Source organism: Bos indicus x Bos taurus, chromosome 15 (assembly GCF_003369695.1).
Source record: "Bos indicus x Bos taurus breed Angus x Brahman F1 hybrid chromosome 15, Bos_hybrid_MaternalHap_v2.0, whole genome shotgun sequence".
In the NCBI taxonomy this organism is placed as follows: Eukaryota; Metazoa; Chordata; class Mammalia; order Artiodactyla; family Bovidae; genus Bos; species Bos indicus x Bos taurus.
Window position 1 is genome coordinate 68,955,609 of NC_040090.1, and position 71,943 is coordinate 69,027,551.

The 71,943-nt window shown below is 45.8% G+C and overlaps 1 protein-coding gene across 1 annotated transcript; it reads left to right on the forward strand.

The window, feature by feature from the left end:
- Positions 1-21,771: 21,771 nt before the first annotated feature.
- On the forward strand, positions 21,772-56,991 carry ENDOD1 (endonuclease domain containing 1). Its single transcript, XM_027563878.1, has 2 exons — positions 21,772-22,182; positions 52,808-56,991. The coding sequence occupies exons 1-2, from the start codon at positions 21,883-21,885 to the stop codon at positions 54,008-54,010; spliced, it is 1,503 nt and encodes a 500-aa protein (XP_027419679.1). The 5' UTR covers positions 21,772-21,882; the 3' UTR covers positions 54,011-56,991.
- Positions 56,992-71,943: the final 14,952 nt, after the last annotated feature.

Below are 71,943 nucleotides of genomic sequence, written 5' to 3' on the forward strand. Positions count from 1 at the left end.
AGTCCAAGGGGTGACACATGCAAACACCCTCGGCGGGGGCACCCTCAGATGCCCCCAGGTTAGCAGAGAGGCTGTGGGAGAGGCAGTGGGAGCTGAGACAGGGGTCTGATTGGTGGGGAAACCAAACATCTTAACTCAGTTCATGAAAACTCCTGCCACTGAGTGACTGGGGCCGTTGGTGTTTTAGGTGAGCTGGGGCAGGAGGAGCTTGGGGCCCAGAGCCTTTGAAAGCACTTACCATTTACACCCATCTCTGAACACTGCTCTGTTTTTTCTCCCAGATGTGAATCCCGGAAGCAGGAGGTCTGGATACCCTGGTTTCCTGCTCTATCAGATGGCCTGGCACATGTCTGACTCACATAGAATGGGATGGGAACTCAAACAGACCCAGCAGGTCTCTGACATTCACTAAGTTGACAGCAGCCATTTGGGTTGTTTATGAAAGACCCCAAAGCAATGGCATGTGGTCAATATTTTAGAACTGTGCTGAGGCCCAAACATGGATTATATGAAGATTAGGGCTATGAAAGAAGCTCCTCAGGAGACCTCAGAAGAAATTCTCTGGAAAAACAGCTGTCAGGTGAGAGATCAGGGGTGAGTTGAACAGCAAGTGGTAGATTTAGAGTTTGTGGATATGCATGGGAAATCCTGGTTTCAGGAAAGGATCATTTTTAGGAAAGCGCTAGGATTGAGAATGGAGAAGGCAATGGCACCCCACTCCAGTACTCTTGCCTGGAAAATCCCATGCACGGAGGAGCCTGGTAGGCTGCAGTCCAAGGGGTCGTGAAGAGTCAGACACGACTGAGCGAGTTCACTTTCACTTTTCACTTTCATGCATTGGAGAAGGAAATGGCAACCCATTCCAGTGTTCTTGCCTGGAGAATCCCAGGGATGGTGGAGCCCAGTGGTCTGCCGTCTATGGGGTTGCACAGAGTTGGACACGACTGAAGGGACTTAGCAGCAAGATTGAAAATGTGCAAGGAAAGAGCTCAGAGTCCACTCCCTGTGGATGTCAAGGGTTTACTGCTTAAGTGTCTTTTTCCTGAGAAACTCCTTAGTAACCAGGTGTCCTAATTTCACCTCTCTTGTGGTTTATCACCTTGACTACACTTATCACCATGACCTTCTGGGACCCTGAGTACTTTGTTGACTTGTGGTTAGCTCATGGATTGAACCAGGTTAGTACACTTGGTAATTATCTCTCTTGGCTTTCTCTGTATAGTGAGAATGCAATGAATATTGTCGATTGAGTGAATGACCTGGAACCAATAATAGAAACAAATAAAAGAATTTTCATCGTAAGAAACAGCTAAAATAAATGAATAGTTCCTGTTATAGCATTATTGCCTATATGTTAATTATCTTTTAAAATAAGACATCCAGTTCTAAGCTGTGGGTTGACATAACTTACAGACCCAAAGAATAACCTCTATTTCTCATATTCCATACAAGACTTTCATTCATTGACTCAACAAATGTTGTTAAGCTCCCTCACTGTGCCAGACTAGTACAACATACTAAAGAAACATAATACAAAGTTTATGATCCGCTTGGAGACAGACTAGCAATTAGGCAGCTTCACCATGCCACAATTTCTTCCCAGCAACCATAATCATAGCCAGGTTCTTCCCCAAACTGCAGGTTTTAGAAGCCCTGAAGAAATGTATCTTTTATTGGAAACAGTCAGCCTCAAATTCAGGGCCAAAGCCCAAAGAGGCTCTCAGAGCTGTTTCAGTCTGTTCTCGGGCTCATGGCAGGTCTTTAGATCACTTTTCTCAATCACATCTGACAAATGGACACAGGTCACCTTTTTGGGAGTATGATGGCTGCTCAGGCATTCCTTTCCTGCCAAGTCTGCAGGAGGTTGGGGCTGGCTTTGAATGTCCTCACTGCCTGCTTCACCCTAGGAAATGCGTGTGGCTTTTGTCAAATTCCTCCCTTCCTCCACCCATGACATTGACATTCGTTGGCTCGTTTAGGGAGTTGGGTCATTTAAATTCCATTTCCCGCGTTCTATTCTATCTTCCCACTCTCTCTCCCCATTGCTGTGCTGTGCTATGCTTAGTCACTCAGTTGTGACCCTGTGGACTGTAGCCTGCCAGGCTCCTATGTCCATGGGATTCTCCAGGCAAGAATACTGGAGTGGGTTGCCATTTTCTTATCCGACGGACTGAATATGTCTTCCTAAAATTTATATGTTGACACCATAATCTACAATTATGGAATTGCAGGTGGGGCCTTTGGGAAGTAATTAGATCACGAGGGTGGAGCCTTCATGAATGAGATTAATGCCCTTCACCTCTTCACCACACGAGAATGCGGCAAGAAGGTGGCTGTTTATAAACCAGGAAAAGAGCCGTAACCAAGGACTTGATAGTGCTGATACCCTAGTCTTGAACTTCCTGCCTCCACAGCTATGAAAAAAAGTACTGTTTAAGCCCCCCAGTTTTTAGTATTTTGTGATAGCAGCCCAAATGCACAAAGACACTGCCCTAACAGCTTGTCTATAGTTCACATTGGTTATTCTAGGAGTAAGGAGGAAACAAGGAGGCTAGAGACAGGAAACATGATTACCATGTCATGAGAGTCTACAACGTGCCAACAATCCTGACTTCGGTTTACATACATTTTCATTCCAACGGCTCAGTCTGCGGAGTCAGCCAGATGGAGATTGGAAGCCCAGCAATGCCTTTTGCTAGGGTGACTGGCAAATGACTCAGCACACAGAGGCCCCAGCTCCAGGGACAGCCAGCAGGGGCCAGCACACACCCTGAGTCACACACTAGCGTTGCGCTCATAAACCACGTGACCTCGTGAGCTTCTGGGCTTGATAACAACAGTACTCACAACAGCAGGGTGGTTGTGGAAGCTCAGCTCAATATAAATAAGAAACTCGGAGTAGTAACCAGTGTGAAGTGAAAATAAGCTCTTATTTCACATCTGGTTGAATATTTTTTAAAAAGGGTGATTTTAGCACAGTGGTGAGAAGCACATAACGAAATCTAGCTATTATTGGTACTATTATTATTACTTACTTTGCATTACTTTAATTACATTATTCATTACAGTTACTACTTTTGGACTTAGAGGTAATAGACCTGGGGTTGTCCCTGCTGAAGTACTTGAAAGGAGAATGACGAATGAAAAGCCTATACTGCCACTTCTTCTTCTTTTAAAATATTGGTTTATTTATTTGGCTGCACTGGATCCTAGTTGCGGCATGCAGAATCTTTGATCTTAGTTGCAACGTGTGAGATCTAGTTTCTTAACCAGGGATTGAACCCGGATCCTCTGCACTGGGAGTGCAGTCTTAGCCGTTGGACCACCAGGGAGGTCCCTTTAAAATTTTTTTTTAATTTATATTAGACTACAGGTGCTTTACAGCATTGTGTTAGTTTCATGTGTACAGCAAAGCGATTCAGTTATATATATATATATATATATATAAACACATACTCAGGTATACGATGGTGTGATCACTGACCTAGAGCCAGACATCCTGGAATGTGAAGTCAAGTGGGCCTTAGAAAGCATCACTATGAACAAAGCTAGTGGAGGTGATGGAATTCCAGTTGAGTTATTCCAAATCCTGAAAGATGATGCTGTGAAAATGCTGCACTCAATATGCCAGCAAATTTGGAAAACTCAGCAGTGGCCACAGGACTGGAAAAGGTCAGTTTTCATTCCGATCCCAAAGAAAGGCAATGCCAAAGAATGCTCAAACTACCACACAATTGCACTCATCTCACACACTAGTAAAGTAATGCTCAAAATTCTCCAATCCAGGCTTCAGCAATATGTGAACTGTGAACTTCCAGATGTTCAAGCTGGTTTTAGACAAGGCAGAGGAACCAGAGATCAAATTGCCAACATCTGCTGGATCATCGAAAAAGCAAGAGAGTTCCAGAAAAACATCTATTTCTGCTTTATTGACTATGCTAAAGCCTTTGACTGTGTGGATCACAATAAACTGTGGAAAATTCTTCAAGAGATGGGCATACCAGACCACCTGATCTGCTTCTTGAGAAATTTGTATGCAGGTCAGGAAGCAACAGTTAGAACTGGACATGGAACAACAGACTGGTTCCAAATAGGAAAAGGAGTCCATCAAGGCTGTATATTGTCACCCTGCTTATTTAACTTATATGCTGAGAACGCTGGACTGGAAGAAACACAAGCTGGAATCAAGATTGCCGGGAGAAATATCAATAAGCTCAGATATGCAGATGACACCACTCTTATGGCAGAAAGTGAAGAGGAACTCAAAAGCCTCTTGATGAAAGTGAAAGTGGAGAGTGAAAAAGTTGGCTTTCCGTCTAGTCAAGGCTATGGTTTTTCCTGTGGTCATGTATGGATGTGAGAGTTGGCCTGTGAAGAAGGCTGAGCACCAAAAAATGGATGCTTTTGAACTGCGGTGTTGGAGAAGACTCTTGAGAGTCCCTTGGACTGCAAGGAGATCCAGCCAGTCCATTCTGAAGGAGATCAGCCCTGGGATTTCTTTGGAAGGAATGATGCTAAAGCTGAAACTCCAGTACTTTGGCCATCTCATGTGAAGAGTTGACTCATTGGAAAAGACTCTGATGCTGGGAGGGATTGGGGGCAGGAGGAGAAGGGGCCGACAGAGGATGAGATGGCTGGGTGGCATCACTGACTTGACGGACGTGAGTCTGGGTGAACTCTGGGAGTTGGTGATGGACAGAGAGGCCTGGCGTGCTGTGATTCATGGGGTCACAAAGAGTCGGACACGACTGAGTGACTGAACTGACCTGATCTATTCTTTTTCAAATTCTTTTCCTATTTAGGTTGTTACATAATATTGAGCAGAGTTCTCTGTGATATAAAGTAGGTCTTTGATGGCTATGTATTTTTGATTTTTCTTTAAAAAAATTTTAAATACAGCAGTATGTATGTGTCAGTCCCAAACCCTCTCCCCCTCCTTCTCCCTTGGTAACCATAGGTTCATTCTCTAAATCTGTGAGTCTATTTCTGTTTTGTAAATAAGTTCATTTATATCATGTCTTTTTTGATTCCACATATAAGGCTGTAATAAGATGTTTCTTTTTCTCTTTCTGACTTACTTTACTCAGTATGATAATCTCTAGGTTCATCCATGTTGCTGCTAATGGCATGATTTCATTCTTTTTGACTGCTGAGTAATATTCCATTGTGTATATGTACCACATCTTTATCCATTCCTCTGCTGATGGATATTTAGGTTGCTTCCATGTCTTGGCTGTTGTAAATGGCACTGCAATGAACATTGGAGTGAGTGTGTCCTTTCAGACCATGTTTTTTTTCTGGATATATGCCCAGGAGGGGGACTGCAGGATCATATGGTAGCCCTATTTTTAGTTTTTTCAGGAACCTCCATACTGTTCTCCACAGTGGTGGTACCAATTTACATTCCTACCAACAGTGTAGGAGGGTTGCCTTTTCCCTACACCCTCTCCAGCATTTACTGTTTGTGGACTTTTTGATGATAGCTATTCTGACTGGTGTAAGGTGATATCTTGTTATAGTTTTGACTTGCCTTTCTCTAGTAATTAATGATGTTGAACATCTTTTCAAGTGCCTCTTGGGAAAGGCTGTAGCTTCTTGGGATTCAAAGAGTGACCAGGATGCTCAGCACAGACATCTCTTTGGACATTGGTGAAGTGCAAGAGCTCAGACTTCAGCACAGAACTGCAACTCAGAATCTTCATTTTTAACTAGATCCAGGTGAGACGGGGGCACACACAGTGTGGAGGGGCACGGCTCCCTGGTCCTCCACCCCCGGCAACACATCTGGAACGTATGGATGCCTAGATCCTTCTCCCCTCTCCCACCACCCCCAAATTCCAGTTCTCTTGGCTGAAGCACAAATGTTAAAGCTGATGAGCAGTCATGATTGACACCCACCCATCTAGCTTTGGTCCATGCGGAGTTAGGCTGCAAGGGTGGATGGGACTGTAGTTTCTTAGCAAGTGCCTGTGAGAGTTCAGCTTTCCTTTCTTTCTTGTCAAGCCCAGTGGAAGGACCGAGGGACATGGGGGACACATTCTTCTCCCCCGCCTCCGCCATTCCCAGTCTTCATTCCAGCTAAGGCCACGTGACGAAGCTCTGAGCAGGCTTCTTGGCCCGTGTTTCTGTTCCTCTGGTTGTGGGTCACAGCCTGTCCGGCAGGGCTGGTTGGCAGTCTCTCCCTCTCTCAGCCCTGTGTGCCTGGGGCTTGCCTTTTTGGTGGTGGGAATTTGCATTTCCTTGAAACAGGGTTCATCTCCTTCCTTTGGCCACTCCTGCCTAGCGCCCAGAGGATGATGACCTTTCCTCTGAACCCCTTGATGCCTGGTGGAAAAGTCGCTTTCCCACCAGGCTCAGGCTGGTTACCTAGGTGACTCTTGCTGTCAGGAGGGTGGCTCATGCCCCACAGTAAGGCCAAGAACTCCTGGGGGCCAGTCTACTATTGTTTTGTGGAAATGAGGGGCACGGGGTTGTCATTTTCGGAATTTTCCAGAGGAGCTAAAAACTTGCAATTTTACGAAAAAAATTTACATGTTGACTTGAAAGTCCTGATGGTCACATAAAACATTTCCAGAGCTCAGAGTTGCCTCCTGTTCCAAGCAGTTCATTTGGGTCATGAAGATTCCACAAGCCCTGGTGACTAATCCAAATGACCTTGCTGTGCCTTTGAAGCTGGTAGAAAAGGGGAGGTGCTTGGGAGTGGCCTAGGCCATGTGGCCAAAGGTTTTTAATTTGATGACTTATTAGTTTGGTGGCCCCTCTGCTGAAGCCTGGCTTCCCAAGTGGCTTTGTGGGTAAAGAATCCACCTGCATTGCAGGAGATGTGGGTTGGATCCCTGGGTGGGAAAGCTCTTCTGGAGGAGGGCATGGCAACCCACTCCAGTACTCTTGCCCGGAGAATCGCACGGACAGAGGCACCTTGGCGGGCTACAGTCCACGGAGTAGCAAAGTGTCAGAAGCGACTGAGCGACTGGGCACGCACGCTGCTGAAGTCACACCTTCCATAGGCCCGAGCGTGGCAGTCTGACACTCACCCTCTGAGACCTCCGTGTGTCCTCGAGGGGCACAAGGGATCTCTCTGCCTGACCTGGGGCCAGATAGGGGAGGAGTTGCGCATGGTCGTTGTATTCCCCTCGGGCAGCCGAACAGAAGGAAAGAAGCTTTACGCCCTTCGATCTTTTCTCTCGCTGCCCCGCCCTCCCTGAGTGAGAGCCAGCCCCAGCGGGTGACAGGGCCCCTTGTTTGATGCTGCCGTTCCTCTGCCAGTAACCGTTTCTCCCTCAATATTCTCTTTATACAAGATGATGTGACTTGTGTTGGCTGCTAATATTAGATCTGCAACAGACGCCCTCATTGTTGGCCCTGGGTCCGTGTGGAGCACATTAATAAGGCAAAGACAAAGCCTCGAATGCTCAGTGACTTTAAGAGCAGGATTTACTACCAGGATGAGGGGCTCGTACTATGTGAGGGGACAGGTCTGTGAGAGTCCCAGGAATTAGGACCACAGTCCAGATACCACAAGAACTGCAGGCAGAGCTCTGGGGGGAAATGGGTAGGGAGCATAAAGCACCCAGAGGTGGCATCTTCATGTGGAGACAGAGAGTAAGGTGGTTGAAATGACATGTCATCTAGTCACCATTGATGGACAGAATGAAGAGCCAGGGGACGCAAACATTAATAGCAACTCCAGGGAGACAGTAGATAATTCATTTGAACATGGCGGATGTTTTTCTTCTTGCTTCTTTCCATTGTTCTCAATAACACCTTTCAGGACAGATCAGAGGAGGATGGTTACCTACCATGCACCTCTTGGGCTTTCTTTTCTCCTCCCTCATCTTTTTATTGAAAGATAATTTGTGTTGTGGGTTTTTCTTTTTAATTTATTTTATTGAAGTATAGTTGGCTTACAATGTTGTGCTAATTTCTGTTGTTCAGCAAAGGGATCCAGTTATATACACATTCCTTTTCGTGTTCTTTTCTATCATGGTCTGTTTATCCCAGGATAAACCATGGACGAATAAACCATGGATAAACCCAGGATGTTGAATATAGTTCCCTGTGCTATACAGTAGGACCTTGCTGTTGATCCATTCTATATATAAAGTTGCTGCTGCTGCTGCTGCTAAGTCGCTTCAGTCGTGTCCGACTCTGTGTGACCCCATAGACAGCAGCCCACCAGGCTCCCCTGTCCCTGGGATTCTCCAGGCAAGAATACTGGAGTGGGTTGCCATTGCCTTCTCCAATATATAAAGTTAGCATCTGCTAATCCCAAACTCCCAATCCATCTCTCCTTTATCTTGTGTTGTATTTTTTTAATATTTACTGAACGTGCTTTTTGCCCCCCGAAGATTTTTAGTTAGTTGCCTAAACGCTTAGGGAATCACTGTTGCACAGTGAGGTGGAGATTGCGTGTGACTCTCTTGCCTGCCACATGGACTCACACACTCGCAGGCATTGTCCTAATGAGCCTTTTCTGCCCACACTGATCCCAGTGCTAGTGCTGGGGAAGGTGAAACATGGTCAAAGCCAGTTGATCGAGCATTTTTTGATCTCAGAGGAGTTGTGCTAGAGAGCTCTGTGCTCTAAGGGTGCTATCTTGATTTGGAAAATTGGATTATCAAGTTGAATCCTGCAGTTAAACTGTTTATAATCTGAGTTTAATCTTTCTGAAAAGAAAACCAGCGCCCTAAAAATAACTTGTCTTGTAAATTTCAGATTTTTGTAATTGCATTTTTTTCCCCCTAAACAAAGGACTGGCTACCTACCTATAGTGAAACAATATGGAAGAAACGAACTAGTGTTTGTTGCGTTTTGCTCTAGGTTAAGTGCTTCCCATTTTTTAGTTCCTTTCAATCTCAAGTCAAAAATATGAGGTAGGTATCATTATTCCCATTTTACAGATGAGGGATTTAAGGCTCAAAGAGCTCAAGCAGCTTATAAATGGCAGAGCTTAGATTTAAATCAGTCTCCTCATACCCAAACCTCTGCTTTCTCCATTTATCTGCACTTCTGGAGTTCTTTTGCAATTGCTAGATGCTGTTACATTCAGACTAAGACAGACACATATAGACAGAGATAGGACTGAATATTTTTCGTAGTATTTTCTGCAGTGAAAAAAATAAACAGCAATTATTTTAGATATATAAGTAGTTACAATGGAATAGATATTTAGACACATAGATTTCTGAAATAAATACTTAAAGTTCCATGTTAAAAATCGAGACGCCCTGGTAGAAAGCTGAGATTGTGAGCTCCAGGACAGCTGAGACGATGTTTTATACACTCTGTGCCCAGTCGTTCAGTTGTGTCTGACTCTTTGTGACCTCATGGACTGTGGCCCATCAGGCTCCTCTCCATGGACTTTTCCAGGCAAGAATACTGGAGTGGGTTGTTATTTCCTACTCCAGGGGATCGTCCCAAGCCAGGGATCGAGCCCTCATCTCCTGCACTGGCAGGCAAATTCTTTACCACTAATGTCACCTGGGAAGCCCCTTATACATCGTGTCCCCAGCAATGAGCACTGAGCCTTGCCTAGAGTGGGGAGAAACGCACTCGGTGTTTGCTGAATGAATAAGTAAGTGTTTGCTCTATCACATCAGTATTTGGAAAAAAAGAGACCATCTACTTAATTTAAATGGACCTCCTTCACACACTGAGCAGACTGTTGCCTTCAGCCATACTGCCATAGACTGAATGTCTGTGTCTCTCCAAAGTTCATTCATTGAAACTTAAGTGATGGTATCTGGACAAGGTGGAACCTTTGGGAGGTGATTAGGTCATGAGAGTTGAGTCCTCATGAAACGGATTAGTGCCCTTATCAAAAGACCACATGAGCTTTCTTGTTCCTCCTGCCGTGTGGGTACACAGCAAAAATACAACCATGTGAACCAGGAAGTTGGTTCTCACCAGACTCTGCTGAACCCTTGATCTCAGACTTCCTAGCCTCTAGAATAGTGAAAAACAAATGTTTGTTTCTAAACCACAATTATATTTTGTATATCATCCTGAAAAGACTATGACAAATACTAAATGACATTACAGGGTAGGCAAGAAAGCCAAGCCAAGCAGTTTATCCATATCTGAAAAAGGTGGATTTTGGTCATCTTATTTCATCAGAACCTCCTTTTCCTGTTTGTATTTTGAGGAAGTTCATGGTTCACGTACTGCTGAAGCCTGGCTTGGACAATTTTGAGCATTACTTTGCTAGCATGTGAGGTTAAGTACAATTGTGTGGTAATTTGAGCATTCTTTGGCATTGCCTTTCTTTGGGAAGAAAACTGACCTTTTCCAGTCCTGTGGCCACTGCTGAGTTTTCCAAATTTGCTGACATATTGAGTGCAGGACTTTCACAGCATCACCTTTTAGGATTTGAAATAGCTCAATTGGAAAAGATTGAAGGTGAGAGGAGAAGGGGACGGCAGAGGATGAGATGGCTGGATGGCATCACTGACTCAATGGACATGAGTCCACCAACTCCAGGAGTTGGTGATAGACAGGGAAGCCTGGTGTGCTGCAGTCCACGGGGTCACAAAGAGTTGAACACAACTGAGCTACTGAACGGACTGATTGTGAGGAAGAATGACTCTGTGCCTTGGTGATCTATGAACAACTAATGAAAATGAAATACTCTTGCGAGCTTTTCTAAAATGTACACAGAATAAATCTATAGTGGTTTCCAAATTTCAACTGAATTTAACACCATTTGCTTTAAAGAAGAATTTCAGTTTTTCTCTTGTAAGATAGTTTCTCTGTTTAAAATTTTAAATACACAAAAATAAAATAATTTTATTTACCTCTAACACAAAGGCAATTATTGAGCTTTTCTCAGTCTTTTATGAGCCTTTGCATATGTTCACACAATATGATCATACCATGCATAATATTTTCATTCTACTTTTCTAATTATTCTTTATATTATAAATATATTAGTAGAACTTAATCTTTCATTTTTCCTGGAAATTAAAAAAGCCTTTCATAATATAAAGGCAATATACATATTTGTTCTAGTTAAATAAAACAGTACACGTGAAAAATTCTCCATTTTTCCTGGAAATTAAAAAAGCTTTTCATAATACAAAGGCAATATACATATTTGTTCTAGTTAAATAAAACAGTACAGGTAAAAATACACAGATTATTCAAAATGACAAAAATTTAAAATGTGGAAGTTTAAACCAGAATGTTCTGCTTTCTCCCATTTACAGTTGAATACATTTTAAAAAGGAATATGTACTCAGCAAGAAACGAAAATCCAGGGAAGCTCCTTTTGATCCCCTGTTTAAATATATAAAATTCACTCATGTCTGTGTGTCTGTCATCTGAATAAACTCCTTTTGTAGCCCATACATTGAACTGAATTAAGGTTCTGTAATCAATTTAGGGGACTTCCCTGGTGGCTCAGTGATGAAGGATCTGCCTGCCAATGGAAGAGACGTGGGTTCAATTCCTGGGTTGGGAAATCCCCTGGCAACCCATTACAGTGGCCATTCTTACCTGGGGAATTTCAGGGACAGAGAAACCTGTCAGGTTATAGTCCATGGGGTCACCAAAGAGTCGGACACGGCTTAGTGACTAAACAACAAAAGCAACTTAGGAGACTGGTTGCTTATAGAACCAGTCTCCAGGGTTCATTAGAGCATCACTGGAAATTTGATGATATTTTAAAAAAAATGTGTAGTGAATCTTCTCTTTGATATAGTGTAGTCTGTGATTGGAAAGCAAGACTCCTGGGGAACTGTAGCCCAATAGTCACTGTCCTCCTAAGAAGGGTGGCTGGTTAACCTAGGGTGTTAGATTTGTTCCCTGGTGTATGCAGGCTCGGGATGAGAACTGGATTTCTGAGCTTCATCATCAGAGATCCTATTTCTCTGCTATGTCCAGGGCAGCACTCTCTCTAATAAAGGAGTAGGAGAAGAATATCCATCTAAAGAGGCATCAAATTTTTAGCCTGCCCAAGGTACCCACATCTCAGTGGGTCTCAGTAATATCACCTTTCTGATCTTGGGTAAGATAAAGGGAAGGGTACCAGATGCCTCTTCCAACTCCAAGTCTGGTATTAAGAGTAGCTTCTGTCTTTTCTTGGAAATGGGTCAGTCATGTTACTATTTGCCATTGCTATTTGAACATTTTTTAAAAATGAGCTTAATGTTGGCATTGATGAGGTCAGAAGAGCTATATATGTATTTTATCTCTATATCATCTAGTAAATATTAATTTAGTACTGTCTATGTGTATGTATTCGGAGAAGGCAATGGCACCCCACTCCAGTACTTTTGCCTGGAAAATCCCATGGACGGAGAAGCCTGGTAGGCTGCAGTCCATGGGGTCGCTAGAGTTGGACACGACTGAGCGATTTCACTTTAACTTTTCATTTTCATGCATTAGAGAAGGAAATGGCAATCCACTCCAGTGTTCTTGCCTGGAGAATCCCAGGGACGGGGAGCCTGATGGGCTGCCATCTATGGGGTTGCACAGAATCGGACACGACTGAAGCGACTTAGCAGCAGCAGCAGCACGTGTATGTATATTCCTAGGTTGTTTGTATCCTTCATGTTCATCACATTTAACATGTCACTGACTATAAGATGCACCATTATTTTTCACACCACTGAAGTAATGATACTATGCCACGCTATCAACAGTAAATTGCACCTCAATTTCAGAGATGTTAAAATGTGAAAAATGCATGTCTTAGGATCAATGAAACATAGTATATAAACACATTTCATACTTAAACAACTCTAGGAGGTAGGTTCTATCATTATCCTCATTTTGTAGATGAGGAAACTGAAGCATAGAGAGTTTCCACAATTTGTTCAAGATCACTCTGCCTTGGCCGGCAGACAGTCCAACTCCAGGGTCGAAGTTCATAACCATTACACTTTTCTCCCTGCAGATATAAAAAGTCAAAAAAGAAGAGGAGGTTTCATAAATGTTATTTAAATATTTCTCTTCATGAGGTGCTCAAAGTTATTTCTGTCTGGAGTTGTCCCCTAACAGTCTATTAGTTCAATTCAGTCTCTCAGTTGTGTCTGACTCTTTGTGACCCCATGGACTGCAGCACCCCAGGCCTCCTTGTCCATCACCAACTCCTGGAGCTTACTCAAACTCACCTCCATAGAGTTGGTGATGCCATCCAACCATCTCATGCTCTTTTGTCCCCTTCTCTTCCCACCTTCAATCTTTCCCAGCATCAGGGTCTTTTCAGTTGAGTCAGTTCTTCACATCAGGTGGCCAAACTGTTGGACTTTCAGCTTCAGTATCGGTCCTTCCAATGAATATTCAGGACTGATTTCCTTTAGGATGGACTGGTTGGATCTCCTTGCAGTCCAAGGGACTCTCAAGAGTCTTCTCCAACACCACAGTTCAAAAGCATCAATACTTCAGCGCTCAGCTTTCTTTACAGTCCAACTCTTATATCCATACATGACTACTGGAAAATCATAGCTTTGACTAGATGGACCTTTTTTGGTAAAGTAATGTCTCTGCTTTTTAATATGCTGTCTAGGTTGGTCATAACTTTTCTTCCAAGGAGCATGTGTCTTTTAATTTCATGGTTGCAATCACCATCTGCAGGGATTTGGGAGCCCCAAAAAATAAAGTCTCTCACTGTTTCCATTGTTTCCCCATCTATTTGCCATGAAGTGATGGGACCAGATGCCATGACCATAGTTTTTTGAATGTTGAGTTTTAAGCCAACTTTTTCACTCTCCTCTTTCACTTTCATCAAGAAGCTCTTTAGTTCTTTCAGTTCAGTTCAGTTCAGTTCAGTCGCTCAGTCATGTCCGACTTTTTGCGACCCCATGAATGGCAGCACACCAGGCCTCCCTGTCCATCACCAACTCCCGGAGTTTACTCAAACTCATGTCCATCGAGTCAGTGAAGCCATCTCATCCTCTGTCAGCCCCTTCTCCTCCTGCCCCCAATCCCTCCCAGCATCAGAGTTTTTCCAATGAGTGAACTCTTCACATGAGTTGGCCAAAGTACTGGAGTTTCAGCTTCAGCATCAGTCCTTCCAATGAACACCCAGGACTGATCTCCTTTAGAATGGACTGGTTGGATCTCCTTGCTTCCAAGGGACTCTCAAGAGTCTTCTCCAACACCACAGTTCAAAAGCAGCAATTCTTTAGCACTGAGCTTTCTTCACAGTCCAACTCTCACATCCATACATGACCACAGGAAAAACCATAGCCTTGACTAGACGGACCTGTGTTGGCAAAGTAATGTCTCTGCTTTTGAATATGCTGTCTAGGTTGGTCATAACTTTCCTTCCAAGGAGTAAGCGTCTTTTAATTTCATGGCTGCAGTCACCATCTGCAGTGATTTTGGAGCTCCAAAAAATAAAGTCTGACACTGTTTCCACTGTTTACCCATCTGTTTGCCATGAAATGATGGGACCAGATGCCATGATCTTCGTTTTCTGAACGTTGAGCTTTAAGCCAACTTTTTCACTCTCCTCTTTCACTTTCATCAAGAGGCTTTTGAGTTCCTCTTCACTTTCTGCCATAAGGGTGGTGTCATCTGCATATCTGAGCTTATTGATATTTCTCCTGGCAATCTTGATTCCAGCTTGTGCTTCTTCCAGCCCAGCATTTTGCATGATGTACTCTGCATACAAGTTAAATAAGCAGGGTGACAGTATATAGCTTTGATGTACTCCTTTCCCAATTTAGAAACAATCTGTTGTTCCATGTCCAGTTCTAACTGTTGCTTCTTGACCTGCATATAGGTTTCTCAAGAGGCAGGTCAGGTGGTCTGGTATTTCCGTCTCTTTAAGAATTTTCCACAGTTTATTGTGATCCACACAGTCCAAGGCTTTGGCATAGTCAATAAAGCAAAAGTAGGTATTTTTCTGAAACTCTCTTGCTTTTTCCATGATCCATCAGATGTTGGCAATTTGATCTCTGGTTCCTCTGCCTTTTCTAAATCCAGCTTGAACATCTGGAAGTTCATGGTTCACATACTGTTGAAACCTCGCTTGGAGAATTTTGAGCGTTACTTTGCTGGCATGTGAGATGCGTTCAATTGTGTGGTAGTTTGAGCATTCTTTGGCATTGCCTTTCTTTGGGATTGGAATGAAAACTGACCTTTTTCAGTCTTGTGGCCACTGCTGAGTTTTCCAAATTTGCTGGCATATTGAGTGCAGCACTTTCACAGCACCATCTTTTAGGATTTGAAGTAGCTCAACTGGAATTCCATCCCCTCCACGAGCTTTGTTTGTAGTGAAGCTTCCTAAGGCCCACTTGACTTCGCACTCCAAGATATCTGGCTCTAGGTGAGTGATCACACTATCATGATTATCTGGGTCCTGAAGATCTTTTTTGTATAGTTCTTCTATGTATTTTTTCCACCTCTTCTTAATATCTTCCATACCATCTCTGCTATAGGTCCATAAATGGTCCATACCATTTCTGTCCTTTATTGTGCTCATCTTTGCATGAAGTGTTCCCTTGGTATCTCTAATTTTCTATTCCAGTATCCAAAAGACGGCTAAGCAATCTGGAAGTGCTCAGAGTTCTATGGACCTTGTGTCTTTTTTTTACTGCAGGCTCATGGGGTGAGAGCATGCATGTGGACACATGGCTTCTTCCTTAAGGTTGTCTAGTGTTATTTCAAACCTCATCCAAGGTTTAACTTTGCTAGAAAGAAGACTGTCAGCCCACAGTTTCAGGAGAGCATGACTCAGCCTCTGACTGGCTTGGGTGTTAACCGCTTTTGACTCTGAGTCCTTTTAACTCTCAACTTGAGGGTTGAGCGGGGAATGCTTTCTTACATTTAGTGATGATTAGGAAAATAACTCATGCATTCTCACCCAAATAGGAGCTACACCTCAGCCTCCTCACTTCTCTTTGCAATCCAAATGGGATTAAATTTCTTATTACTTGTCAATTTCATACATGTGTTGGACAATCAGCAGAGACGAGAGTTGAAGAAGTAGCTTCAGGGAACCAGAAATTTAGTTATTATTCTAATTTATGAGCCATGGCTTCAACACATCTCCTCAAGTAAGATTTTATACCGTTGCTACTGTCTTTACGGAGGTGCTTCTCCCAGATTAGCTTCAGTGACCCTTCTCTGCCCTCATAGCACACAGCTCTCTTAAAGAGCACCTCTCACACTGTATTGTAATTGCTTGTCTGTCCTTCTGTCTTCCCTACCTACTTTGAGTTCTGTGGTGCAAAGATCTGTGTCAGTCTTGCCCTGGACTTGAGCTGACCCAGCGTGGAGTCTACATTACAGAACTCATTAGTGGCATGAAAGGTCCCCAGCACTGCCTTCCCTGTCTAAAGCAGAGCATCACTTACCTTCTGCCTTCTGCTCTGGTTACCCATGGAGCCCTGTGTGGTGCTGGTGTGAGAGGAGGGACCAAGGTTAAGTTTGTTCCTCCATGAATTCTCGTCATCTAGCCAGTTCTCATAGCAGATTTTTAATAATTAATTATTTTACTTGGAGGATAATTACTTTACAGTATTGTGATGGCTTTTGCCATACATCAATATGAACTGGATGTAGGTAGACATGTGTCCCCTCCTCCTGACCCCTCCTCCCAGCTCCCTCCCCGCCTTACCCCTCCAGGCTGTCACAGAGCACCAGCTTTGCGTGCCCCGCCTCATAGATCACGCTCACACTGCTCATCTATTTTACATATGGCAGTATATACGTTTCAGTGCTATTCTCTCAAATCATCCCACCCTCTCCTTCTCCCACTGAGTCCAGAAGCCTGTGTCTTCTTTACATCTGTGTTTCCTTTGCTGCCTTGCACTTAGGATAGTCAGCACCATCTTCCTAGATTCCATTTGTATGTGTTAATATACGGTGTTTGTCTTCTCTTTCTGACTTACTTCATTCTGTATAATAGTCTCTAATAGGTTCATCCACCTCATTAGAACTGACTCAAATGTGTTCCTTTTTACAGCTGAGTAATATTCCATTGTGTGTATGTACCACAACTTCCTTATCCATTCATCTTAATGACAGATATTTTAAAAACCGTTTGAAAATGAATGAATGAATTAGAGCCACGAGACTTCAAATGGAATTTCATGGAGGGATTTTTCCTCTTTCATTTACTCACTTATTGTATTGAATACCTACTGTATAGCAGGCACTGTATTTATGGCTGAGTGGGGAGGTAGCAGTTAGAGACAGGGGGAAAAACTAGATTTAAGAGGCACAATCAGGGAATTTCCTGGTGGTCCAGTCGTTAGGATTCTGAGCTTCCACTGCAGGGTTCAGTCCCTGGTTGGGAACTAAGATTCTGCAAGCTGTGTGGTGTGGCCAAAAAAGAAAAGGCACGATCAGAAAAGGCCTGTAACTGGGCATAGTGCAGGAGGAGGGCAAGGGGTGAGGACACGCATGTTAGAAAGACGGATGACTTGAGGAACTAATGTTTAGCTGGGCTGTGTTAAAAAAAAAAAAAAAAAAAAGCTGAATGAAAGAGATGAAGGGATGGGAATATAAGGTGAGAATTCCAGACCAAGGGAAGTATTTTATGATGCAAAGTCTCAGGGAGAAGAGAGAGGAACTCTGCTGTAGGAACTGCAAGAAGCTGAATTGTACTGCTCCCAGCACAGAGGGCCAGGTGGCTACTGTCAGAGGTGAGACCTAAGGGGGGCAGATCTCAGTGGTCTAAGTTGTCAGGTAGGGAGTCAGGCTTTACCCCAAGGCAGATGGAGAGTGATTGATGGGCTGTGAGAGTGGGATAACATCATCAGGTTTATTTTTAGGAAGCCACTCCAGCTGCAGAATGAATTGGGGGAGGTGAAGAGATTAAAGACTGGGTATGAGAGGTAAGGTGGTAGGGGCTGCAAAGTTGGAGAAGGGTCTAGTGTGGCTTATGGTTTCAGACAATCTGGAACAGAATCAACCGAGCCACTGAAGTCCAAGTAGCATGTCGTTTTATTTCACATCAATCATTATTCTTCCTCTTTGGGCATTTCTGGAGGATATTGACAGGGCTTCCCTCGTGACTCACGTGGTAAAGAACCTGCCTGCAATGCAGGAGACCCAGGTTCAATCCCTGGATTGGGAAGATCCCCTGGAGAAGGGCATGGCAACCCACTCCAGTACTCTTGCCTGGAGAATTCCATGGACAAAAGAGCCTGATGGGCTACAGTCCATGGAGTTGTAAAAAGTCGGACATGACTGAGCAACTAACACGCATTGACAGATGCTGGATTGGCACGGGTGTGAGTGCTGAGGTCTAAGACGGTCTGCTGTGAAAGCTCATGCCAGTGAGAAGAGTCAGTGGCAAAGAAAAGGGACCTCCAGTGGAGAGAATGAATTATCACTCATAAAGATGCTGTGAAAGACAGTCTTCCCTTGGAATGTGCTGTCAGCAAAACCTTTGATTAGACCAAGGTACTCCCACGATGTAGTATGTTCCAGAATCTTGGCATGTGGACATTTGTAATTTGCAAAAGTAAATTTAATATCATAGTATACTTTATCTTTGGAAAGCAGGCAAACAAAAAGAAGCTCTCTTGTTTATACTATAAAAGTAAAAGATACTAAAGTAGACAGAATTACCCCAGCTGTGGGATATGCAAATATTCTGTGTATATGTGTGTTGGTTCCTGACCGGGGCCTGGAGGAAAACTAGACTCTGCTGTAGGGTGTGGAGTAGTGGCAGAGACAGTTATGCTTGGGGCGGGTAGGGGGAAGGATCAAGAAAGTTTGAGAAACAGTGAATTAAGGTCATATATATGCCTTAGTCATAAAACTGAGAATTTATTTTTATATTCTGCATTTATTCAAATACAACAAAATCACATATAACATTATTCCAGACTCTCTGGTAGCCAGTGAGACCCAAAGACTAAGAAGGGACAAGCCTGTCCCCAGGAGTACCTGACTAGTAGAGAAGACAGACTCGGGAATGATTAATACCCTAACGTCTGGGGTCCCCAACCTCTGGGATCTAATCCCTGATGATCAGAGGTGGAGCTGATGTAATGATAATAGAACCCGTCTGCCAATGCAGGAGATGTAAGAGATGCGGGTTTGATCCCTGGGTCAGGAAGATCCCATGGAGAGGGCATGGCAACCCACTCCAGTATTCTCGCCTGGAGAATCCCATGAACAGAGGGGCCTAATGGACTACGGTCCACAGGGTCACGAAGAGTCGCACGTGGCTGAAGTGACTTCAGAGGCATGCATGCATGCACAATAAAAGTAACGCACTTGAATCATCCTGAAACTAATGCCCCAACCCCATGGAAAAATTGTCTTCCGCAAAACCGGTCCCTGGTGCCAAAAGTTGGGGACAGCTGGTCTAATGTGATAAGTAGCATAGTGAGCAGGTACAGAGGACACAGAGAGGAGAGGGACTGATTTCTAGTTGTTTAATTGTGTTTAGAGTTGACAACACGAATCGCCATTGGGGAACATGTATAATCCTATATACTAATATAAATATTAAAAAATCCCACGAAGCCTATTATCCTCACAGCCTCCCGTGGAGGGCATGGTAGAGGTGTACAAGGACAAGACGACCTGGCTGAGGGACAAGCCCCATTTGACCAGAGTCATCAACTCCGTATCAAAGGGGATTTTGAGTCTAGCCATTTCTGTGACATCACATTATAGGCGTTTGTCTTTTTTTTTTTTTTAAGTAAGAAACAAGTTTAGGTTTCATTTCAGGGACCACCCCTAGTTAACATTTTGAGATATTGAAGTCCATAAGGAATTTGTTAAGAACAACAGCTTAAGAAGCTTCAAAATGTGTTCTCCTGACAATCTGTCTCCTATTTTACAGGCTCACTTTACCAATGTGCTGAGGAAAGGCCAGGCTTAGGAAGCAAACAGGCCTGGATCAAACCTGTCTCCACACTCACTGAGTCATAGGCAAGCATTAGAACACTCTGGTCCAGTTCCCCATGTGTCACACTTAGGAACTAAGATTAAACAGTAAGATGTGACTGAAGGCGCCCTAGTAGGCATTCTGACTCTGTCTCTAGAAGCACCCCAGTCCCAGCTACCGTCTCTCATCTGTGTGCTTAGTCACTCAGTCATGTCCGACTCTTTGCTACCCCATGGACTGCAGCACGCCAGCCTCTGCTGTCCATGGGGATTCTCCAGCCAAGGATACTGGAGCAGGTTACCATGCCTTCCTCCAGGAGATCTTCTTGACCCAGAGATCGAACCCAGGTCTCCTGCACTGGAAGCACATTCTTTACCATCTGAGCCACCAGGGAAGTCCCAGCTTTTTTTTTCTCAATATGAGTCCTGTCGGAAAACAGTTGACAGCCTCCAGCCTATGACACTCTGAATGCTATGTCCCCTGCCTCCTTTAACCCTATTTCTCATAATCTAGTTCACTGTTCTCTACGCACACCTGCCGTCCTTAAATCCCTCCAACATATCCCTTCTGCTGGGAGACTCCCTTAGCACATGATACTTTCATCTTTGCCTAGTTCCTAACATCCTCTTTGCCAACAAAGGTCCGGCTAGTCAAGGCTATGGTTTTTCCAGTGGTCATGTATGGATGTGAGAGTTGGACTGTGAAGAAGGCTGAGCGCTGAAGAATTGATGCTTTTGAACTGTGGAGAAGACTCTTGAGAGTCCCTTGGACTGCAAGGAGATCCAACCAGTCCATTCTGAAGGAGATCAGCCCTGGGATTTCTTTGGAAGGAATGATGCTAAAGCTGAAACTCCAGTAATTTGGCCACCTCATGTGAAGAGTTGACTCATTGGAAAAGACTCTGATGCTGGGAGGGATTGGGGGCAGGAGGAGAAGGGGACGACAGAGGATGAGATGGCTAGATGGCATCACTGACTCGATGGACGTGAGTCTCAGTGAACTCCGGGAGATGGTGATGGACAGGGAGGCCTGGCGTGCTGCGATTCATGGGGTCGCAAAGAGTCGGACACGACTGAGCGACTGAACTGAACTGAACTGAACATCCTCTTGATCTCACTTCAGACAACACTCTTCAGGCAAACACACCCTCACTCCCAGAGGGGCAGTTTCTCACAGCTCCACGCTCTGTGTTTCATTATTCCTTTAATAGACTGCTTCTTTGATTAACGACAAGCTTTCCCACTAGGTTTCGTCATCCGGACCGCAGGGATCCTATTCTTGTTTACCATTGTACGCTGTCACCGAACCCAGCTTGGCACATAGACACTCAAAAGAGAATAATGAACCAACCGACCTACCAACCGGTGAAATCAGCCGGTCTTGTTCCTTTCTTGGTTTTGGTTTTGATTCCAAGTAAACCACAGAGCTGAACTGTCTACCTAGGTTAGGAATTTCCTACAACAGGATTCCTTAACTTGGGTATCCCCGCTTCTGACCTGCTAAAACTTCATCTCTGAGTTATGTCCATGTGCGGGCGGATGGGAAGACTTCCACTGGGAAGGCGGGAGACTGATTTGCATCGGATTTCACCGGGGGGCTCTCTGCCCATTCGCCCCAAAGAGCCACAGTTGCTGAGGGCATCTCACGCCGCCTCTTGGCATCCTTGAGGATCCCTGGGGCGCGCTGTCTCTGGAGGCTTCTAGGCTCGCGCCCCGGGGACGGTCCCCGCTTCCCCGGATGAAGCCGACCTGGTTCAGCCCTTTCCGCCGGGGCAGCGCGCGTCCCGGAGCCTGTGAACTCGGACGGCAGAGTCCAGGCGGTGCCAGGTGCGGGGCGGCCCCGGGGGGACAGGGCTGGCATCCCCGCACCCGCGCGCCCAGCCCGAGGCGAGCGGGAGCCGGCGTCTTCGGAGAGGCGGGCACGAGGGGGGCGCGGCCTCGGGAAGCGGGCCCGCCCCCGCCGCCGGGGCCGCCCACCCCGGTCGGCCGAGCTCGCCCCACCCGCGCCGCGCCCGGCTTCCGACTTCCCGGCTGCGAAGCTGTGCGGCCTCGCGCTCCGCCCGCCCGGCCCGCAGACGCGCCATGGGCCCCGAGCGCTGCCTGGCGCTGGGCGGCCTCCTCGCCCTGGCCGGGCTGCTGGAGGGCCGGCTGGTGCGCCAGGAGGAGGCCGGCTTCGGCGAGTGCGACCGCTTCTTCTACGCAGGGACCCCGCCTGCGGGGCCGGCGGCCGCTGCCCACGTGAGGATCTGTCAGCGTTCCGAGGGCGCCGAGCGCTTCGCCACCCTGTACAGCACCCAGCACCGCATCCCGGTGTACTCGGCGTTCCGCGCCGCGCGCCCGGCGCCCCTGGGCGCGGAGCCGCGCGGGCTGGTGGAGCCGCAGGTAAGCCAGGCGCTTCCCGAGCCGGGTCGCCGGACTGGCCTCGCAGGGTGCTTGGCAGCTCTCGCGAGCGGTCGGGGGCGTGGGGGGAACGGCGGCCCCGGGCTTCGATACCGGGATCTGGAGACCCGGGTTTCCGACCTTCCCCGCCGCGCCCCCGGAATTACAGCCTGCTTAGTCCCCTGTCAACACCGCGGGCCGGAGCTCGGCCATCTGCGAGCCTGAGATGAAGCTACAAGGGTCTGAGGTTCCCAGTAGGCAGTGGTTCTACAGCGTAGACATCTGCAGTGTCTCATTCATTTCCTGAACTGTGAGGAGCATGAGACGGTGACCCAGGAGATCAGTCGGATCTGCAGGACGCGGGGGCTGGGAGCTCACAAGTTGTTGCCACGATTCTGCGGGATGGGTGGGTAGATGAAGGCTCAGAGAGGCCGCCAAACTGGCGGAAAGATGGGGTCCGTCTTCCTTCTAGGGAAAAGCTTTTCTTCTGCAGAAGCCACCTGAGCCGGAAAAGCCTTCCGTTCTGCACAAGACATTGAGTAAATCCCATCTGAAGTTGTGTTGGCTTGTGCCATGCGCTCAGTCCTGTCCGACCTGCCAGGCTCCTCTGTCCATGAAATTTTCCCAGGCAAGAATACTGGAGTGGGTTGTCATTTCCTTCGCCAGGGGATCTTCCCGACCCAGGGATGGAACCCGCGTCACCTGTGCCGCCTGCAATGCAGGCGGATTCTTCACCCTCTGAGCTTAGGACAGTGAAATAAAGATACAGATGTTTTAGAAATGGGATGTGATAGTTACAAGTAGTAGGCAACCATTGACTGCCTCCAGCTAATGGGAGGGACAAACCAGTTTTTCCTGACTCTTTTTATTTATATCTACTGATATATTATCAGACTGCTTGGAAAATCAGGTGGTCTCTCAGGGGGTTTGGGTTCTGTCTGATGAGAGTGACCCAACATTCTGAGAGGTCCCCAGAGGTCCTGCTGAACCTGCCTTAACACATTCTGCCCTAGTCAGCTCAGCCAGCCTCTGTCTAGAAGTCCGGGTCAGGCTCCCCTGCCCAGCAACCAAGGGCACTTCATCCATGGAGGGAGGGGGTAGCTGAACACGCGGCCCACCCTTTTTTTTTTTTTCTTTTAAAGAAATGGCTGACCTTGATCTTTTTCTTTTTTCCAATGTTTTCATTGAAGTACAGTTGATTTACATCAGCCTACCCCTTCTTGATGGCCACAGCTGCCCAGGACCACACCATGAGCAGGGGACTGGCTTTCTGTTGTTTTATTCAGAGCCCTGGGTTGTAATTTCTATCATCTCACTCAGCTATTTCTAGCTCTAAGACCTTGACCAGATCTCAGGCCATCTGCACCTCTGTCCTCTTTACATTCTCCACATCCAGCTGATGAACTCAGGCTTGTGAAAAAGCCTTGGTAAATTAGATACTCTAAGGCATACACTGGGGCTTCCCTGATGGCTCAGATGGTAAAGAATCTGCCTGCAAGGCAGGAGACCTGGGTTCAATCCCTGGGTCGGGAAGATCCCCTGGAGAAGGGAATAGCTACCCATTGCAATATTCTTGCCTGGAGAATTCCATGCACAGAGGAGCCTGGCAGGCTCCAGTCCATGGGTCACAAAGAGTCAGACACGATTGAGTGACTAACACTATCACTCTTCAAGGCATACCTTAATCCAAAGTTAGTTTGCCCCCATCTTCACCCCTAGAGCTCTCTGAAGATCCCCCAACTCCCCATTATGCTTCTGATGGCAGGCCTGTGAAGAAAATAGATGACCTGGTCCTGTCTCCCTAAGGATCTTATGGATGGCTTGGGGAGCCAGAACATACATGCGAGGAAGGTACCAGGATGCATGCTGAACAAATTTCAGTTAAACCCAGAACTCTCACATTTAGTAGTCACCCACTGTGTGCCAGGGGAACAGAGTGAGACTCCAAGATTCAAAGGCTTCCTGGGTGGGAGAGGTGGCTTTGCTTCTCATTAGAGCCTCAGTTTAAGCCTCAGTTCTCCCACTGGCTCACTGTAAACTTGGGCAGGTTGACTTAGAGGTAATAACAGGGTGATTCTGAGAATTAAATGAGTTACTCTGTACAAGGTTCTCTGAGGAGTGCCTGATACATCAGCCCTAGCTGTTATTATAAGATAAGCCAAACACCCTCTGTTTAAAAAAGTACGCAAAGTCCTATTAGATTTAATCTGTCTTGGAGGTGAGAGGAGAGAGCCTTTGGGTCAGGGTGACATTTGCGCTGTGCCCAAAAGGATGTTCGGAAGGGAGACAGTGATGAGGACATTCCCAGCAGAGGGAATATGCTTAGTGGGAAGTTTGTGGCTGATTCAGGGATTCGTGTGGAGGGAGTGGTCGGAGCAGCTGAACCAGTACCAGGGGGCAGATGACGGTCAACTTGTGCTCAGACTGAAGGGGAGTGGTGGAAGGGAGGGGTTGGGAATGGAGTGATCAAGGAAGTTTGAGGGGTGGGGGGCATTTAGGCACTAATTGAAGGAGCCCAAAGGAGCATGACTCATTCAGGAGAGAAGAGATGGACAGGATTTTCAGGGAGGCAGTGGAGACTCTGGGCCCTGGGTAGTGAGGAATAGGTCTGGGGGATAAAATAGGATGGGGAAAGAGGAAGGAGCTGGTGGGGTGGGAGGTTTTTGTTGTTTAGTCATGAAGTCGTGTCCAACTCTTAGCAGCTCCGTGAACTGGAGCCCATTAGGCTCCTCTGTCCTTGGGATTTCGCAGGCAAGAATATTGGAGTGGGTTGCCATTCCCTTCTCCAGGGGAATCTGCCTGACTCAGGGATGGAACTCACATCTCTTGCATTGGCAGGCAGATTCTTTACCTGCAGAGCCATCGGGGAAGCCCAGGGTTGGGGAGGGGGCAGCTTGAGAGGTAGGAGGTGCAGCAGTTCAGAAAAGCCCAGGAGGCCAGTGTCCCCTCCTGGGGAGGTGGAAGTGGTCTGGTGGCTGATCCAGCCAAAAGGATGCTTTCATCTACAAGGCGGGCTTGTGCTGCCCGTCCCTTCCCAACGGTGTCTGGCCAAGTCAGCCAGCAGCCAGCGGGTATTAAGTAGAAGGCAAGGAAGGCGAGAGGGGGGAGAAGCTGCCAGATCACAAGGCTGGCGGGCCCTGAAGCTCACTGCAGCAAACCTGCCTCCCCGCCAGCGTGCCTGCTGCAGAAAGATGCTCAGGGTTCAACGTGGACTTCGGCCGCTTCCAAGCCCTCTGTAACGCTGAGTCACCTAGTGCCCATGTCACTTTTTTGTGAGGTCAGCATTACCAACAGGCCCAGGAGACAGAAGAGGAAGAGGCAGGGACCAAAGGAACTGGGTGTTTGCCTTCGGTGGTGAGTCAAGAGGGCTGTTCTGACCCTGGGGCTCCCGGAGTTCAAGGCAGCAGTTCTCAAAGCTGTCCTGCAGTCTCCCTTTGGGAAAAGAAAAGAAAACCTCCTAAATCCAAGGTGATGGAAATTCAGTCACCTGTGTACTTAGAACCTTTAGGGTGTTGGCTGCCCATTGCCTCCAGGACAAAGTTCATGCTGCAGAATGCAGGTTACAAGGCCCGCATTCCCCAGGTTCCTGTCTGCAGCTCCAGCCTGTCTCCCACCCCTCCCCACTCCTGTGGACTGTTCTAGCATTATCCAGCTGCCTGGAGGACCTCCCCTACACCATTCTGTTGGTCACGGTTGTTCCTTTGCTCACGCTCAGTCCTTTTGCCCTGAACACCCGTCCTATACTGCCCCCATCTCGCCCTCCACTGCTTCCCCTACTCCATCCTTTAACACTATCGAGTGTCATCTCCTCCAGAAAGAACAGCCCACCTGAGTGAGGGCCACCTCCTGAGTTAGACCACCCTGCAGCATTCCCTATAATTTCTCTATTTTTGTACTTACCACATTGTTTTATAAAGGGCTTCCTAGGTGGCTCGGGCTTCCTTTGTGGCTCAACTGGTAAAGAATCACCTGCAATGCAGGAGACCTGGGCTTGATCTCTGGGTTGGGAAGATCCCCTGGAGAAGGGAAAGGCTATCCACTCCAGTATTCTGGCCTGGAGAATTCCAGGGACTTTATAGTCCATGGGGTCTCAAAGAGTAGGACATGACTGAGGGACTTTCACTTTCCCTGGTGGCTCGGTGGGAAAGAATTCACCTGCTAATGTAGGAGACACAGGTTCGATCCCTGGGTTGAGAAGATCCCCTGGAGAAGGAAATGACAACCCACTCAGTATTCTTGCCTAGAGAATCCCATGGACAGAGGAGCCTGAGGGGCTACAGTCCTTAGGGTTGCAAAGAGTTGGACATGGCTGAGCGTGCGTGTGTGCACACACACGCACATACACATGCTTTATAACTACCTGCTCATGAGTTTGTCTCTCCAGTGTGAGCTTTTGAGAGCTGAGGGCCGCATTTTACTCATACTTGCATTTCTAATGCCTAGGACATTAGAAAGCACTCAGTAAGTTCTGGATGAAATCATGTGATGTTCGGGGGTTCAGTCAAGCAGCAGGAGGTGAGATATCCTGCTGAGCTTTTTTGGTGGAGAGCTGCCTGCTTTAGAAGCTTGCCTCCCAGCTGGCCAGCCGCCACTGTTCCAAGCATATTCCATACGCAGAGCTGGAACCTTCCTCTAAATCCACCCCACCAGTTCTAGCTCTGGTGTTTGGAACTACCTCAAATGATTTAGCTCTCTTTAGCATCATGTAACTGGCGAAGGAAATGACAACCCACTCCAGTATTCTTGCCTGGGATAAGAGGAGCCTGGCGGACTACAGTTGACGGGGTCCCAGTGACTGGGACAAGATTTAGCGACTAAATCACCACGACCACTGGTGTCATATAACAGGGCCCCACATTTGAGGGGCCTTCTGAGGGACATAATGAGAACTTCAAAAGGAAGCAGAGACGACATAGGGGTGTTGCGGGTATTATGTGAAATATGGTCACCTTTAAATTGAGAATGGGGAGAAGGCAAGAAAGAGATGGGATAGCGTGTGTGCCTATTAGCAGGATGGAAATGATCTGAAGGGTTTGCAGTCAGAACTGAGGACTGGGTTCCGGTTTAGTACAGGGAGCCTCGACCTTTTAGCCGCTCTACTTATTTCCATTTAATGGAAGAATTTTTGTATAACGTACTAGTGATGTCTTTGCAAAGGATCTTGTCAATTTACACTAGAAGCCAACGTATAAGATCCTGTCATTTTCTTTTTAAAACATTATTTTTTGGACATGCGACATGTGGGATCTTAGTTCCCTGACCAGGGATCGAACCCATGAACCACTGGACCATCAGGGAAGTCCCCAAGCCCTTGTCATTTTACAAATGTGACTGTTGGAAGGAATTGGCTTTATAGTCTGCCTAAACTTATTTAGTCTTACAAAAATACTGTGAGGTAGATATTATTCTCTTCATTGTAGATATGAAGCACTGGCTCAGAGGGGTTAATTAATTGTTGTGCCCAAGGTCACATAGCTTGGATTTGAACTCATGACTAGTTGCTCCTAGTCCGGAGCTCTTTTGTTTTACTATGGAGATTTTTGACCTCCCGTGGTTTCCACTGCTTTAGTGGTCATAGGACTTTAATTCTCATCTTTCATGAAAAGTGGAAGTGTGGTTGCTCAGTTGTGTCTGACTCTTGCGACTCCGTGGACTGTAACCCGCCAGGCCCCTCTGTCCGTGGGATTGTCCAGGCAAGAATACTGGAGTGGGTAGCCATCCCTTCTCCAGGGGATCTTCCTGGTGCAGGGATTGAACCTGGGTCTCCTGCATTGCAGGCAGATTCTTTATTGTCTTGAGCTGCCAGTACCTCTTTCACATGGGAATCTTAATTTCTACCCCATTTCTCTTTCCCCACTGTCACAGAACAAGTGGGAGCACATATCTGGCCATGTGAATGTTGTTTAGGTGTCAGTGACTCCAGAGTAAAGCAGATATTTTGGTCAGTGGCAAAAGTATTTTCCTAAAGGGCCCAGTGAAGTCATGTTTCAGATCTTGGTAAATGTACGTGAACAGTCGTCACAGCTAGAACCTCAGTTAAGTCTTTAATCTTTCACTTCCATCAGTACCTTTTTGCTGGTATCTTCTGAAGCTGTTAGATGCACTGTTTCATTCATTCTAACACCAGCCCTCTTTTTATTGTGTCAGAGAACAGATACAAAGAAGAAGATACAAAGATATCATGCACTGACATCTCTGGGTAAGGGGCTCAGCAAACGGGACATTGCTGATTCTTTCTTCCTCCTTACGAAACCTGACTTTGGATCCTTGCTCTGCCATTTACAAGCTGTGTAATCAAATTCTTCCAGTCCTATTTTTCTGATCTGTCCATTAAAGATAATAACAATGTTGACTTCATAAAGTAGTTGTGACAAACAAGATAACACATATAAGCATGTAGCATGGAACCTATAATATGGTGAGGTCTTAATAGTAATGTGTACACTATTAACGTCTTCCTCTAATAGGTGTTAGACTGACACGCACATGCACACGCACACGAATGGAATGCTGGAGTAACTCCTGCAACCCTGCATGTCTTTCCTAAAACATCTATCTGTGTATCTTCTCAAATGCTTGGTGTGTGTCCCACAGTCACATAATAGGCACTCAGAAGGTATCTGGTGAGAGACAGTGAATGGAAGATAGATGGATGGATGGATGGATATAGGTGATTGGAAAAACCAAAACAAAACAGAGGCCAGAGATACCTCCACCCTCCCTGTCCTGAGCAACCAGAAGATGTATTGTCATAAAGCAAACAGTGAGCAATTGCATTCCAGGCTCCTGTGCCGAGCCCGAGGAGTGCCGGGCAGCGCCTGACTCACAGGGCTGGTTCCACAGTCAGTTGCTCACAATTTCTTCTTAGCAGGTAGTAAAAACAGGAGTCACACATTCTCCCCTTTGCTGCCTTTTTCTCCTTTTCTGGCTTTTTCTTCATCTTTGAATCTAGTGTCTTCATCGGATTCGTGGTCACTCTCAGGAGCAAGTTAGGGTACTTGCCCTAAACTGGCAGAACACTTGAGTGACTGTTTGTCCTGGAATTGTCCAGTGTGATGGATATGTACACCATTCTTTCAGTCCAGACTTAAATTTGGGCAGTTTAGGGAAAGGAACTATCATTTATTAATCCCTTACTGTGTGCAAGGATCTTCACAAATTAGCTCATTCATAGAACAACTCTAGGTCTTATGATCCATGGTTTGTGGTTTAGGAAACTGACGTTCAGAAGCATTAAATAGCTTATCCAAGGTTAAATTTGCCAGCTGCTTATGCTGCCTCACTCCAAAGCTCTTAGCTCTCTTTTTGCTATGTCATGCTGCTTTCCAATGACAATGTCAGTATTTTCTCTCCAGATTCTCAACGGACAGATGTGTTATTTTCATTTTACTGAATTAATCCACTTCTTTGGGTGTTGTCTGGCTGGGCTTCTAACACACTGTTCTGGAAATCTCAGTTACAATTCATGGTCATTGAATGGAGCTTGCCTTGAGGAATAAAGATTTTGTTTGTTGGGTTTCAAATTCCTCTTCCTTTCAAACTGACAACTCTACAAGTGGAAATATGAGAAGATAAATACTCCCACTTGCCAGTAGTATTCATTGCCAGGGATCTGGTCTTGCTCCCAGAATTCCTGTTTGGTCAACAGTGTCTTTTCCTTCAAGTTGCATATCATATCTTCTGAGTGGTCCCGTAGCCTGTTGGTTCCATAGAACCTGACACATATGAAGCAGTAATTCATTGCCTACTGACATAGCTATTTGGCCATTGAAAAGAAGGAGACATAAGAAAGAAACCAACTCTTCGAGTGAACCCAAAATAGAAGCACCATTTAGTATTCCAGTCATGCTTTTATTGACCCAGTGCCTGACAGACGTGTGGCTCATTCAAAGGAGGTCAAATGAGGGCATTTTATATTTTTAATCAAAATTGAAAAATGAGTACTTCTCCTCTTTCAGAGTAAATAGATGACTGAACTAGGGCTTGAAGACATAAATTGCATGTTCCAGTTGACTTGCACCTTCATTTTAGGGGTGATTGAATTGACCGGGAGGCATGATGGAATAGGGACCATGTGAGGAAATGGCCACTATTTATGCATCTGAAAGACTCGGCATCCACCACAGTCTCAGAACACTCAGGAAGCACAGAGAAAGGAAAACTCGTCTTATGAACCATAGAAAGATCTTTTCTCATTATTGAGTATTTCTGTTGTATCTGAAACCATGGAGCCGTGATGACCTCGGATGCCTCCTTCACGGCCAGGTGGGACCATTTGGGATGGTTGATGGTCTTGCTTCTGCGCCTCACTAGACAGACTTCACCCTTCTAAGTCCTACCATCTGTACCCCGAGGTTCAAGCTGCCACATCTTCATCCAGGTCTCTGTAAAACAGCTTCCCAACTGGCTGACCCATCCCGCCTGGGTCTCCTTTAGCCTTCCTCCATCTGGAAGTCAAAGTCTTTCAAAACATTCATCCTATCTCCATTGACCTCACTGGAAACCTTTCAAGGTTTCCCCATTTCTCTTCAGATACAGTCCTTATCGGGGTCTCCAGAGTCCTGTGTGGTCGGCCTCCCAGTCCCCTCCCAGCCCCCTCCCAGCCTTATCTGCTGTCACACGTTGCCAGGCCTTAACCTCTGTCTGCTTTGGCTTCTTCCTGTTTTGTTTTTGTTGTTTTTAATTTCTGTCTTCTCTTGCATCATAGGGTCTTTGTACCTACTGGACATTTTTGTCTTCCATGACGTTCCCAACTATGTCAGCCGCCAATGAGATGCTAGTCACTCAGTCGTGTCCAATTCTTTGTGACCACGTGGACTGTAGCCCGCCAGGCTCCTCTGTCCATGGGATTCTCCAGGCAAGAATACTGGAGTGGGTTGCCATTTCCTTCTCCAGGGGAATCTTCCCAACCCAGGGATCGAACCCAGATCTGCATTGCAGGCAGATTCTTTACCATCTGAGCCACCAGCGAAGCTGTCAGCTGTCAATAATACTCTCTAAAGGCACCAAACACAGCTTTCTTTGCTAGCGTGGCAAAAATGTACATTTATTTGTATGACTGGGTGCCCCTGACTAGACTCTGAGTTCCATGCGTGCAGGATATGGGCCTGTTGCACTCACCATCCTAACACAGAGGCTGGTAATCTTTAATGTAAAGGGCCACAGAGTAAATAGTTTAGACTTTGGGGCCATTTGGTCTCTATTGCAACTATTCAACTCGGCTTTTCTAGCACAAAGCAGCCACAGACAATGCATAAATGAGTAAGCGTGGCTATGTTCCAAGAAAATTTTATTTATGAAACAGGTGGTGGACTGGATTTGGTGCACAGGCTGTGGCTGGCCAACTCCTGGTCTAGCACGATGCCAGCCCCAAGTATGTGCTTATTAGTCAATGTTGGTGAATATTGAGCACTCAGCAGGTATGGATTGAGCGTTGGCAGTGAAATCTGAAAACTGTGCAGTCTTCTTCCTCTTAGGGCATGGCAGCCCCAGATTGAGACCTACAGTCAATTTCCAGGAACTTTTTTAATGTGTTGGTGGTGGTTCTTTATATTTAGGCCTTTTTAGGCCTGAGTGACTTCACTTTCACTTTTCACTTTCATGCATTGGAGAAGGAAATGGCAACCCACTCCAGTGTTCTTGCCTGGAGAATCCCAGGGACGGGGGAGCCTGGTGGGCTGCCGTCTATGGGGTCGCACAGAGTTGGACACGACTGAAGCGACTTAGCAGCAGCAGCAGCAGCAGGATGATAAAAATAATCATGTGCTTATGGTTAAAAAAAAAAAAATTTCTGAGCATTTTGGAAGTATATAAAGAAAAAGACCCTGCTTCTAACAGATAGCCAGTCTTCACAGTTTGTGTGTATGGGTGTGTGTATGAGTGTGTGTGTAACATTCCAGAAATTTCCATCACATACAGAGAGACTGTGCAGTCTCACATCCTTTCTTCTGGTCAAGCATTAGCATCCATCCACAGAATCCATGTGGATTCTGTGAAGCCACGTCTAACCAGTCTCTCAAACAATCAGCACCCTCATGGAGTGGGAGAGGAAAGGGATTTTTGATGAGCAGATGTGCACAGAAGCATAAACAGTTTGTCTCATGAAGCATTTGCACATAATAAATATTTAGAAGGCCTGGGGACTCGAAATGCAAAGTCTATTTCATCGCCTTCTTCTTTCACAACTTTAAAGTCATGTATAACTGACAGGTGGCCTGAAATACCTTCTTTGCCCTTCTGAGTAGAGGAAGTGTTATCCTCTACATTAAGAAGAGAGTGGGCCTGGGGCGACCCTGGGCTGCCTGAAGTCACAAGCTCTAAGTGACAGAGCTAAAGGGATCTCGTTTCCAACCTGGTGTTCTGTCACTGCTGCCGAACAGTCTCACCTTTAGAGGAGCTTGAAGAAAAGCACATTCACAAAAGCTTGGAAAGAAAAGAAAGTGAAGTCGCTCAGTCGTGTCGGACTCTTTGCAACCCCATGGACTGTAGCCCACCAGGCTCTTCCATCCATGGAATTTTCTAGGCAAGAGTACTGGAGTGGGTTGCCATTTCCTTCTCCAGGGCATCTTCCCAACCCAGGGATTGAACCCAGGTCTCGCACATTGTGGGCAGACGCTTTACTGTCTGAGCCACCAGTTCAGTTCAGTTCAGTTCAGTTGCTCAGTCATGTCCGACTCTTTGAGACCCCATGAATTGCAGCACGCCAGGCCTCCCTGTCCATCACCAACTCCCGGAGTTCACCCAGACTCACGTCCATCAAGTCAGTGATGCCATCCAGCCATCTCATCCTCTGTCGGCCCCTTCTCCTTCTGCCCCCAATCCCTCCAAGCATCAGAGTCTTTTCCAATGAGTCAACTCTTTGCATGAGATGGCCAAAGTACTGGAGTTTCAGCTTTAGCATCATTCCTTCCAAAGAAATCCCAGGGCTGATCTCCTTCAGAGTGGACTGGTTGGATCTCCTTGCAGTCCAAGGGACTCTCAAGAGTCTTCTCCAACATCACAGTTCAAAATCATCAATTCTTTGGCGCTCAGCCTTCTTCACAGTCCAACTCTCACATCCATACATGACCACAGGAAAAACCATAGCCTTGACTAGCCGGACCTTTGTTGGCAAAGTAATGTCTCTGCTTTTGAATATGCTATCTAGGTTGGACATAACTTTCCTTCCAAGGAGTAAGCGTCTTTTAATTTCATGGCTGCAATCACCATCTGCAGTGATTTTGGAGCCCCCAAAAATAAAGTCTGACACTGTTTCCACTGTTTCCCCATCTATTGCCCATGAAGTGATGGGACCGGATGCCCACAAAAGCCTGGAGGAGAGGTCAAAGAAAGGGAAATGATTTTGCCCGGGGGCAGACTTACTAGCCTCAGAGGCTGTTGGTGACACAACATGGAGAAGCAGATGCTGTCTTTTGTGCTAAAGACAAGAGGCCTTAAGCTTCAACAGGTTGAGGAGGATTGAGTAAGTGTTAGTGTTAGTTGCCCAGTGGTGCCCGATTCTTTGCGACCCCGTGGACTGCAGCCCACCAGGCTCTTCTGTCCATGAGATTTTCCAGGCAATGGTACTGGAGTGGGTTGACATTTCCTTCTCCATGAGGAGGATTGAGGTCAGATGCAAATAAATCATTTCTTGATATAGGACCTAGAGCCGGACATCCTGGAATGCAAAGCGAAGTGGGCCTTAGGAAGCATCTGTATGAACAAAGCTAGTGGAGGTGATGGAATTCCAGTTGAGCTATTTCAAATCCTAAAAGATGATACTGTGAAGGTGCTGTACTTAATATGCCAATAAATTTGGAAAACACAGCAGTGGCCACAGGACTGGAAAAGGTCATTTTTCATTCCAATCCCAAAGAAAGGCAATGCCAAAGAATGCTAAAACTACTGCACAATTGCACTCATCTCACATGCTAGTAAAGTAATGCTCAAAATTGTCCAAGCCAGGCTTCAGCAGTACATGAACTTCCAGATGTTCAAGCTGGTTTTAGAAAAGCCAGAGGAACCAGAGATCAAATTGCCAACATCTGTTGGATCATCAAAAAAGCAGAAGTTCCAGAAAAACATCTATTTCTGCTTTATTGACTATGCCAAAGCCTTTGACTGTGTGGATCAGAACAAACTGTGGAAAATTCTTAAAGAGATGGGAATACCAGACCACCTAACTTGCCTCCTGAGAAATCTGTATGCAGGTCAAGAAGCAACAGTTAGAACTGGACATGGAACAACACACTGGTTCCAAATCAGGAAAGGAGTATGTCAAGGCTGTGTATTGTCACCCTGCTTATTTAACTTATATGCAGAGTACATCATGAGAAATGCTGGACGGGAGGAAACACAAGCTGGAATCAAGATTTCTGGGAGAAATAGCAATAACCTCAAATATGCAGATGACACCACCTTCATGGCAGAAAGTGAAGAAGAACTAAAGAGCCTCTTGATGAAAGTGAAAGAGGAGAGTGAAAATGTTGGCTTAAAACTCAACATTCAGAAAACGAAGATCATGGCATCTGGTCCCATCACTTCATGGCAAATAGATGGGAAATAGTGGAAACAGTGAGAGGCTTTATTTTTGGGGGCTCCCAAATCACTGCAGATGGTGACTGCAGCCATGAAATTAAAAGATGCTTGCTCCTTGGAAAAAAAGCTATGACCAACCTAGACAGCACATTAAAAAGCAGAGACCTTACCTTGCCAACAAAGGTCTGTCTAGTCAAGGCTATGGTTTTTCCAGTGGTCATGTATGAAGGTGAAAGTTGGACCATAAAGAAAGCTGAGCACTGAAGAATTGATGCTTTTGAACTGTGGTGTTGGAGAAGACTCCTGAGAGTCCCTTGGACTACAAGGAGATCCAACCAGTCCATCCTAAAGGAAATCAGTCCTGAATATTCATTGGAAGGACTGATGCTGAAGCTGAAAGTCCAATACTTTGGCCACCTGATGTGAAGAACGGACTCATTTGAAAAGACCCTGATCCTGGAAAGACTGAGGGCAGGAGGATAAGGGGCAACAGAGGATGAGATGGTTGGATGGCATCACCAACTCAATGGATGTGAGTTTGAGTGAACTCTGGGAGTTGGTGATAGACAGGGAGGCCTGGCATCCTGCAGTCCATGGGATGGCAAAGAGTCGGACACAACTGAGTGACTGAACTGAACTGATGTGAGAGCAAAGGGCCCAAGAGCTATCAGGTCCCCCTCCCTCATGAACTTGAAGATAAAGATAGCACTTCGCCTGTTAGCTTTGGAGCAGGGCCATCTCATAGTTACAGTCTTGTGTGGAGACTGGCTGTGAGCCTTCCCCAGTTTTCAGATGAAGGTGACACGTTATTGAGTTGACAGTGGGACCTTGCAGGCTGCAATTCTGCACCCGGGGAGCTCATTGACCCGGCTTATCACTGCTCTTGCTTTTTTGCTCTCAATATTGGGTGGCCTTCTGCCCCTCCATTCCTGTCGCAGGCCAATCAGAGCCTGGGAGTTTCCTGTCACTCATTTACATAATAAATATGGTCACAGCCAATCACGGATGAAAGATTATCTTCAGTTTGTTTTCTGTGAATGATTTGGGGTGTATATGGACAATGGGGGAGACCTGGGTCAGAAAGATCCCCTGGAGAAGGAAATGACAACCCACTGCAGTACTCTTGCCTAGAAAATCCCATGGACGGAGGAACCTCGTAGGCTACAGTCCATGAGGTCACAAAGAATCAGACTCGACTGAGTGACTTCACTTTCACTTTCTTTCAGTGGCAGAAACAAGCTCACCCTGTTTATCTGTACCTTCATCTCTTCATTCCTGGGCAGCAGGGGGAGAATGTTAGCATCCTGAAGGAAGAGTCCCCAGACATCAGGCTGCTGATTGATTCCTCTAGTAGTGTCTTTATTATTGTTGGTCACAACCATTTATTGAGTTTTGGGGTCTAAGCCCAGAAATAGGAGTCCATGACACAGGCCTGGGACGAGACTTAGTCCCTGCCCTCAGATGTCTTTTCACCTAGTGAAGAAGGTGGATCAGAGACAAGAAATGCCCCACTGGAAGGGGCAAGGACTGGGCATATGGAGTCATTCAGAAGATGGGTTTTGTAGTGAGATGATTTGGGCTGAGTCCCAGCTCTGTCCCAGTGTCACCAACTCAATGGACATGAACTTTGGCAAAGTCCAGGAGATGGGGGAGGGGGACAGAGAGGACTGGCATGCTGCTGTCCAGGGGGTGGCAAAGAGTCGGACACAACTGAGCAACACAGCTTAACAACAACTGACTCTGTTAGTTACTGACCGGGTGACTGAATCTCACAGAGCCCAGGTCCCCATCTGTGGCCCAGAGCTCATAAATCACCCCTAACCTATGGATGAGGGCCTCCCTGGTAGCTCAGTCAGTCAAGATCTGCCTGCAGTGCAGGAGACCCGGGTTCAATCCCTGGATGGGGAAGATCCCCTGGAGAAGGAAATGGCAGCCCACTCCAGTGTTCTTGCCTGGAGAATCCCATGGACAACGGAGCCTGGCCGGTTATGAGGTCACAGAGTTGGACACGACTGAGCGACTAAGACTCCCACCCTGTGGATGAGTTAGGGAGGTTCAGGATGACTCTGCGTTGTGTCTGCATACTCAATACACATATGTTAAGCATGTGGGATGAATAAGAAACCTTTGCTTCCCAGACCATGCCTTCCTTGGAGATAACCAGGATGGGGGTTCCCATGTCCTTAGGTCTGACCCTGAGGTCAGACATTTCAGTAATACGTCTCCATGCTCCTGCTGAAATGCCCTTTCTCCCTCTGCCCTGCTTCATTGCCGCCTTGCCCAAGACTGGTCTCAGCTTTTCCTCTGGGTTCAGCTTCTCCTGCTCTGTCCTCTGTGTTCCTCTGCCCATTGATGCTCTCCTCTGTTGAAGAATTTAGTAGGAGTGCCTTCTCTCAGTCCCACAGGTGCCCCTCTTATCCATTCCCAGACTTCTGCAACCAAGGCATGTCTCTTCCTTTGTGCCCAAGACTTAATCCAGGTATCTAGAAAGTTCCTGGTCTGCAAGGTCCCTGCCTTGATTCTCTTGGGTTCTCATAAGAGTAGGATTCCCGAGGTTTCAGGCTTGTTGGTGCATGAGTCATAAACTTACCCAAGCTTATTCAAGGGAAGGCCAGAACTGTCGTTAGAAATCACTGGTAAATTCACAGGCATAGGAACAGAGGTGCACACAGGCCTCAAAGGATCCAGAACCGGAAAACTTCTGGAAAGTCAGTGGTCCCACAGAGCCTTCAGGATCTCTCTCCCACCCTCCTCTGGCTTTTCTCTCTTGACCAGCTCTTCCATTTTCCTGTGGGTCAGCCTGGCCTTCCTGAAGGCCATCTAGCAACCTCCCCACCCTGACAATGTCGGGCTCTGAGCTACTTGGATCGAGAATCCAAGAAAGCCATCTGGTAGGCTGCTGGTCAGATTGGCTGTCGTTTCGTTATGCCTGGTAAGGAGGTGGGTAGGAGAGGTCATGTGAGGAGAAATAAGTGCTAGGTTAAGTTAGACGTAAGAGTTGGGTGTGGTGCATTGGCTGACATGGTTGGCAGAGCTAGTGGTTGAGTGTAGGGTGGGCAGCCAGACTAGACTACTCGAGGGACCCTCATTGCTCAACACAGCCTGGCCTGTGTACCAACCATGTGTGTGATTAATGCTCCAGAAGACCTTGAGGTGGGTGTGATCCCCCAGGACTACATGAGTTGGGGTCTTGGGAAAGATATTACTGAGGCTGTATCAGCCAGGATCTGGGAAGGAAACAGACAGAACTTTCAAAGTAGTTTAAGAATTGAATGAAGAAACTGCAGAGAATTAAGGGAGTCAATAGGGTGGCTGGTGGTCCCTGGTGGCTCAGATGGTAAAGAATCTGCCTGCAATTCAGGAGACCTGGGTTCAATCCCTGAGTCAGGAAGATCCCCTGGAGAAGGCAATGGCTACACACTCCAGTATTTTTGCCTGGGAAATTCCCTGGACAGATGAGCCTGGAAGGCTACAGTCTGTGGATCACAGAGTAAGACACGACTGAGCAACTAAGCATGTACACATGCACACAAGGAAGTCATTAAGATATGATCAAGTACCCAGGGCCTGGTTATTGCAGGAAGCTTTCACCATCCCAGGCCTATGGGGCCTGCAGGGAGCCTGGTAAGAGCTGTGACTGCAGAGAAACTCAGCTCGAGTCAGAACTGCACCAGCCAGGTGGGGAGGTTGTTGTTCAGTCGCTCAGTCGTGTCCAGCTCCTTGCATCCCCATGGACTGCAGCAAGCCAGGCTTCTCTGTCCTTCAGTGTCTCCTGGAGTTTGGAGGGAGCAAGGGAATAAATCGTGTCTTCTCTCCTCCCATTGGCTGCTCCAGTCAGAAGCCAGAGGGCAGGAGAGCTCAGATGATGTGGTCCCTAGAAATCAAGTCCCTGGGACACAGAGCAGGGGATGGAAGAGAGTGGAGAATGGATCTGGGAGGCCAAAGAAGAGCACCCCACACAGGAGCTGTGAGGTTAGAGGCAGGCCTGGGCCCCCAGGTGGGACACAGGTAGCAGAGAGGAGTGGTGAAGGCACCCCAGCCAGTGCTGACATGGGCCGCAGCACAGAGGTAAGCAGGGCAGCATTTCCATCCTAACCATGTAACTGACTCAGCTAGGGGACCAGAGTGTACTTTTCTGGTTGATGTATGAGAAGATTTGGCAGGAGGCATTGGAGGGGGCGGGTGGTCATGACTGTGCCAGTTTGTCATTTAACCTGCAAGTTCAGGATGCTCTTGAAGATGTTAGAAAGAGTACTTAGACATGATCCAAAGAGTACAAATAGCAAAAAGAGGCTTCTCACTTCACACGTGAGTAAGGCGGGAAATCCATGTGTATCCGGTTTTGTGATCAGAACGTTAGCTGTTCTGATGAGTGGAGGATCCTGTAGTACTTTATTCTCTTTCTCGGCTTTACCATCCCAGCTCCTGCAATTTGAGGATGACACCTCTCACAGAGTATTAATAGGGTGTGAAAAAATCAAGCCCAGCTGGGCTACCACCAGAGCTGACCTCATCAGCAGTTTGTGCCTCAGGAGTTGTCCATAGACCCCCATCCCGGCATCAGCCTTACTGGAGGTGGTGGTTAAAAATGCAATCTTGAAACCACCAGAGGCCTTCTGAAAGCATCTCCAGTGTGGAGCACAGGAATCTGCATTTTTAACAAGATTAAGTTGCTTCTAATACAGGCTGAATTTTTGAGAAGTATTTATTTCAGGGAACATCACTGATTTCCTATAGAAGCTGCGTAGGGGGGGGCTTATTTCCACTGAAGACGAAACATGAATCTAAGAGTGATCTAGCGCAGGGGTTCTCCATTTAGAATCACCTGCTGCTGCTGCTGCTGGAGAACTTAAAAAAAAAAAAAATCCTGAACCGATCTCCAAGCACCACACTCCACTCAAGCTTTTTGAAGCTTCCAGGTGGCGCTAGTGGTAAAGAATCTGCTTGCCAATACCGGAGATGCGGTTCGATCTTGGGGTCAGGAAGATCCTCTGGAGACAGAGGTGGAAATGGCAACCCACTCCAGTCTTCTTGCCTGGGAAGTCCCATGGGCAGAGGAGCCTGGTGGGCTACAGTCCTTGGGGTTGAAAGGACTCGAACACAACTGAGTATACACACAGGTGATTCTAAGAACCTCTGATCTTGTCTGCACGCAGAAGGTGGAAAAAATTAGAAATGGGGATGTCTCAATTTAACTGACTTTTCTGAATTCTGTAGCACATAGTCAAGTGCTAAAAATAATTGCTCTGGAAAAGAAAGCAACAGTGGAGTGGAAAACTGGCTTCAGCGAGTAAGGAGGAATAGGACCAGGGGTGTTGTAATCTGAGAAGGTACCACAGGTCTAGAGAGGCCTTAAAGGCGCCGGGGGCTGTCTCAGGCTCCCCGGGAAGCGGTGGGAGACGTCCCACAGGAGTTTTCCTCAAGGTCTCCCTTGCCTGCACCCAATGCCAATTTAGGATTGTTTTTTTTTTTTTCTTTTTTCTTTTTCTTCCACTTTCTCTTTTTTTCTTCTGCTTTGTCTTTCCTTTAAAAAATTTTTTTTTAAATTTTTAATTGATTGATGATTACAATATTGGTTTGATCTCTGTCACACATCAACATGAATTCACCACCAGTGTACCTAGGTCCCCTCCCTCTTGAATCTCTCTTCCGACTTCCACCCTCTCCCGCCCCTCTAGATTATTACAGAGCCCCCCGTTTGAGTTCCCTGAGTCATACAGCAAATTCGGGATTGGATCATTTTTTTCACCCCGCCCCTTTCATTTGCATTTATCAGATTTTGAAGACAAAGGAAGGTCTCACATGCAAGGGCGCCATCCTTTCCTCCCCTCTCCTGTCCCACCGTCTTCTGACCTAGGAGGGGAGAACTCCTAGGTTGCCCGTGTCTTTGGGTCTGCACGGCTGCCCCAGTGCAGATGCGTGCCAGGCGCCTATGGTGTGCCAGTGCCGGGGCAGCTCCTCCCGAAGGCAGTGGGGAGTGTGGGCAGCCTGGAGGAAGGGTGACTCAGGGCAGGAAGGCTGTTCAGGAAAAGAAAAATCCTGCATTTCTCATCCCCTAAAAAAAAAAAAGGAAAAAGCATCCTTCTGATTCTTCTAAAGCTGTTTCTACTCCCAAGAGGATAAAGAAGATTTTTGATGCCAAGCAGGGAGGATTTCTTTCTTTTTTTTCCTCCAGTGGGTGGGTCAGAGCTGTTTATGCCTTTCCTGAGAGCTGAAAGGCCTTGCGGTTTATTCCTTCTCAAAAGTCCTTCCTCGCCTCTTGTGGCCCCACTGGCCTCCACTTCTTTTTTGAATCATGGCTTTTCTGAACCCCCAGCTGGGTGTTTTCCGTGGTGAGTCCTCAGATCTCGTTCATTCTGACGCTGGGAGTGTGCGGGGGGGCGGTCCGCAGCTTCAGCTCTGATAAGGTTATCTGATGTTCCGATGGTCAGCTGCAGTCTCAGTTTCTTGCGAGGGGGGCCCTCCCGCCCACCTGCTGATGGGCCGTGGGGTGACCGCGTTTCTTTAATAACCGTGTTTCCCGCTGTTCAACTCATCCATGGACCTAACTCTGGTTGAAAAACAAAACAACCCCCAGAGGAAACATCCTGTCCCCGTGGCCACAGTTCTATAGGAGTTGGCGAGGTTGCTTGCGACCATAGGGTCTGGTGTGAATCATTATCAGCGCCTGCTTATGGAGACAGACTGAGCGGAGGAAGGAGACTCCAGCCTTCCTAGGGCGAATCAGTGCGGAGCTCTAACACCCGTTTGATCATCCTTTTCCACGACAAGCTTTCCCAGGGAGAAATCCTGGAGCAGAGATAGAGGCCCGTCTGTTCTCCCTGGAGCCCCTCTTTCCTTGTCTGCAAGGACATCGTGTGTGCATCTGTGGCTCACACGGGAGATCATTCTTTCATCGTGTTGAAATTGTCTCCCTGGTATCCTGGGCTGACCCTTCCCCACTTTGTCCTTGGGGTTTGCCTGCCCAGCACCCGGTTCCCTTGTGTCCTGCACCCCTCAGCCCTGTCTGTACTCTGGTCAGCCCCCGTCAGCCGTGGGCCCACCTGCCCCCTCCCCGTGCCACTGCCCCATCTCGGAGCCCACCCTGCTCCTCTGCTCCTGCTCTGTGCGCTCCCAGTGGCGGTGCCCTGAGGCTTGCCTGGACTTCGCAGCCCAAGAGTCCTCTGGGACAGGAGCCCTGCTCAGGGACCCCCTGCCCCTCTAGCCCATCGATTTGTAATCATCCCCTGAGATGCTCCCCAATGCTGCATGTCTGGAGACCTAGGCTGTCCCACCTTCCCAGTGCCCCTTCTTCTTGGGGGTTTGTGGGGGGCTGGTGGAGCATCTTTGCTCACCTCTGTAGGCCCTGCTTCTCCTGCTGAGACCATGTTCCTCCCCTGCCTTTATGTAAAGTAAAGTCACTCAGTCGTGTCCGACTCCTTGTGACCCCGTGGACTGTGGCCCACCAGGCTCCTCTGTCCATGGGATTCTCCAGGCAAGAATACTGGAGTGGGTTGCCATTTCCTTCTCCAGGGGGTCTTCCAAACCCAGGGATCGAACCCAGGTCTCCTGCATTGTAGGCAGATACTTTACCCTCTGAGCCACTAGGGAAGACTGCTCAAATGCAGGTCTGTCTGCAGCCTCTTCTTGCTCAAACCCAGCCACGTCCACCACCTGTCTTCCTTCCTGAGCCCGCTGGGGAAATTGCCCTCTGAATCCTCATGAATAACTCTCTCATCATCACAGCCCTCAGCCCTTGTCTCCATCCTTCCTTTTCCTTTCTGTGCAGGTGTCGTGCACTGCTGATCCTCCTCTAGCCAAAGCTCTGTCCTCCCTTGACTTCGACATGATACTGGATGATTGATTCTCCCACGGCTCCATCAGTTTCCAGTTGCCCCTCCTGCCCACCCTCCACTCCATCCTCTAGTGCCTCCTTCCTCACTGCCCTCACCTAGAGGCTGGGCTGCTGCTGTGGTGGGGCTAGGACCTTTTGAATCTGAGAACGCCGGGCACGGCCTTGGCCATGCCACTGACAAATTGAGTGGCCTCATACCTGCCCCTTACCCAAGTTTTAGTTTTTCTGTGTGTAAAGTGGACATGATGATACTAGTTACCTGGTGGGGTTCTGTGGAGAGTCAATGGGTTGATGACTCGTTTGAAAAGACCCTGATGCTGGGAGGGATTGAGGGCAGGAGGAGAAGGGGACGACAGAGGATGAGATGGTTGGATGGCATCACCGACTCAGTGGACATAGGTTTGGGTGGACTCTGGGAGTTGGTGATGGACAGAGAGGCCTGGCTTGCTGCGATTCATGGGGTTGCAAAGAGTCAGACACGGCTGAGTGACTGAACTGAACTGAATGCGTTGCTGCACTGCAGTGTTTTCTAAATAATAGTCATTTGCACCCCTGCTTCACCAGAGTCCCGCTTGTACTGCTATTTTCTTGAGATTTGGTCTTTACATTGACTTTTAATCAAGTCATTGGAAAACAAATTTAGTCTTATCCTAAATAATCATATCCTTGAAATTGTGTGTAGTAATTATTGGTTATATCTTCCCAGGAGAAATTAAACATGAATGCATAGCTATTAAAATAGAAGCATCCATTGGTTCACTTCTCGCTGTCCACAAGAAACCACAGAGTTACAGGCACTGTCCTGCGAATCTTACATGAGTCATGCCCCAGTGCCCCGACCCTAGGATGCGTGTGCACCAGGATGAGCCTTTATCTCTCTGTGGCCAACCTTGCTTTCATGCCCAAGCTCCAGTCCTGTATCTCCAGCTGCTATAAAATGTTTCTGCCTGTCAGCTTGGTCCCTTTTAGAGGTCGGCCTGTTCACTTTCCCTCCATTGCCCTTTGTTTTTGGGTGACCTGGGCTCCAGAGTTGGACATCATCTTTCACCTTCTGGGGACCCTTCCGGGTCCACCTCCACATCTTGGGGCACCTTCTTTCCGTAGTTACGCACATGTCCTTTCCTTTCCATTCCCTCAGCTACCTCACGGTCTTTCCTGCCCAGTGTGGGTAGGTGTACATTTCCTGGAATTACACATTCCTAAGGAAGCAACAGTTAGAACTGGACATGGAACAACAGACTGGTTCCAAATAGGAAAAGGAGTACGTCAAGGCTGTATATTGTCACCCTGCTTATTTAACTTCTATGCAGAGTACATCATGAGAAACGCTGGGCTGGAAGAAGCACAAGCTGGAATCAAGATTGCCGGGAGAAATATTAATAACCTCAGATATGCAGGTGACACCACCCTTATGGCAGAAAGTGAAGAGGAACTAAAAAGCCTCTTGATGAAAGTGAAAGTGGAGAGTGAAAAAGTTGGCTTAAAGCTCAATATTCAGAAAATGAAGATCATGGCATCTGGTCCCATCACTTCATGGGAAATAGATGGGGAAACAGTGGAAACATTGTCAGACTTTATTTTTTGGTGGTCCAAAATCACTGCAGATGGTGACTGCAGCCATGAAATTAAAAGACGCTTACTCCTTGGAAGGAAAGTTATGTCCAACCTAGATAGCATATTCAAAAGCAGAGACATTACTTTGCCAACAAAGGTCCGGCTAGTCAAAGCTATGGTTTTTCCAGTGGTCATATATGGATGTGAGAGTTGGACTATAAAGAAAGCTGAGCACAGAGGAATTGATGCTTTTGAACTGTGGTGTTGGAGAAGACTCTTGAGAGTCACTTGGATTGCAAGGAGATCCAACCAGTCCATCTTAAAGGAGATCAGTCCTGGGTGTTCTTTGGAAGGACTGATGCTGAAGCTGAAACTCCAATACTTTGGCCACCTCATTCGAAGAGTTGACTCGTTGGAAAAGACCCTGATGCTGGGAGAAATTGGGGGCAGGAGGAGAAGGGGCCTACAGAGGATGAGATGGCTTGATGGCATCACCAACTCGATGGACATGAGTTTGAGTGGACTCTGGGAGTTGGTGATGGACAGGGAGGCTTGGTGTGCTGCGATTCATGGGGTCGCAAAGAGTCAGACATGACTGAGCGACTGAACTGACTGAATGATGCTCTGGCCTTAGGGAATGTACAGATCAAGTCCAGACTCAGAAACGCAGCATTGAAAGGACCCAGAGAGCAGAGTGGAGCTGGAGAGCTTTATGGTTGCTGAAGTCAGACCACGTGGGTTTGCAAACTCGGCCTCCCTCACCAACAGCGTGATATCCACATGCTACTCAGTGATTGAGCCTACATTACACTTTCTACAGAGGAGGTAGTAGGGATCCTGTTAGGATTAAAGAAGGTATGTCCTGTAACACACTTACATGGTGCCCACTACCTAGAGAACACTCAGTGAGCTTTAGTTGTGATTATTCTATGACGAGTTATCTGTGTATCAGATCATTTATAATCTGGTCCCCTGCTATCCCTCCCAGCTAAAGCTTTTCCTTTCTCAGGTCCCATTTTCACAGACTCCCCATCTCTCAAGCCTTTGTGCAGATGTCTCCTTAAGCCATACTGACCTTTCTGTTTCTCTAAGTTTATCAAAACCTTGCCTATCCTTCTAACCCTGCCTCAACTTTTGTTTTCTCCAAAAGCTAAAGATATCTTATCTTCTCTGACTGTTTATGGTGTCCTTCCTTCCTCTGGAATCTGATTGCTTTTTTTCTTTATAACATTTATTTGGCAGTTAACTTTATCTGGTTTTTCCTTGGTTTCCTATTTAGTTTTGTATGTGTCTGTGTCTTGCTTCCCTAAGTAGATGGTGAGTTTCTTCATGCCATTTGGAGGTATGTGAAGCAGGGATTCAGAGCAGCAGCTGTGACATCACCACTCACCAACTATGTGACCTTGAGTATGCTACTTAATCTTCATGTGCCTCAGTTTCTCCACTTGTCAAAAAATGATAATAATAGTACCTAGTTTTTGTGGGTTTAGATGAGTGAGTACTTGGTGCAGCTACTTACTGATTTAGTACTGTGAAATTCTTAGAATAGTGCCTGCCATGTATTACTCACTAAGTGTTGCTGATTGTTATTATTACCATTCCTCCTGCTTTATCCTACAGTAGCACTCACACATAAATAGCCTCAATACATATTGTTGAATGGGCGCCTATTTCCCCTCCAGTTCTCCTTCTTAGTTTTCTCCTAATCTATTTTTCTTCCATGCATATTAGCAGGAAAATTGAAAGGCTCCTTTTATTTAATTCCAAAGGGGGGGGAAAACAATCCCATGGGTTTAAGTAGCTTTGGCTGTCTGCTAAAGTAAACAGACCAACTCACTGAGAGAAACAAGTTTTTTTCTTGGCATTAAATTTGAAAAGGAATTTATTATAAAGTTGTTTATGGGGCAGGATGCTGGTGGATGCGGAGTGCTCATTCTTCTAAAACTTGTTGCGATTAGGGAAAAAAAAATTCCGTTAAATACAGGAGCTGTATCAAATAACACTGGCAGCCCAGGAGGACGAGGTCAATAGGGAGGTAGATTACACAGAGAGCTTTGTACCTGTCCCTTTATCCAGGGAGTCTGCTGAGAAACCAAAGAGAAAGATAAGTGGTACTTGCAAAAGGGCAAGAGCAGCCCCAAAACTGTAATCTGAAATTACTTCTTACATCATAGGTGTATTTTTGTCTTTAGGGAGCAGTGTTGTTGGTAATTTAGTGTAATTGCAGTAACCAGCTCATTAAACTGTGTCTGCAGAGAGCCTGGAAAAAACAAAAAGCACCTGCCCTTTATGTGACAGTGTCTCAAAGAATGCATTCGACTTTTAAATCAAATATTCTTATTGTTTTCAGTACAGTTTTCCATACACGAGTCAGAGATTTTAGTTACACTCACACTTGGCTGTTCCTTCAGAAAGTGAGAACCTACTAAGACATAGTGGTTGTTTCATGGAGTTTCATAAGCATGATGATGGGGGAAGCTGTTATAACTGATTTTATTTAGATTTTCAGATGATTCTTGAACAAATGACATTAGAACCACAGTCATCTTGAGATCAAAACAAAGTTTTGTCATAAGTTAAAAAAGCGGCTTTAAGACAGGAAGTAGAAATCGTGATGGACGTTTCTCCCAGTGGAGATCAGTTAGCAGACTGTTCTAAGGCCCTGGGATTTAATATGTTTTATGATGAGATGGTAGAGTGATTTCATAATGGAATATCCATTTTTAATGACTCCAAATTGCAAATACAAAATCAATGAAAATGAATTTGAATAAGACAGAAATACCTATATGAAGAGATGAGAGAATTATAGCTAATAGATAAAGCAAAGGAATTAGTAAAAAATAAACAAAAACCAAACAGGTTGTTTGTAAGCTGGCTGGTATGTTTTGGCAAAGGGCTGGGAGTCCTTCTGTCTTATTCTTAGTGAGAGAGTTCAGCCTGTAAAGTTCTTGACACATCAGAGAAAGGTCTTGGAAGGTACTGTTCTACTTACACCACACAGGAGGTGGCCTAAATATAAAAGAAGGAGATTTAAGCAAAGTAAGTAAATTTGGGGATGATAAATCTATAGTGAGTTATAAAAGTAAACAAGGCATGCTTTAGCAGAAACTTTATAACCTTAGACAAAGTTCCTGGGCAGGTGTGCAGTTCCTCTCCTTCCACTGCAATCACATAGAAATACTGAAATTTAAAATTATCTATATATTTAAATTAAATTCATATTTCAGCAAAAAAGTACGAAGAAATTTTCAGGTGCCAGAAATATATAAGAAATCAATAGCCAAAGCTGTGTGTGGGAGGACACGTAGATGCTAGGGGCTAGGGCTCTATACTGCCTGTGGACAGACGTCAAGGTTACATAACCTATTCATGACGTGGGTCTGGAGCTGAGCTCTCCAGGTAAAGCTGGGGGCTGGCAGACTGTTGCAGCTTTGGTGAACCGGGCAGGAAAGCTACTTGCAAGTTTTTATAGGAAGTAGCTGCCTACACCATGTCATTAGTGGAAACAGTCAACCTCCAGAAGTAAGCCTGAAGCTGTCATTTTTCCTTTGTATGGGTCCAGATGTGCACTGCTTTCTCCATGTGGAAACCCTAACCTATGAAAAACTCAGAAGCTAGTCCAGAATCATTGAACTCTTTAGAGCTCCAGCAGAGGCAACTGCAAATGCAGTCCTATTAGATTTGGTTTTGTTTCCGTTTTTGTCTTTTTTTTTTTTTCAACAGACCATCATGGACCTTTTATGAAGACAAGCTCATGGGCAAAAATTACAGAGCACTTAAGTATATACACCACCCTAAAGTCAAGCAATAGGAGCAACAAAATAAACTGAAAAGCCAAATAAAATAGACAGATCTTAAAGGGAATTTAAGAATGTCTAAGAAAGATTAAAAAAAAAAAGAATTTCTCAAGAGAAAAAAACCAACAACAGAATTTTCAATAGAACCAAATAGAAATGCTAGGAAAGAAAGAAGGTCATTGAAATGAGAAACAAAAAGAAAAAAAGAAAAATATCTCAACAAAATAGGTATTAAACTAAACATAGCTAAGGAGAGACTTAGTGACTTGGAAGATAGATCTAGGGACTCACCTGGAATGCAATATAGAGAGATAATAAGATATAAATGGCTCATATGGTAAAAAATCTGCCTGCAATGCAAGAGACCCAGCTTCAGTCCCTGGGTTGGAAAGATCCTCTGGAGAAGGGAACAGCTACCCACTCCAGTCTTTTTGCCTGGAGGCGTCCATAGATGGAGGAGCCTGGAGGGCTACAGTACATGGGGTCTCAGAGTCCGACCTGACAGAACGACTAACGGACAACACTATGAAAAAGAACGTAAGTCACAAAAAAGGATAGAAAGAGAGGCTTTGATGTGATTGGATCCTCAGACGAGAGAATAGAGAGTTCACTGAAGATCAGTATATGGTCTCATAAAATGTTCCTTGGCATTTTGGTCAGAGATTTAAGACTGTGTTCCCTGGTGGCTCAGACGGTAAAGTGTCACCCTGCAATGTGGGACACCTGGGTTCGATCCCTGGGTCAGGAAGATCGCCTGGAGAAGGAAATGGCAACCCACTCCAGTATTCTTGCCTGGAAAATTCCATGGACACAGGAGCCTGGTAGGCTACAGTCCATGGGGTCTCACAGAGACGGACACGACTGAGCAACTTCCCTCATAAGAATGTGTTAGATAAGCCCTGAGAAATCTATTATTTATTTTCTGTTTTAATTTTGACTGGCAGCATCCACAGTGATTTATGTACAGTATATACATCACTGTATTGAACTGTGACCAGGCAAGACAGTCCTAGAATGCCTGACAGTTTTTCTCCGTGACGTTTCACTGTGCTTACTGTTCTCTGTTACAGCTGCTGGTGTAGAGAAAGAAAGCAAGTAGCCATGTAAGGTGCTAATAGAACCAACGTCTCTGGGAGACCAGCCAGCTGCCCATTTTCTAAGGGTAGTAGTATGCTTCCCTCATAGCTCAGTCAGTAAAGAGTCTGACTGCAATGCAAGAGATGTGGGTTCGATCCCTGGGTCGGGAAGATCCCCTGGAGAAGGAAATGGCAACCCACTCCAGTATTCTGGCCTGGAGAATCCCGGGGACAGAGGAGCCTGGCGGGCTACAGTGTATGGAGTCGCAAGAGTCAGGACATGACTGAGCCACTGAGTGCAAGCGTGCAAGCTGGAAACTACTCTGGCTGGCTGCTCCTGCCTGAGCTGCCACCTACCTTGGCTTGTGAAGCTGGCGGCTGAGCTTCCATGTGCTCTGGGCAAAGGCAGAAAGCAAGCCTGAGGGCCGGTCTGCACGTGTGCCCATTTACCTTCCCCTTCCCACTCTCCCTTCTTTCTGGGGACTGCAACCCCAGGGCGCTCAGACATCGGCTTCTCTCCCTTTACATTTAAGGAATTTCATTTATTCCATGTCATAGAGAGAAAAGGAGACTGTGATTTCTTTTTCTGTTTGGTTTTCTACTCTCTGGCATAGAAGACTGGTACAGCAGTGTCCGTTAATATGCAGAAAGCATGGCTTAGTCATAAAGAATGTGTGCCTTAGGAATAAAATGACTGACCTCAGTTCAAATTTTGTCCTGCTAACTATTGGATGACTTTGGAAAAATTGACCTTTCTGTGTTTTAGTTTCCCCACCTGTAAAATCAGGTAGAAAAAAAAACACCTTTTGTAACATTATATTGAAATCATTTAATTGGTAGTTGAGAAAAATTAGTCCTTGACCTCCTGTTATATTGCTATATAGGTACTGGATGCAGACATTCTATCTTCATTTCCAGCACTATATTCTACCTTGTCATCAAACCATAGGGCCAATTTGGGGTTCATAACAATACAGTGACCATGGATGTGGGGTTCTGAAGAAGGCCAGGAAAAGGGAAAGGAAGACGTGCTCTCTCGTGCCTGTGCATCCTGACCACATCGTTTAGTTTCTGCTTTGCCCGCAGAGGCTCAGAGCAGGGAGGTGTACAGGGCCCGCTGCGGAATTAGGTCCCAACCTCTGAAGTCACCTTGGGTCATCCTGGCCCGTTCCCATGTACCTGTGAGCTGCGGGCAGAAGAGATTCCGTTATGGCAGATATATGGAGCCCATTGAACTCAAGTGGCCTGAGAGGATGTGGAAACACCCGGCTTAGTCTCCTCTGACCTTAGCCACGGGAGACCACGCTCTGAAGTTTGGGAGTAAATCAACCCACAATCCTGGTTTCTGTCTAAAAGCAGGATGTTGTAGGCTGTCTCTTACACACAGGCACACACACACACCCAATCTCACTCTCTTCTTTTCTCCCCCCTCTCTTTTATCCCTCCCCTTTTCTTTCCCTGCCTGTCCTTTTTGGTTCCTTCCCCTTCTTTATCTAAGAATCTCTCTTCTCTGTTTGTGTTCCAGCCTGCCTTCTGTCCTTGAAGGCATTATTTCATTGCTGGGTGGCTTTTGGACAGAAGATGAACCAGTGTGTTGCCCTATGCTCTGTCATCGCTACCAGTAAAAAAAAAAAAAACCAGCTCCAGGCTTCCTCTAGATGGGATAAAGAAGCTACACCAGGCTAAATGCAGACACAGTACCCTAGTAAGCAGGGAGAATAAACAGGCACCCTAAAATTCCACCTAAGCCTCTACAATCTTGGCTCTGCTGTACCTTGATCTCATGATTCAGGAATGAGGCAGATATTTCCATGGGTTGTTTCTTCTGGCCATAGGAGAGCAAGGGCAGCTTTACAAAATGGATGAGCTTCTTATCTCTGTCCTCTAGGGGTGCGGTGGGAGTGGGGACCACCCAGGATCATTTCTAATTCGAAGTCTGAGGGCAGGGACGGAACGACCTTGAAGGGTGAGGCTATGGAATACTCCATTAGCTTTCGTAACTATTCCTGCTTTCACACCACCTTGCTCATCTGTTGCCCTCACTAAAGCTACACATGCATGCATGAGCATGCCTACATTTGCTGTTGCAGAGCTGGAGAAATGCAGAGTGGGTTGCCCTCCCCACGTGAGGTACAGCAATCCACATGGCCTTGGCCCTCTTGGGTTTAGCAAGTGGCACCAACTCTAGGGAATCAATTAGTCAGAATTTACTTCTTTTAAGTCATTTATTTTTTTCCTTTTGCAAGTAACATATAAATCATTTGCGGGTTGATGTAGATAAGAAGTGCACCAAGAGAAACAAGAAAACAAGGGAAAAAATGTATCACTTGTATCCTTGGGAGTCGATCAGCCATAATGGACATTTTCATGTGTTTCAGACTTTTTTCTTGCTCATTTATAGGCTTAAATTAATTTAAGCCTATTTAATTTAATTTAATTTAATTTTATAATCCATTTAATTTAATAATCTGCCATTTAATTGTATAATCTGCCTTTTCCTTTCAAAATTATAGCACATATTTCCCTATCATTACAAGTGCTTTTTAATGGCTTTGAGATATTTCCTGGATGGATATAACACCATTTAACTGTTCCTAGTTTTTGAAAATGTAGGTTGGTTCAGCTTCCTGCTATTATAAATACTGCAGTGATCAATTAATACTGATCTCAGATTAACAAGAGTGCCTTGAGATTCTCAAGTAGTAACGAATCCACCCGCCAGTGCAGGACACATGGTTCGATTCCTGGGTTGGGAAGATTCCCTGGAAAAGGAAATGGAAACTTATTCCAATATTCTTGCCTGGAAAATCCCATGGACAGAGGAGCTGGGCAGGCTACAGTCCGTAGGTCACAAAGAGTTCGACATGATTTAGTGACTAAAAAACAACAAGGTGAGATTCTAGTATGTGTCAGTCCTTGACTGGGTCCTATGTACAAGATCCATGGTGTCAAGAAATTTATAGTCTAATTTGGGAGCTAAAAACAGAGTTTTGGGTCAGTCCTGAGCTCTTTCCTTTCATCTTTTCAGATTGGCAAGGTGAAGTATATATTATACTGCTGAATTTGAAATGAATAAGAGCAGAACTAAAGGGATGTGTGTATATATATGTGTGTGTGTGTGTGTGTATATATATATATGTATATATATATATATAATTATTGATATTTAGCACATAGCTCAATAGGCCTAGACAGAAAATGCATTGTTAATAATAGCAAATATTATGAGGAGATGAAGTTTGAAGAGCAGCTGGTCAAATTTTATCTTGGCCTGGGAAGTATCTAATATAACTGACAATAATCTATACATGTCCCTCTATTTGATTTAAATTCTCTAGAGTTGATTGCTCTTTGTATATCCCAAAATATGCAAAATTCACTTAAGACTATGTTCTTTAAATTGCAGCTCACATTGGTGGCTGATTATCTGAATTCCAGTTCTGATTTTTACAGGCCTGCTGAGATTTACTTTTCCTCTTGCTTTCGTTTTTACAGTCAGTTTGAATCTCATGGAAAAACATTCCCGGAAAAGGGTATGACGTTTATAAAACCACAGCAGATTGAAAACCGGTGTTCTGATGGTGTATTTGTGTGAGTGTGTGATAGGTCATTACTGTAGGTCAAAAGTGGAATAGACACAGAGAGTGGAAGAGGATATAGCTGACTTGAAAGATGCTTTCAGACACTAGGGTTGTGGGGTATTAGGACGAAGTGTGTGTGTACTTTCAGACCAAAGTGTTGGAAGTGTCTGTATAGTAGGGACTTCACTAGAGTCTGGGCAGAATGGTCTGAGGATCCCCAGTCTGCTGTCAACAGGGACGCATCTCAACCTCGCTCTCTGTTTTCAGATTGATGACCCCAACAGCAGCCTGGAGGAGGTGACGGATGAGGCCGAGGCCATCAGGTCTGTGAACAAGCTGGGAAGCAGCCAAGCCTTGAATGAAGATTTCCTGGATTCTGATTACCGGACCGGGCAGCTCTACCCGTTCTCCCTCAGCAGTGATCCCCACTCGGCCACCTTCACTCTCACAAACGCAGCTCCGATGACCCCGTCCTTCCAGGAAAGGTGGTACATGAATCTCAACAGCCTGATGGAGCGAGCTCTGACCCCGCAGTGTGGTGGTGGGGACGAGCTCTACATCATCGCAGGCGCTGTGCCCTCAGACCTCAGGGTCAGAGACAGAGTGAGCATCCCAGAGTTTGTCTGGCTGGCGGCCTGCTGCGCGGTCCCTGCGGGAGGCTGGGCCATGGGCTTTGTCAAGCACACCCGCGACCAGGAGGTCATCGAGGATGTGATGCTGAGGGACCTGGAGAAGCTGCTTCCGTTCCACCTTCAGCTGTTCCAGAACAACTGTGGGGAAAGTGACCAAGACACAGAGAAGATGAAAAAAATCCTGGAGGTGGTTAACCAAGTCCAGGACGAGGAGCGGAGGCTGGACTCTGAGGGGGGCTCCGAGATGCTCTCCAGCGCGAGGGGAACCAGGTCTGCCCTGCCACCTCCGGAGACATCTGGGGAAGGGAGTAGCCTTCTGGGAGGCCTCCTGGGCTTTGTCGCTACCCCGTTCATCAAGCTTTGCCAGTTAATTTATTACCTTGCCTTCGGGATCCTGAAGTACACTGTGTATTTCCTCTGGTATGTCACCAAGCAGGTGATTAACGGTCTAGAAAGTTGCCTTTATCGCCTGGGGTCAGCCACCATCACCTACTTCTTGACCATCGGGGAGGAGCTGGGCAGCATTCCCTGGAAGGTCCTCAAAGTCACGGTCAGGATCACCAGGGCCGTGCTCCGGATCCTTTGTTGCCTGCTGAAGGTGGTCTGCCGCGTTGTGGGTGTCCCTGTCCGGGTGCTTGTGGACGTGGCCACGTTCCCCGTGTACACCATAGGCGCGGTTCCGATCGTCTGCAGGGACATTGCCATGGGCCTTGGTGGCATCCTCTCTCTGCTCTTTGACACAGCTTTTGGCACCATGGGTGGTCTATTTCAGGTCATCTTTACTGTCTGCAAGCGGGTTGGCTACAAGATTACTTTTGACAATCCTGGGGAGTTATAGAAAAAAAAATAATGAGTGCCCGGTCCCAGTGAATTTGATTTTTTTTTTTAAATAGAGAAAGCTGGAATATTTTGTCTATACTATGGGTTTCTGTTCACTCTCAATTATATTTTGGCCTTTGGTGGGGGTGTCTGCCTGTTCCAGCCTAACCCAAGAGACATGTTCAGGGTGGGATTATGTGTAGGTTGCCTGCTGGGATGTAGGTGAACTTCCAAGCAATCCCCTTCAGTGAATCACTCTGATACAGGAGACCTTGTGAGAGATGCTGGTGTTCATTTGTGATCAGTAAAAATTACAGAAGGAGAATCTGGAAGAGGACCACTTTAAACCAAACTGTCTCTGAGAAAAGTAGAAAGGAATTTATTCCTGCTATCACTCTCTGAGACTCAAGACAAAACTGATATAAGTATTCCTGGCCAATTTGTTATCATTTTGCTTCTCTTTCTCCCCAGCTCAGCTGACTTGGTGAGGTGCAGACACTTCCTTGTTGAAATAGCTCTCTTAGGATATAGAATCTGTTACATCCCTTAGCTTTCCATGACTCCCGAGAATCTGTAAGGTGGTTTTGTTTCTCCAATGTTGAATTTTGCTGCATTTTTCCTTTGAGTTAATGGTAAGCATTATATGCAAATATGGCATAACAAATTCTGAATGCAAGGACTAAGATTGTTTGCCCCTTGAATGCTACCCAGGTATTAAAAAGGGGGTGCAAAGATCAGACCTCTGCTCTGAATAGGTGCCATAGGTCTGAGGATATCCTTAGCCAAGCTTGGATTAACTTGACATATATTAAATCTCTGGCTGAGAAAATGGAGCTCAAAGACCTACATGTTAAGCTAATATGAAAATTCATATCCTGCAAAATACTAGATCAGTCTTTCTTAAACTTCCAGCAAGTACCCAATAGAGTAAAATGCTCTGACTCTGTCCTTAAATGGTGGTTTTAGTATAAAGGTATTAAAAAAATAGTCAGAAAATTATAACTCTTCTGCCCATCTTGGCAAAAAAAAAAAAAAAATCATAGACACATATATCTAAGTTTATATGTACATAATCTTAATTCCGAATCATTATCTCAGGAAATTATTTTTATAGTGTGTTTGATGCTAGAAAACATAACTTTCCAATTAAAGCAAGTTATTTATGAGAGCTAATCTCCAATTTTTTGATCAAGCTCTTGTCATTTTAATTCTTGCACTGAAAAACGATAACAGGAGGAAGCCAAAGCTCCCAAACTTTGTTCTGCCTTCCAGAGCTGAGAGGGAATCACCTGGATTTTTCTGAGTGTTCTAGAGAGTTCCTGTGAGGTAGAATAGGACCCAGTGTAAACTACTGATTTGGGGGTGCAGGCCACCCTGCATCTGAAAGTTCAGTGCAGAGATCTGGGTCCAGAAAGGCAATGAGGGGAGAAGGATGGGCGAACCGTCGGCATCAAGTTGATGCCCAAGAAATGTGAGTGTGGTGAGAGTTACTTTTTTGCAGAAAAATAATGGAATTGGACCCGAAGTAGCAGGGCAGCCAGCAAGCTGCCATTCTGATCAGTTTGTTGCATGAGGTAGGGTAGTGGGACACCAGACCGTGAACCTGTCATAGGAAGTAATACACTAGATTATCTAAGACTCTTAAGCAGTATTTTACCAACACTTCTGTTGGTGACCGTAAAAATCTGTAGTCAGGCTTTCCTTCATTTCAGTAGTGTGAGGAGCCATGGAGGAGAAGAGTTTGCCTTGGTACTGATGGGTCAGGTAGAATCCTGCCAGATGAAAGAAAGGGAATTTCAGAGGGGACCAGAGAGATGGTCTGACCAGAGACAAGCTCAGCCTGACCAAAGCTGCCTCTGATGAGGAAGCTAGCACCTGATGCTAACTGATGGTAGACCAGGAGCCAAGGTCTTCTGCTTGGATCCTATCCGAGGTGACATCCCACACCTTGGGTGTCAGATCTGTGTCTCCCTGGTCTAGGGCGGGGTTTTCTCCATCATCCATCGAACAAACTGGACTCTGATGAATTAAATGGGTTTGGCCCATGTGATGAAGCAACTAGCCGTCCATGCGCACCAGTAGGGTTGTTGCCTCCTGTGGAATTAATGTCCCCTCAGAGTACCTATCTGCATACCGAAAGGCCCACGGGGGCCATCCATGGCAGCTGGAGCCCCTTGGCACCATGCAAGGAGCAGGGCATCTGAACTTTTCTCGAGAACCATTCGAAAATGTCTTCCTTTTCAGTTCTAGTTGTTTTGCGTCTTATTTATTTATTATGGTGTGGCCTTTTTTGAAATCTGGAAAGGGATAATAAAGGGAAAACTAATCCCCAAGGTTGGGTGGCTGAGAGCCTCCACTCTGGACTGTGGGTCTTTGTACCTGTGGCTCACCAGCCCCAGCAGGTGGCCAGACCGCTGGCCCGCCCCAGTGAGCCACTTTGGCCTTTGGGGTGGGATTTTGAATTGACGAGCCCCATCTCTGGCTGGAAGATTTTTCTGTGGCTCTGCTATGTTCTCAGGCCCTTGGCGAGGTCAGCCTTCTCTTCATCATTGCTGCGCTGACTTTCTAGTCTGGATCAGCCACTCCTTTGGACACTCCTCTGTTCCATTGTGCCTTTTGAGTGTTCGCTTCTCACTCAGCATCAGCACTTGCCCCTAAATGCAGATGAAGGGATCTGGAGAAGGAGCTAGAGTGAAACACTGGTCATTCATCCATCCAATGTCCATTTGAACATCTAAGTTGCAGAGATTGACAATACGTGCATCCCGTCCTCGAGGAGTTCAGATATCTAGTGGGGAGGACGCGGTGAGCTGATCCATGTACCACATCGTGGTAAGCCTGCAATGGTACTAGCATCCCTGGAGCACAGCAGGAAAACCCACAAAACATGGACATTGGGGAAGCCTTTATAAAGGGCGTGATGAGTCAATTTGACATTTTCAAGCTATGTACAATGCTGTGCACCTTGCAATGCTCAATAAAATAATTGTTGACAACTCATCAGCTGTTCTGGAAAATATATAAAGGGGGAGAATCTTGGAAGGAGGTTGGGGGTTATCATTGATTTTTATTTTATTTTTTTCCATTTTCTTCTTGATTGACATTAACTCAAGCCATTTCCACTCCCACCTGGATTTTTTTCTTTTAATTTTTTAATCATACATGAGAAAACAGAGAGGTTAGATCAGTGAAACGGCCCTGGACCTTTTTTCCATGTTATTTCTCTGAAAAGCTATTTGAGACATGAAATATTTGAAGTACCCAGGAACCTACTGCTTCACTGATTCTGAATCACATAGGAAGTTATAGGAACACTCTAAATTTTTATTTTAGGAACACCCCCCCCCCCCCCCCCCGCCACAGTGTGAGATATGACACAGTCTCTGGAGGGAAGTGGTCTTCTGTGGCCTTTAGTAGGGCTTTCAACCCTGGGATGGTTGAGTGGTGGTCTTCTCAACACAGGTGGTCTTCTGTGGCCTTTGGTAGGACACTCAACCTTGGGATAGCTCTTGCCTTCCCACTGTGGGCTGGGTCTTATGTGTGATTTGATGTCTTGTTCAGCATTTCACCTAAACTTGTCACCCACTGAGGTTTCAAAATGTTACACTAGGAGCCGTGTAGTGTAGACTCCTTGGCCTTCATAAATGGGCTCTCAGAATTCTCACTCTTTCTCTCTCTAAGTATTTTCTCCCAGATCATGGCTTGATTTCTAATAATTACATTCCAAACTTTTTTTTTTTGATTTGGAGTATAGCTCATTAACAATGTTGTGATAGGGTGCTTGCCTGCTGGCTCAGTGGTAAAGAATCCACCTGCCAATGCAGGAGATATGAATTTGATCCCCGATCTGGGAAGATCCCACCTGCCAGGGAGCGACTAAGCCTGTGCACCACAACTACTGAGCCTGCGCTCTAGAGCCCAGAACCACAACTACTGAGCACACGTGCTGCAACCTCAGGCTCGCCCTAGAGCCTGTGCTGTGCACCAGGAGAAGCCCGCACACCTCAACTAGAGGGGAGCCCCTGCTGCTGCAACTAGAGATAAGCCCTCACAGCAACGAAGACCCAGCACAGCCAAAACAATTAAGTAAGTAAATTATACATATATAACAATGTTGTGATAATTTCAGGTGGACAGCAAAGGGACTCAGCCATACATGTACACGTATCCATTCTCCCTTAAACTCCCCTCCCATCCAGGTTGTCACGTACCACTGAGCAGAGTTCCCTGTGCTATGCAGTAGGTCCTCACTGGTAATCCATTTTAAATAAAATATTATTTTTAAGCTTAAATTTCAACACGGAAAACACTGAGACCACTTGTCTTTGTTGATTGTGTGCCATTCAGTTGGTGTTCATAAGGAGATGCTCTCAGCAGAGGATCAAGGTCACTCCTAGAGGGCGTGTTGCCTAATGTAAGAGCCCAGACCCTGGAGTCAGAATGACTTAGGTTCCAGTCCAGGCTTCACTTCTTAACAAGCTTGCGATACTGGGGAAGGTCCCACCCAAAGCCTCAGCTTCCTCGTCTATACAATTGGGCTAATTATCACTACCCACCTCAGAGAATTGTTATGAGAATTCAATGAGTTAATGAAGATGAAGCGTTATTCCCATGCCTGTCACGTGGGAGCACCCAGTAAATGTTAATTGTTGTTGTAGAGCTATTGTTGGTCATAATATCCGTGCATCTTGAGTGAAATGACAAAGTTGCCTTAGACGTCAGGACGTTTCTGGATCAGAGCTGGAAAGGCGAGGGTTAAAGTACAGTCTGGGAGTTGAGGTCGGGAATGAAAATGAAGGAATCCAGAGCCTCATCGGTGGTATCAGTGTATCTGAAGAGACAGGCAAGGGCTGGAGCTAGATTCTAGAAAGAGGGATTCTGAGAACAACAGCTCTACTTGTTTTCAGCACCTATTCAGAAAGCAATCCCCAGGTTGCTCAGTGGTAAAGAATCTGCCTGCCAATGCAGGAGACACAAGAGATGTGGGTTCCATCCCTGGGTTGGGAAGATCCCTTGGAGGAGGGCATGGCAACCCACTCCAGCATTCTTGCCTGGAAAATCCCATGGACAGAGGAGCCTGGCGGGCTGCAGTCCCTGGGGTCGCAGAGAGTCAGACACAACAGCGCGTGCGCTCAGGAAGGGAGGCATGAGCACCTCTGGTCTCTGGAGTAGAGAAGTATTTCCCCTCCAGACCCTTCCTTGCTAAGTCCGTAGTTTTATAACAGATTCAGTTTCTCAGGAACCCCAGTATTTCAAAGAGAGTTAACTAGAGAATATGTACACATTAAGGCTGAAAAGGATGACCTTCCCTGTAAATAGTCAACCTTCTTTATAGTCAGTCTCGTGAGTTAAAGCATTATGAATTTGTCCCCAAAGATTAATTGATCCTGGAGCATTGATTAGGTAGGATCGCTGGATCCCCTTAGTTAATCCTTAGATCTCACCCTAGAATGACCAGCCCTTCCCCCCACCAGCTCTACACGAACCAGGAACAACCTCCAAGAGGTCCTGCCTCTCAGCTGCAGTGCCATCCTTGGGTGATTGAGTCCCATCCAAAGCAGATGCTGACAACACATTTGGACTTTGCAGGCTTGAGTAGGATATAAAACCACCTCCTATCACTGAAGATCGCATACCCTTTAAAAATAAGAGATTATTTTTATAAAGAAGAATCCATACTAATCAGATGAACAAGAGATAATTTTGATGAATAACTAAGAAATTGTAAGAGGTCTACGTATCCTCTGTGTCCTAACTTGACCCTCTTAATGGATCACTCTGATTCAAACATTAAAATTAGTCATGCTGGTGGATACCCAGAGCTCGTGGGGTTAACTCTTGAACGACCCTTTTCATTGGCAAGTCCCACACCCTCCTTCTTGACCACTTTGTCCAGCATCTGTTCATCCCTCTGCCTCCCACTGTAACTGAAGCACTGATTAGGTACCTTCCAGGTTTCTAAGATTTGACCCTTCAGGACAAGTTCTGCCTCTTTTAATCTTGATCTAGTTATATCCCCAGAGAGATCACTTTTCCAGCCAGAGCCACTTCCTCTGGACAGTTGCTCCAGCAGCTCCAGCTGGAGGGGACCAGCCTCGTGGGCACTTACACACGACCCAAAGGCTCCTGGGCAGTGGGACACGCTGGCCCAGAGTTATATGTGTCTAACTGGCCTGACAGACTTCTCCAGAGAAGACCTATAAAACCTGAGCCAGAGGACTGCTGTACATTTGTTTACTGTGAAAGCAAGAGGAGAATGTGTGATGTACAGTGGAAATGTGTACAGAATAAAGCATGCTAAGTCACTTCAGTCGTGTCCGACTCTGTGCGACCCCATAGACGGCAGCCCACCAGGCTCCGCCGTCCCTGGGATTCTCCAGGCAAGAACACTGGAGTGGGTTGCCATTTCCTTCTCCAATGCATGAAAGTGAAAAGTGAAAGTGAAGTCGCTCGGTCGTGTCTGACTCTTAGCGACCCCATGGACTGCAGCCTACCAGGCTCCTCTGCCCATGGGATTTTCCAGGCAAGAGTACTGGAGTGGGGTGCCATGGGCTTCTCTCTGGATCCTAACAAATCTACCTCTTATTGCTTTGTCTCTCAGTGAATTTTTGCAATGAGACATCAGAGCCTGAGTTTCATTAGTTTTGGCCGGGCTTGAGTCCCGGGAGAGAGCTGAAGGACAGGAGGAAAAAGCAGTGGGAAAAACATGCCAAGGAATCCCCTTTATAGCCCGCCGGAAAATTTGCTAAATATCTGACCGGTGCTCACAGTTTCATTGGTCTGACTTTTGGCACAGAGAAGAGAAAGGACAGAAGAGCCCCCACCGGCTTGTGTAACAGCTACTGGGGCTTAGCAGATAGCGCCTTTGGGACATGCTGAGGAGTAGCCTCTCCAGAGTCCCTCAATTGTGCCCCTGCCTAAGCCTGTTTGCGGGAGGTTCGAGGAAACAAGAAAGGAGAGATTTTAAAGGTCCCTCCAGCCATAGGAGCGAGGACCTCTTACCTTAACCGGAGGTCTTCCGGAATCTGAGACTGGGCCGCGTGAGCTTTCTGCTGAGTTCGTTTTTCGCTGTCCCAGTTTCCAGCACGATGGGCCTGCCCCTGCGCTGGGTTTCTTTGCCTTCTGCTTCTAGGGCGGGAGCTTCACTGAGCTGGGCTCCTGCTGTGCTTGGCCTCTTCCGCGCGGAGGTTGTTTCAACCAGGTTAAATCCGAGTCACTGCACCATAGATGTCACGCGAGTGTATGTTCCTCAGTTCTAATTCATGCTTAATTCGCTTAGTTGTGTCTGACTCTTTGGTGACCCCATAGACTATACAGTCCATGGAATTCTCCAGGCCAGAATACTGGAGTGGGTAGCCTTTCCCTTCTCCCGGGGATCGTCCCAATCCAGGGATTGAACCCAGGTCTCCCACACTGCAGGCAGATTCTTTACCAGCTGAGCCACCAGAGAAGCCCTGGTGCTTAATAAAAAGGGTTATTGAGAATAAAGAAAATAATTTGTTGTGGGGGTATAATTTGTAGGCAAGATGATACCTAGAGGTATTTCAAACCAGTTCTCATTAAGATTCTCATATATGTCTATGTTCTTCCTAAATACAAGTATAGCTTGGACACTCCTTGCCCATCTGAACAAGTTTATTGGCTTTCTTTTCATCTGAAGGTGGGAAACACCCACATAGAACCCTAGAGTTTACAGAGTGCTTTCATCTGCAGGGATTCATCTGATCTTCCTAAACACTGCATACACCAGAGTACTGACAGGTATTTCCACAGTCATCTAGCCTTTGGCAGCAGGAATCTAGAGTCCCTTGGGGAATATTTCTTTATCTTCCAGATAAGGAATGGCATACTTGCTAAGGTGGACCGATTAGCAGTTTAAAAAATTGCAGTTTTTGTTTGTTTGTTTGTTTAATTTTGTGGGTGCAAAGAGAAGTTCCATCCAGAGCTGTATGGATCAGTGCTAATCTGATTTGGAACATCACTATTTAGAACCATCCTGAGGACTCTGTGTTATAGGAAAGGCCTTGTCCTTACAAGAGCCTCCAGGATTTCAATCATCTTTGAAAGAGCAAAAAGGAGTTCAAGATCAAATTTTCCTGAACTCTACACTGCAGTGCTTCTTCCGAGAGTTACGGTATAGGGCTTGAGGGTTTTGTTTTCTGTTTGTAAACCTGCACTCTGGATTCTGTATACCTGGGTTTGATTTTTAGTTCACCCACGACACTTTAGGGAAAGTCTCCAAACCTCTGTGAACTTTAATTCCTTATCTGTGAAAGGTGGATAATAAAAATATCAACCTCAAAAAGTTTATGTAAGAATCAAATGAGGGGAATTCTCTGGTGGCCCAGTGGTTAGGACTTGGCAATTTCATTGTCCCGGGCCTGGGTTAAATCCCTGGAAACTAAGATAACCACAAGTTGCGTAGCAAGCCCCCTACCTGCCCCCCCCGCCCCCCCAAAAAAAGATCAAATGAGATAATATGCTTTGTAAACTATTAAGTATTATAGAAATATAAAGATGTATTATTACAGAACTCTCCAGAGTTGGTTCTTTTTATCTTAAAAATAAGTACATAGTTTTTTTTTGTAAGAAGGTGAATAAACATTCATGAAAAATAAAGCAGTTATCCAGGAAGTGTAAATGGCTTAGCCAAAGCTTGAGTTTGACAATAAGTGTTGAACACCATACCTTGAAAAGGCTCTTATCTCCAGGGCCTCAGAATTCTACCTCTTGTCTGTCTTTAAGTCCTGTGTTCTTTCTTTTTTTTTTTCAAGATACAGACGTCCTTTTTATTTTTTAGTTACTTCTTGTTGAAATATAGTTGCTTTACAAAGTTGTGTTACTCTACTGTACAGCAAAGTGAATCAACTATATGTTTACAGATACCCCAGCACTGAGCAGAGTTCCCTGTGCTCCACAGTAGGTTCTTACTGGTTATCTATTTTATACATAGTTTTGTATGCATGTCAATTCCAATTAAGTCCGATATCTTTTTTTTTTTAATGTGGGCCATTTTTAAAGTCTAACATTGCTTCTGTTTTTTGGCCACAAATCATGTGGGCTCTTTGCTTCCCCAGCAGGGATCGAACTCACACCCCTTGCATTGAAAGTCGAAGTCTTAGCCACTGGACCACCAGGGAAGTCCCAAGTCCTGTGTTCTTAAACTCAATGAATCCCATCTTCAGTACAGGACTCTGAACTCACCTCAAGCCAGTTTGCTTTCCTCCTGGTATGAATCAGCAGAGTCCCTAATGTATTAGGCATTAAAAAGAAAATGCCATATGAGTCATAAGCAATAAGAGCTGAACAAGAAACAGGTGCCAGAGAGTGAAAAGTCCCAGAGGAGCCTCTGAGAAATGATAGGAGCTCCCAGACCTCCCCTGGCAGCCTGCCAATGGGAGGCCAGTCTGGGTCTGCCCCTGAGTCACTGTCCCGGACAACACCCGCCAGCCACTCCTGGGTTTATGATTCCGGAGGTTGTCTCCAGTCTCTGATTCCCCAACCTATTTGTGGACGAGGCATATCCAGGTGTATCCTGTTCATGACATCCAGAAGGAAACTTCCAGGGAGGTGAAAGTTCCAGGAGTGAGGAATCAGCATGCTGGTCAAAGGAGAGGATGCTTGTGGTCCCCAGGAGACCCGAGTTTGCTCCCTCTGAGTCACTGCGCCTTTTCTGGATGCTATCACAGGACAGTCTTTAGAATCTTGTCAAATCGTGGGTAATACATCTTTGGCCTTCAACAAGCACTTTCACATCAGTGCCTCACAGAGATTAAGTTCCAGCCATTTCTCTCTACTCTTTGAGCTTTCCCCCAAAGTCAGATAAATCTCCTGGGACATTATGGGACCGACAGCAGACAGACATTAACATTGATATCATTGTTATCACCATCACCATTGTTATTCTTGTCATCAGTTCTTCCCAGACTTGCAAAATTGATGAGCAGGGTAACCATTAGGTGGCAACCAACCTGAGAGCACTTAAGTAATTAGCCTCCAATTAAAATAAATTAATTAATTAAAAAAAGAAATAAAACACTCATTGTTCCCAAATAACACCTCCCTCCCCCCAGAAGCCTGCAGTTTTGCCAGAAATCTCACCCCTTGACTTTCTTCCCTTCAGCTGTCTGCTTTCATGAAAATACAAACAGCCCAAGGAGATTTAGCCCTTTGTGTTACTATTAGCAACTTAGAATAGATGATCCTGTGAAATCCTTCCTACCAGCTGGATGGAGTCCCACACACAGGACTTGTTCTGCCAGGTGAGAGGTGTGGTGGGAACTCTGCTGGAGGATCAGGAGGTTGCTTAGACCAGTTTCCTACGGGGCTGGAGCCTGGCCCAGGCAAGCCCTGTGTTTCCAGGTCTGGGGACAGAGTGTGCTGCCCCTCTGAGGTCTGGGAAATAATACAACAAATCGCTCTCTACTTGTCACATAGATGATCAGCCCATAGTAGATCAAAGTAGGAATATACACTTGAAAGAAGCAACAAGGCTCATCATCTGCATTGTGCTAGTTAATGTTGAACAACCAGCTTGCTGAGGGCGGAGACCACCTTGATGTGGAATATTTGCCAATTTCTCCAGTATAAGCATGCCCACGGTGCCTGATTTCCAGCTGCCTGTGTAACGCCATCATGAAAAGCAGAGTTGGGAACAATAAAATCTGCTCTCCTTAGCTGGGCACATGGCTTCCCTGGTGGCTCACACGGTAAAGAATCTGACTGCCAATGCAGGAGACCTGGGTTCAATCCCTGGGTAGGGAAGACCCCCTGGAGAAGGGGATGGCTACCTACTCCAGTATTCTGGCCTGGAGAATCCCATGGACAGAGGAGCCTAGTGGGGCTACAGCCCATGGGGTCACAAGAAGCTGGACATGACTGAGCGACCAGCATGTACTCACTCAAGCTGGCCACACACACCACAACTCCAGAATCTAATTGAGGTTCTTACAACATATATAGGAAAAGTGTTTTCCAGCACAAAAAGGAGGCGTTCAGCCATCGTATACCAGGAAAAGGAAAATCACCGAGACAGACACTGACCGCACCCAGAGGAGTGCTCACCAGGAGAGAGGAAGGCCTTGCAACTTGAACTTTGAATATTTCCAAATTCAAAGGCTCCATCACCTGCCCTGAGTAAATGCATCATTATTTTCGGCTCGATGCTGTTAAACGTCAACCTACTAACACTTCTTTTTCTATCCCATTGCAACCAAAGAAACTTTGTGATAGAGTTTCTGATGTTGTTTTGCCTTTAAGGTGAATGTACACTGAACATAGATTTCAACCTCCTTCGACAATGCTTTATCTTAGCAAATTTTAACAAGTGAGTAAGTAAGTGTTAATCTCTCAGTCATGTCTGACTCTTTGTGACTCCACAGACTGTAGCCCACCAGGCTCCTCTGTCCATGTTATTCCCCAGGCAAGAATCCTGGAGTGGATAGCCTATCCTTTCTCAGGGGATCTTCTCGCCCCAGGGAATGAACCCAGGTCTCCTACATTGTAGGCAGATTCTTTACTGTTTAAGCCACCAGAGAAACCCAGATTTTAACAAAGTGGCTTTCAATATGTTTTGGTTTCCCTTGTAGCTTAAGAACATACTGTATTAAGATGCTGATGGAAGTGTTCCAGTCTACAAATCAGTTCTATTTTTCAGTTAACCTTAATAATCATAGTGTTGTTCCCCTCAATCTCTCATGTGTTCTAGTATAAATCCCTTTCTGGAAAGCTATCACTTCCAGAAGCTCATCAGAGCCTGCATGCTGCTGCTGCTGCTGCTAAGTCGTTTCAGTCATGTCCGACTCTGTGCGACCCCATAGACAGCAGCCCACCAGGCTACCCCGTCCCTGGGATTCTCCAGGCAAGAACACTGGAGTGGGTTGCCATTTCCTTCTCCAATGCTTGAAAGTGAAAAGTGAAAGTGAAGTCTCTCAGTCGTGTCCGACTCCTAGCGACCCCATGGACTGCAGCCCACCAGGCCCCTCCATCCATGGGATTTTCCAGGCAAGAGTACTGGAGTGGGGTGCCATTGCCTTCTCCGCAGAGCCTGCATATGTACTTTTAAATATGAGAAAATACCTCAGGATGTACTGTCCAAACCAACAGAGAATTCTACACAGCCCTGGTTAGCTTCCCCTAAACACCTTGGTCACCTTTCCATCTCCTCGTTCAAGACTTACTTCTTCATTCTGTGACCTCTCTCCATGAATCAGATATCATGAGGGTGCCCTGAAAATCAGCGAAAACTCATCTGCTGCCATTGTACTTCAAGATGGCAAAATGCACATGTCAGGATTTCTTTGGTTGCATGCAACAGAAACCCCTTTGAAGCTAGCCCAGTCCCACATTTACTGGATCACGTAACAGAAGCTTGGAGAGGGTCTTTGGATGTTAGGGACTCACATGATGGCAGAACTCTATGACATCTTGTTGTCCTATGTTGTCCCCTAGAGTAGATAGTCTTTCCTCATACAGCATGGTCACAGGCAGCTTGGGATATTCATCCTTATGGCCTCAGGTCTAGAGAGGAAGGGAAGCTTTTTAGCTCTGGCTAGGAAAATTCCCAGGGAATTAATTTTTTTTCTACTTTTTTGCCCAGTTGAGTACAGTCTATCTTGGGTCAATCCCTGTGGCCAGGAAGATATGATAAGATAATTGACCCAGTCTGGGTCATGGAGCCGTGTGATGGTGGTGGTGTCATAAGAAAGATGAAGAAGGTGGTGCAAGATAAATACATACAATAGACCCTCATGGACTGACTCACAGCTTGATTTAAAACATAGTGATGCCCTTTCAACATATGAGGTGCATTGTGATTTATAAAGCCCTTTCACATTTATTGGTGGACATATGAACACCACCTATTTTGGAATCTGACTGCTCTTAGAAAAATAGAAGCTCTGGTAACTCTGGGCCAGCATTTTTCTAAGGCCATAATCGTCTAGAACTGAGTAAACAGTTTATCATGGGCCCCATCGTTTTTTGATCATCTCTCTGAACCACTTGGCTCATTTAAGTTACTTGCTTTATCTCTTGTAGCCACCTGGGTTTGCTAATCCCTAACACTAGCTCTCCTTGGAAGGAAAGTTATAACCAACCTAGATAGCATATTCAAAAGCAGAGACACTACTTTGCCAACAAAGGTCCGTCTAGTCAAAGCTATGGTTTTTCCAGTGGTCATGTATGGATGTGAGAGTTGGACTGTGAAGAAAGCTGAGCACTGAAGAATTGATGCTTTTGAACTGTGGTGTTGGAGAAGACTCTTGGGAGTCCCTTGGACTGCAAGGAGATCCAACCAGTCCATTCTGAAGGAGATCAGTCCTGGGTGTTCATTGGTAGGATTGATGCTAAAGCTGAAACTCCAATACTTTGGCCACCTCATGCAAAGAGTTGACTCATTGGAAAAGACTCTGATGCTGGGAGGGATTGGGGTGGGAGAAGGGGACGACAGATGATGAGATGGCTGGATGGCATCACCGACTTGATAGACATGAGTTTGAGTAAACTCTGGGAGTTGGTGATGGACAGGGAGGCCTGGGGTGCTGCAATTCATGGGGTCGCAAAGAGTAGGACACGACTGAGTGACTGAACTGAACTGAACATTAGCTCATTTCCTTTCTGTCTATTCCTGTGAGTACTAATTATCCAAATTGTACAAATTTTAAAGCAATATTCAGAGATTCAACTGACTTAACTAAGATGACACAGTTAGAAGGTGAGACTCAGAACCTAGATCTTAGAGTTTAAGACTATTCAAGGTCAACTTACGAGGTTGTACAGACTGTGCCCTGCACATCATGTCTGTGTGAATGGAGTCCTCTAGAGTTTTATAGTTAGCACTACATGTGGAAGCCTATTTTCCTTTCCCTTTCACCAGTTATAAAACTGCTACAAATTTGGTTAAAAGAAGTCAATTATCAATTCCTTCAAATGTTTATTTTAGAACAAATACTCAGATGACTAAGAGAAATGATGAGTGATCAGGTTGGAACAAAGACCAGCAAGTGTTAACACAAAATAGATACCTTGTCTACCTTATGGTAATGATGCCCTTATGTCTGCAATGAAGAACTTGCTCCCAAATGGTCACAATTGTGCTAAGGATGATTTTGCTGTCTTTCCATTTCCTTTGCTTTACAAATAATCCAATCTCTCCCTAGATTTCAGTTTCCACACAATTAACATGAGAGGTTTGCCCTCAATTTTCCAGTAAGATGGTAGTGCTTAATCCTGACTAAGCACTGGAATCACCAGAGAGATTTTATTTTCAACAGATGCTTAGGTCCAGTCCCCAAAGATATGAACAGAAGCTTGACCAAAAAAGATATGCATATGTCAAAAAAAAGAAGAAGGCACATGAAAAGATGCTCAACATCATCAATCATTATGGAAATTCAAATTCAAATCACAGTGAAAGGTACTACACACACCCCCCCTGCAAGAAGCATGAGGATGTGGAACAATTGCAACTCTTTATTTTCTATTGATGGAAATGTAGAATGTGCCAGCACTTGCAAAACTATTTGGCAGCATCTTAAAATGTTAAATATATACTGCTGTCTGATTCAGTCATTCCTCTCCTAGGTATTTATCCAAGAGAAAAGAAAACATGCATCCATACAAAGACTTGTGCATGCATGTTCAGAGCAGCTTTGTTTGTAACGATCCCAAACTGGAAACAACTCAAATGTCAGTGACAGATGAACAAAAAAATTTCAGTATATCCATGTAGTGGAATGGAATACCACTCAGCAGTGAAAGGGAATTGGCACACAACCACATGGGCAAATCTCAAAATAATTCTGAGTGAATGAAGTCAGACAAAAGAAAACAGTATGTGATTCAATTTTTATAAAAGTCTAGAAAACGGAAACTAATTTATAGCAGATCAATATTTGCCTGGGTGATGGGATGGGGAAGGGAGAGAAGGATTACAAAGGGCATGAGAAAACTTTAGGAGGTGATGTCTGTGTTCATTATCTTGATTATGGTGATGAATCAGGATGTAAATTTATGCTGACAAATTTTTTTAAAATATGACTGTCGTTGTTCAGTTGCTAAGTTGTGTCTGACTCTTTGTAACCCCATGGACTTCAGTACACAGGCTTCCCTGCCCTTCACTATCTTCTGTTTATTGTCTATCAATTATATAATGTATACAATATGATGTATATCAATGCAACTATAAAAATACTGATGCCTGGATCTCAGGTGTAAGATTCTGATTGAATTGGTCTGGGCATCAGTATTTATAAAACCTTCATATAGAATTCAGTTGTATATCCAGGATTGACTATGATTTTAGGTCATTACAGTTGCCCTGGGCCAGGTTCTTTAGGAGAGCCTTTCCCTACTTTGTGGACTAGAGCAGAAAGGAATGGTCCCACAGCAGCTGTTTCTCATGCAAAAGGAAGCAAGGTGCTCAAATCCATTGTCTCAGTGCCCAGGGGTCAGGTCTGGATGCTTTAAAGCTGGAGCCGCCTTGACCTTTCAGAGAACGGAAACACTTCACCCCTGATGTTTATCCATCTCCTCCAGCCAGGCTGATGTCTTCTTGGGACTTCCTTTCCTTTCAAAGTTGCCTTGGGTAAGAATGTTAATGATCCTCACAGCAGACAAAGATGTCAGGTGGGAGAGTTCGTGTGTGTAGCAACAGTGTGATTTGCCCCAGCAAAGGCACCTCCTAGTAACACCCATCATCAGTACAGTTTCAAGCAAGCTGAGAGACTGATACCAGATGCTTAGGCTTCAGAATGAAGGCAGCCAAGTATGAATCGCAGGAAGAGGAGGAGAAATCCTCCCCATCCTGGTGCTCCCAGTGATGGCAGGAAATCTTGGCCAGTGGCATATGCCAGGGAACATGGCAGTCCGGAACTCAAACGAGGCGGGTGGTCTTTTTACCAAGACACTCTCTACTCATCCCAGAGACACAGTGAGGAAGATATTGCTTCAAGTCCCAGTGTACCTATTATTAGTTTGGGAAAGTCATTGAACCTCTGTTTACCTCACCTGTAAAATGGAGCTACAAGGTCGTTTTCATTCATTTTCACAGAGTTGTTGTGGGGGGTCACACAGGGAAGCAGATGTGATCATGTCTTATAAACACAAAGGGGTTGTTATTTACCATGATTATCTCAGAGTTTCACAGAACGGCGACACAGAGGGGGAGACTCAGTTGGCAGGAGACTGCATAACCCTGAGGAAGGACATGACCGCACAGTCTCCAGAAGCTGGATTTGCTGTGTGCGTGATGTGGGTGGTACCATAATCATAATATAACAATAGCAGCTACAATTCATTGAACACTTTTGCTCTAGACATTCTGCTGAAGTGCACATCTATTTTTTTACAAAGGAATTTTACAAAGGAAGGCATCGGGGATTAGGAAGGTTGACGCCTTGTCCAAGGTCACACAGCCACGAATGAACTTGGGTCTTGACGTGCCGCAACCCAGAGCCTATAGTTATAACCACCTAAGCTTTCTCCTCTAAGGAGGTCTCTCTCCACTCAATGTTTTAGTAAATGCTTCGGGTGTTCTCTGCAGGTATTCTCTCTCAATCCCCAAGCAGGCAGGGCTCTGTCAGGAACCTTTGTTCTAGAATTTTCTCTGCTATCTGGAGATGAGACTGGTGTTTGTGACCAGTTTTTCAATACAAATATTGTCCCTTGGCATCTGAAAATAAGCCTAATGAAATAAGCTTAGGGTTTTCAGATGGGTTACAAAATGTAGGATGATCTGCCTTTAGAGTTTCGAATTAATATTCATTTGTCTAATACTTCATGTCCTCCAGGCTGCTTAGTAGGCTCAGATGGTAGACCAAAGATACACTGTGTATTTATACACCTTACAGTACAAGTTGGATGGGGGTGGGGGGAGAGTGACACATATAACATGGCAGACAAACAGCAAACACCCTTAGTATATACATATTAGAAAAATGCCTAAGAAGAACATTGTTGCAATTTTCTGTTACATAAAGTCACAGTTTGTCTTTTTTAAGGAATAAGTTCATGGAAAGGAAGATTAGGAATGCAATTTTCCCAAATGACATCTTTTATTGATACGTAATTATACTGTCAAAAGTTTTTTTTTAATGGGCAAAGGATCTCAAAGTAACATAAGTTCCTATTTTGAAAAGCAAAATGATTTTTTTAATGCAAAATCATTACCAAACAACTTATTTTTAAGAAGGGGCTGATTTATAAATGTCTTTAACCACTCTGACTAGAGGTGAGGTTGTAGAACGGGGTTCTACCCATTTCAGTTTCCTGGTGTGAAACCCCCATCTTTGTGGACAGGTGCTTAACTCCTACCTTTTTCTCTGAGCAATTCCAGCCCCTACATTTGAGTTGTTTGATTTCCAAAGACCATAAAGAGTCCTCTGCAGGAAAACCAAGGTTGAGTATCTCTGATCATAAGTATTGTGGGGACCCTAAATTTATTAGAAGTGGGTTCCATTAAAAGAGAGACTGCCCAGGTCGTCTTGGGGCAAGAGATTTGCCAGACATGTGCCCAGGACTGGGCTCATAGCCTTGCCAATTTGCAGCAAAATGGTACAGATGGAAAATTCAGAGAAACTGGAGAAAAATCCAGTCTCCCTTTGAGAAGGACTAAGGACTTTGGCTCAACGGCAGCCTGTGTTGCCTCCTAGGCCCCTTTGGTCCCCTTCAGCCTGGAGGCGTGTTTAACCTGCCCAGAAACTGTCCTCTGAGTCTTCGAGTGTTGTGGTCTGCAGGGATTAAACTGAGTCAGATGAGGGACTTCCCTGGTGGTCCAATGATTCAGAATCCACCTTCCAATGCAGGGAATGTGGGTTCCATCCCTGGTCAGGAAACTAAGATGCCACACGCCGAGGGGCAGCTAAGCCCACGCACACCACAGCTAGGGAGCCCTCGTGCCATAACTAAGACACCACACAGGCAAAAAAAAAAAAAGAAAAGAAAGAAAAGAAA

Excerpts from the sequence above, each read along its gene's own strand:
- ENDOD1 (XM_027563878.1), top strand. The coding sequence starts at position 21,883 with ATGGGCCCCGAGCGCTGCCTGGCGCTGGGCGGCCTCCTCGCCCTGGCC. Across the intron at positions 22,183-52,807 it reads GCGGGCTGGTGGAGCCGCAG|ATTGATGACCCCAACAGCAG; the intron begins GTAAGCCAGGCG and ends CTCTGTTTTCAG.